The sequence below is a fragment of the Suncus etruscus genome, chromosome 4, assembly GCF_024139225.1.
Source record: "Suncus etruscus isolate mSunEtr1 chromosome 4, mSunEtr1.pri.cur, whole genome shotgun sequence".
Taxonomy (NCBI): Eukaryota; Metazoa; Chordata; class Mammalia; order Eulipotyphla; family Soricidae; genus Suncus; species Suncus etruscus.
In genome coordinates, this window is record NC_064851.1 from 43,817,116 (window position 1) to 43,885,390 (window position 68,275).

At 39.9% G+C, this 68,275-nt stretch overlaps 1 long non-coding RNA gene across 2 annotated transcripts; it reads right to left on the reverse strand.

The window, feature by feature from the left end:
• Positions 1–22,703: 22,703 nt before the first annotated feature.
• Positions 22,704–43,527, reverse strand: LOC126006806 (uncharacterized). Of its 2 annotated transcripts, none has more exons than XR_007494877.1 (3): positions 43,270–43,527; positions 35,788–35,845; positions 22,704–23,179 (listed from the first exon to the last, which is right to left on the reverse strand). It is a non-coding gene; the product is annotated as an uncharacterized LOC126006806 (long non-coding RNA). The 2 variants fall into 2 exon arrangements; XR_007494878.1 differs by lacking the exon at positions 43,270–43,527 and adding an exon at positions 36,816–36,883.
• Positions 43,528–68,275: the final 24,748 nt, after the last annotated feature.

Genomic DNA, 68,275 nt, shown 5'->3' on the forward strand with positions numbered 1-68,275 from the left:
TAACCATTTAAGTACATGCCATTCTTAGCTTGCCCTGTGTCTTAACTTCTTTCTTTGTTTTGTTTTGTTTTGTTTTGGGAGGGGGCCACACCCGGCGGTGCTCAGGGGTTACTCCTGGCTGTCTGCTCAGAAATAGCTCCTGGCAGGCACGGGGGACCATATGGGACACCGGGATTCGAACCAACCACCTTTGGTCTTGGATCGGCTGCTTGCAAGGCAAACACCGCTGTGCTATCTCTTGGGGCCCACATCTTAATTTCTTTCAGCCATCTTTCCTCTGATCTCCAAGCTGGCAAATCCCCTCATCCAGGTAAATGCAAATTCCTCCCTCTGGCCCTGAGGCCACATCTTTATAATCTCCCCAAGATCCCTCCCATTCCTGGGAAGGCCTTGCAGATAATGATACACGTAATATCCGTCCAAGACGCCTCCCAGGAAAGGGCGGGTCTTGCAGGTAGTTACACGTAAATCCAGGGTGGAGTCACAGGGGGCCATACCCAACAGTGCCCACAAGTTACTCCTGGCTCTGAATTCAGGAATTACTCCTGGTGGTGCTCAGGGGATCATATGGGATGCTGGGGATTTAATGTGGTTTGCCTGCATGCCAGGCAAGCACCCCATCTAATGTAATATCTAATGTTATTCCATGGGTTTATATGCTTTCGAAAATCCAGGAGGAATGGTCTATAATCAATAGTAAAAAATGAAGTAGAGAAGACAATTGAGGCTAAGGATGACAAAATCTCCATCTAAATGAAATAATCAAAACACAAAGCCCCAACGGCCAGAGAATGCACATATGTAAAATACGCACAAGCAGATCTCATGTATGGCAGAACACATGACAGAGCTCAGGAAACATCTTTCAAGGGATCTGCCATTGAGGCTCAAAACCCACTTTGACCTCCCTACACAGCTTCTGTTGGAGCATTTCTAGAGTTGGGTGTCTCACTTCTCCTTCAGGAAGCATTGCTTTTCCTGTGGGCATGTCTACTGAAGAAAGATACTGTGTTGAAACAAAATACCAACTCCCTGCAATCACCTTTTTGTTTTGTTTTGTTTTTCGGGCCACACCTGTTTGATGCTCAGGGGTTACTCCTGGCTAAGTGCTCAGAAATTGCCCCTTGCTTGGACCATATGGGATGCCGGGGATCGAACCGCCGTTCTTCCTTGGCTAGCGCTTACCTCTAGCGCCTCCTCGCCGGCCCCTGCAATCACCATGTTAGGTTTTGCTCTTTGAACCTCTATTATAATAAGGTTCTGCATCATACACTTTCAGAGAATTCCCTCTAGTTATTAATAGAGTCACCTAAGTCCTATTTAAGAACCTACTCAAGTCCACTAGTGTCCGAGTCCACGGTGACTAAGTGAGGTTCACACTTGAAGTCCTGTTCAAAGCATGGAAGTTGGAGTTGATGCACAAGGCTTCCCAGGCAGGGGTCTTCAAACTACGGCCCGCGGGCCACATATTGTATTTGTTCCCGTTTTGTTTCTTCACTTCAAAATAAGATATATGCAGTGTGCATAGGAATTTGTTCATAGTTTTTATTTTCATTATAGTCCGGTCCTTCAACGGTCTGAGGGACAGTGAACTGGCTCCCTGTTTAAAAAGTTTGAGGACCAGTTTCATTGGGGGCTCTTTTCTATTTGTAATCTAGCTTTACTTACACATGATCAACTAAGTCATAGAAGCTTCTTTCATACTAATCTCTGTCAGGGTTAAGGAAACCCTGTAGCAAAAATATAGTTCTCTACTTAACTACAAGTGTCTCTGTACTCCCATTTTGGCAGTTTCTTCTGATGCTGTGGAGATTCAAATGACTTTCAATCTAGGCTTTCAGGGTCTAGGGAAAATTTTTTATGCTAATATTTTTGTCAAACTAGTTCTCACACTAGATCTTTGACTTCCACATAAGAGTCTGAAGAAACTACCTTTTATATACTAGAATTATTTTTGTTCATATCCATATTTCCTAGGATAGTTTCTTTAAAGGCACCAGAATATAAAATTGGTATACAGAACTGAGTTTACCACTGTAGAAGGATGAAGTGTTGAGGAGATGGGTGGGGCACACTGAACCAATGATGAAGAGAAGCAGACACTGCTGGAGGATGTGGTATTAGAATGTCACATATACCACCTCACACCCCAGAGATTGGCACACATCACAAAGAATGAGAACAAGCAGTGTTGGTGGGGATGTGGAGAGAAAGGAACTCTTATCCACTGCTGGTGGGAATGCCGTCTAGTTCAACCTTTATGGAAAGCAATATGGAGATTCCTCCAAAAACTGGAAATCGAGCTCCCATACGATCCAGCTATACCACTCCTAGGAATATACCCTACGAACACAAAAATAGAATGCAAAAATCCCTTCCTTACACCTATATTTATTGCAGCACTATTTACCATAGCAAGACTCTGGAAACAGCCAAGATACCCTTCAACAGATGAATGGCTAAAGAAACTGTGGTACATATACACAATGGAATATTATGCAGCTGTCAGGAGAGATGAAGTCATGAAATTTTCCTATACATGGATATACATGGAATCTATTATGCTGAGTGAAATAAGTCAGAGAGAGAGAGAAGGACATAGAATGGTGTCACTCATCTATGGGTTTTAAGAAAAATGAAAGACATTTTTGCAATAATAATTTTCAGGCACAAAAGAGAAAAAAGCTGGAAGTTACAGCTCACCTCATGAAGCTCACCACAAACAGGGATGAGTTTATTTAGAGAAATAACTACGTTTTGGACTATCCTAATAATGAGAATGTATGAGGGAAATAGAAAGCCTGTCTAGAGTACAGGCGGGGGTTAGGTGGGGAGGAGGGAGATTTGGGACATTGGTGATGGGAATGTTGCACTGGTGATGGGTGGTGTTCTTTACATGACTGAAACCCAAATACAATCATGTATGTAATAAAGTTGGTTAAATAAAAAATAAAATAAAATAAAAAAGAATGTCACATATAATAACAATAGTGCTGTAAGTTGAGATGCCTCAAATACTTTTCTTTAAAAGTTCAATATGTGGAATATTCTTTTTATTAATATTAGTAATATTAGTTTTTCATGGATGACTGAAGTTTAATACTTTCTTTTGTCTTCAAAATAATAAAGAGTGAAAGAAATAATATCTCACCCAAAGAAGTCCCACAGGTAAATACTATAAAACTAGTAATAATCACTCCAAAAACAAATAGGTAGTAGAAAATCAATTATGTTGTAATGCTCATAAATATTTTATACTATGTATATCTTATACTTGTAAAAATCCATATACATTTGCTATTTTTTTAAATTTTTAAGAAAGATACTATAGCAGGTAGGGCCCTTGCCCTGCATGAAGCAGACTCAGGTTTAGTTCCTGACACCATACATGGTCTCAAATATAGCAAGGAGTGGTCTCTGAGCATAGAGCACAAAGTAAGACGTAAGCACAGTCAGGTGTACCCCCTACCCATATAAACAAATATATATATGTATATATATACACATACACACACATAGGCATCCTACATTCGTGTCTCCTGATTAACTATGACTTTATGTTGAATTCTGTCCTATATATGTTTTCACATTCCTCTATGACTTTAGATGATTTCTATACTTTATAATTTTAATTTTTATGAATGTGAGAAACTAGACAAAGGATGCTTGCCCTAATGGTTCTCAGTTTGTATACCAATATTCTCATGTAACTTGTTCATTCAGTAAAACAATAAGTATATGGTTTGTCTTGTTTTTGAATTTAGGTTTCAGTAGAATCCTCTCCAAATGTCAGTCTTATGTAGAAAAACATGGAACCTTCTCTTACCACAAATTGTTCCACTCTTAGCTGAGCAGATTCTGGGATGTCAGTCTTGGTCACTCTCTAGGATAAACATGGGGAATGTAGGTTCTCCTTTTGATGAAATGTCATTCCATATACAATTCTGGAGCACAATAGTAGACTTTCTTTGGAATATAGGATATACTGTGTGTCACAATCTTTTTGATTTGTTGTTTGAATGCTATATCTACATAGACGTGTTTTTCATTTTGGTTCCTTAAATCTTGATTTAAATTCTTATCATAAAAATAAATTGCAAGTATTTGAGATAAGTAATTTTTGCATAAAATGATATGAAGTCTTCAATTGTCTTTTTTGTGTGGCAAATGTATGTCTGTGCTTGTATGTCTACATATACAAGCCACTATATATACACGCTTAAAAATATGTTTGAGTGATCCCTGCCACATTTCATCCAAAATCCATGGCTGCCAGTGTTGGAACAACCCTGCCCAGAAGAGCCTGCATAAGTCACGTGACCATCCATAGGTTAGTTAGCCAGGCCCATGAAGAGTGGAGCCTGATACCTGCTGCACAATTCCAATGTGGATGCCTTCCAAAATCCAAAAATGCCAGTGCTGGGACCAATCCCAGCCACAAGAGCCTGTGGAAACCATGTAACCATAGGTGAGCTAGACATACCCACAAAGGGCAGATCCAGAAGAGCTGGGCTGCTTTGCTTTGCTCCACAGCTGCACACATTTCCTAGTCAATGCTCCCCAGAACAACACACAGAAAATATCACACTGCAACTGTGATAATGGGGAAACATAGCAGGTCAACACCATGCATAGAGAATGAAGATGACAGCTCTGATGACCCAAAAACTGTCAACCAATTATTTAGCCTCTCAGATAAGGAGTTTAGAGAAGAAATATGTAGGGTGTTTATATATATAAAGAAAGCATGGATCAAGCTGAACAAATACAAATAAGAAACAAGAGGATATGAAAATAGAAATGAGAAAAATCCAAACTGAAATAACAGAACTGAACACTTAGTAGTCAAAAGAAAAACCTCACTAGAGAGCTTCTCCAACAGAGTAATAGCAGGTGAGGACCAAATCAGTGAGATGGAAGATGAGATGCATAACAACTCCATTCAACAGAAGACAATGAAAAAGAGCCTTGAAAGAAACAATCAGACAATGGAAAATATCATCAAAGAATTTGAACAGAAGAAAATAGAAATCTGTGATAAACACAACAGAAACAAAATAAGAATCATTCGAGTCCTAGAGACACAGGAAGAAAATCCCCAGGAAGAATCAACAGTCAAGGACATCACTGCAGAGAAACTCCCAGAGCTAAATACTGCATGCAACCAAATACTGCATGCCCAAAGAGTACCAGCTAAGAGAGATCCGGAAAAAGCACCCAAGACACATCCTAGTTACAATGACAAATCTCACAGATAGGGAAAGAATATTGAAAGCAACAAGATCAAAAAAGTAATTGCATTCAAGAGAGCATCATTAAGATTTATAGCAGATCTGTTACAGGAAAACCTGAAGGCCCAAAAGCAGTGGTGGAATATAGTGATAAAACGGAATGAAATGAATGCTTTGTCAAGAATATGTTACTCACTTCTAGACTCATATTCAGGTTTGAATGAAGCATACGTAGCTTCATGGATAAACAACAGCTCAGAAACTTTACAGACCCAGGGCCAGAGCAGTGTCACAAGCAGTAAGGTGTCTGGCTTGCCCATGCTAGTCCAGGACAGACTATGGTTCAATCCCCAAGTGTCCCATATAGTCTCCCAATTCCGGAGCAATTTCTGAGTGCACAGTAGCCAGGATTAACCCCTGAGCATCACCAGGTGTGGCTCTCCCCCCCAAAAAAACAAAACAAAACAAAACAAAAACAAACAAAAGAAACTTTACAGATTCAAAACAAGCTAAAAGACAAACTGAAAGGTCTACTTTAAGACAAGACAACACACACACCAAACTCCTACATAAATCTGACACTAATTCCCTTGACAATTATTTCTCTCAACATCAATAGACTAAAAGTACCACTTAAGAAAAACAGAATGTAAAACTGAATCAAAAAGCTGAATCCAACACTCTACTGCCTACAAGAAAGAGATCTGAATAGTCAGAACAAACGTAGACTCAAAAATCAAAAGTTAGAAGACAATGATCCCAGAAAACAACTCCCTTAAAAAAGCTGGAGTGCATGGGTTTTGGCAGACCTCCGTTGTGCCAAAGGCCTTTTTTAACCAGGCCTAGGGTCGGGGTGCGGGACTTGAGTCACCCCAGCACCCCGCTACTCCTCCGGAGCACCAGGGCTTCCCCTGGGCCACATGCCTGGGCAAGCCAGCAAGGTGGGCTCCTTGGAGGAGCTTATGGGGTACCCTAAGCTTTCTCCACTCCCAAACCAGTTCCAGAGTGCAGATTAGGGTGCAGGCTTTGAACTTCCGGCCTTCCGGCTCAGGAAGGATCTCCTTTTTTACACTTGGAGGAGCTTAACTGGGGGTGGCTGATAGTCGCTCGGCTGTACTAAGGCAGTCACTGGTGATTTCATACCAGTCTACATGTTCCAGACCGCACAGGGGTTAGTGCCCCCATGCTCACAATACATATTAATAGTACTCCATATCCTTAAGATATGATTTTATGTATGCAGAATGTCCATTTTATATTCTGCTCTTTATCACACCCCTACAAAACTCATTTTTACTCTTTAACTCTCTCATCCCGAACCATCATTACTCCACATTTACCCTTTTTAACTTCAGTACTACAATATCCAAAATCACAGACCAACATGGTGCACTGGATTTAATACCTACCCAACTATTTCAAAAGTGTTAAACAGAGACAATATGTCCTTTGAATATTTTATATCCATTTTCTTTGACAGCTATATCTCTTACTAAATATTCTCTTATATAGTGATGATTTCCCCACTTTTTATCTTTTCTTCTCTTTGTAAACTGATCAATAAGGAATTTGGTGAAATATTCCCTCAGTTTATTGCTTCTGTATGAACCAAATCACGAGGATTGTTGCACCTGTTCTTGCAGCCCCCAATGTACCAATAAGGCCACGTGGCATTATTCCTTGTTTGCATAAGCACATTAAAATGGTGAAATTCTATACATACAAATAAGTTCTTATCTAATAAAGATGGGAACACAGAAAACTTGTAGTGCAATTGGACCTTACACCCTGAACATTGACATAATGACCTGGTGCAGGCCTCAGAAGAATGGGCATCCTTCGTTCACCCCTGAACTAGGGAAACCACCTACGAATCATCCAACATTGTCTATAATCCTGGAAGCAATCCTCTACCAGGGAAGACCCTACTGCTGCTCTGACATCGACCTACTCAAAAGAGACTTCCCTTAACACTGAAAAGACTTAACAACAATAATGTCCTGCTTACTGGACAGGGCTCTCTGCATTGCCCTTTAATTGTGAGGTGAAACTAGAGGACGCTCGACACCAGCCTGACTTCAATGTAGGATATGCAGATTCCAGGATCTTTTGCCAACAACAGAGACTGTTTGAAAAATAAAACTGTATTGGCACTACAGACAAGGACTTGGATTAGACAAACTATTTTGCTGGAGCCTAGAGCTTGTCTTATGCCAGGAAACTTCAGGAGTAGGGTCTCCTTGTATTTAGGCCAAGGCTTTTCCTTTCCATGTCATCCATATTTTGGTGGGCCTATGCAAACAATAATTGCCACTCTAACACCGTTTTTACTTTGCTCCTTTGACTCTAAACCTTAAATAAAAAAAAACCTACTTAAACTTTTGAGGTTAACATAAACTAATAGGCATATGCATGGAAATGTAAAAAGTACTATGCCTTCAATGTTTAAGGAGTTACACAAATATCATGGCTTTAAATTGCTTTGTGTACTAAGAAATATTATAATGTACATCTGGAGACTTGAGAGACAAAGTAATTGTACATGGGTTCTGTTTTATTCTTAATGTTCCTTGACTGTATGTTCAAAATTAAGGTGTCAGCAATGGGATTTCTTCTGAGAACTCTGTTTATTGGTGATTGTCCTTCCACGGTAACGTTACCTTGTCCTCTTTCTTTACATCATTGTTCTCATAATTAAAAATAGAAAAATAATAAAAAAGCTGGAGTGGTCATATAAAATATCAGATGACACAAACTTTAGACTCAGAAAAGTTATAAAGGACAATAATGGGCATTTAAAATAATTAAGGAATATATATTACAGGAAGAAACCAAGCTCTTAAATATATATGCACCCAATGAGATCAGCAAAATATTTAAAGCAATTGTTGATGACAATTGTTTGGTTGTTGTATTTGTTGCTATGGTGCCTTTTTGTAGTTGTTGGCTTTGGTTTTTTGCTTGATTTTTGTTTCCTTTTTGTTTTGATTTTCGTTGTTGTTTGGTTTTGTTTTTTCGTGTTTTTTTTCCCCTTGTTACGTTTCTCTTTCCCTTTTTTTTAAATTGATATTTATAACCTCTAGATGAACTTCTCCCAGTTTTTTCTTTTTCTTTTTTTTCTTTTCTCTTTTTCAAACAAAACCACATAACTTTAATCATCTTGTTCTGTCACATAAATTGGGGGGGGGGGAGTGGATGGCACCAGGACTAAACAGCTGTGTGGACATTGAATAGAAATAAAAAATGATCAGACTTGAACACCAAACCCAAAGTCAAGACAACAGAATTGATACCCAATCTACAACAATCTATACACAGAGGGGACCAGTTCAAGGGACAAAGAAGGGGGATGCTGGGAACAGGGGTGGAGGAAGTACAATACTAGCTAGTGGTGGGAAGATTCAATGTATCTTAAATATGTGAAAGATTCATAATTCATGTTAGTCACAAAAATTATTAAAAATTGTTGACAAATCTGAAAAAAGACATCAATAGCAAAACTATAATAGTTGGAAATATATATATAGGACTCTCCATTCCAGAAAACTGGATACACATTCTTCTCCAGGGCACATGAGTCATTCTTCAGGACAGACCACATGCTGGCCCATAAAACATACTTCTGTAAAATCAGCTGGATAGAAATTGTACAAACTACCTTCTCAGATCATAATGCATTGAAATTAGAAGTGAACTACAGAGACACAGAGGAGAAACATTAACACATTAAAAAGCTCACAACTGGGGGCTGGTGAGGTGGCACTAGAGGTAAGGTGTCTGCCTTGCCAGCGCTAGCCAAGGAAGGACCACGGTTCGATCCCCTGGCGTCCCATATGGTTACCCCAATCCAGGGGCAATTTCTGAGTGCTTAGCCAGGTAACCCCTGAGCATCAAACAGGTGTGACCCCCCCCCCAAAAAAAGCTCATAACTGAACAACCAGTGGAACAGAGATGAAATCAAAAAGGAAATAAAATGATTCCTGGAAACAAAAGAGAATGAAGACACAAATTATCAGAAATTGTGGAACATGGTAAAAGTGGCACTAAAAGGAAATTTTGTAGCTTTATAAACACACACCAAGAAGAAAGAAGGAGTCTACATAAGTAACTTAATGACACAACTATAAAATTAAAATGTGATCAACAAAATGAACCAAAAATAGATAGGAAGAAGGAAATAACAATGCTAAGAGCAGAAATCAATAGAGTGGAAATTCAAAGAACAATTCAAAAGATCAATGAAAGCAAAAGTTAGCTCTGTGAAAAATAAACATGATCAATAAACCACTAGCAAAACTCACAAAGAAAGGTAGAAAGAAACTTAATAAACCAAATTAGAAATAAAGAGGGGGAAGGCCAGCATGAGAGTACAGAGGTAGGATTTTTACCTTGCATGTGGCCAACAAGGGACAGACCCAGTTCAATTCCCAGCCTCCCATATGGTCCCCTGAGTCTGTCAGGAGCGATTTCTGAGTGCAGAGCCAGAAGTAACCCCTTAGTGCCACTAGGTATAGCTCAAAAAATAAAAAAGGTGGAGGAATATCACTACAGATACTAGAGATTCAAAGGGTAATCAGAGACTACTTTAAAAAAGTCTATGCCACAAAACAAGAGAACCTGGAAAAAATGGATACTACATTATTGGACTCATAATCTTCCATGGTTAAACCAGGATGGTCTAGCATATCTAGACAGATCCATTGCTGTTAAATAAATTAAAATTGTAATCAAAAGTCTTCCCAAAAATAAAAGCACAGACTCATATGAATTCTATAAAGAATTCTTTCAAATCTTTCAAGAGGACCTATTACCAATACTCTTCAGGCTCTTCCAGAAAATTGAAGAAACAGAAACACTCCCAAATAGTTTTACGAAGCTACCATCACTCTAATACCAAAAGCAGACAGAGTTGCATAAAAAGAGAAAATTTTATACCAATATCCCTGATGAATATAAATGCAAAGATCCTCAACAAAATTCTGGCAAATAGGATCCAGCGCCTCATCAAGAAGGTCATACATCATGACCAAATAGGTTTCATTCTAAGAATGCAAGAATGGTTTAACATACATAAATCAATCAACATAATGTTAATTAAAAGTCTTCCCAAAAACAAAAGCCCAGGCCAAGACAAATTCATTAAAGAATTCTTTCAAACCTTTCAAGAGGAACTACTGCCAATATTTTTCGGGCTCTTCCAAGAAATTAAAGAAACAGAAACACTCCCAAATAGTTTTTTGAAGCTAGCATCACCCTGATAACAAAACCAGACAAAGAAGCTGCAAAATAGAAATCTACAGACCAATATCCCTGATGAGCACAGATGCAAAGATCAGCAAAATCCTAGCAAATAGGATCCAGTGCTTCATCAAGTAGCTTTCCATGACCTAAGTAGGTTTCATTCCAGAGATGCAAGGAAGATTTAACATACTCAAATCAATCAACATAATCTATCATATCAACAAAAGAAAAATAAAAACCATATGATCATATAATAGATGCAGAAAAAGTATTTAATAATGTCCAACACCCTTTTATGATAAAAACTATCAATAAGATGGGAATGGAAAAAATTTTACTGAATATAGTCAAAGCCATTTACCACAAATCAGTTTACCACAAACCAATGGGAAATATTATACTCAATGGAGATAAACTAAAAGCCTTTTCTCTAAAATCTGATACAAGATAAGACTGCTCCCACTCATCACTCCTATTTAACATAGTACTGAAAGTACTTGCCATAGAAATTAGGCAAGAAAAAAATATCAAGGGCATTCACATAGGAAAGGAAAAAGTCAAACTCTCACTGTTTACAGATGACGTGCTACTATACTTAGAAAACCCGAAGGACTCTACAAAAAAGCTTCAAGAAACAGATTCATATAGCAAAGCGTCAGGCTTCAAAATTAACTTGCAAAAATGAATGGCTTTCTTAACATAAATAATGATAGAGAAGAAATGGGCATTAAAAATCAATCTCATTCAAAATAGTGCCACAGAAACTCAGAAATCACAGGAATTGTGCTACAGAAACCTTGGAATCAACTTAACTAAAGAGGTGAAGAATGTATACAAGGAGAACTACAAAACACTGCTTCAATAAATAAATGAGGACATTAGGAAATGGAGACACATACCCTTTTCATAGATTGGGAGGATTAACATCATTAAAATGGCAATACCCCCCCCCCCCAAAAGCATTGTGCAGATTTAATGCAACTCTAATGATACCCAGGACATTCTTCAAAGAACTGGGTCAAACACTTCTGAAATTTATTTAGAATAATAAACACCCATGAATAGCTAAAGCAGCCCTTAGGAAAAAGGAGATGAAAGGTATCACTTTCCCTAACTGTAAATTTTATTACACTCTATCACCATATGGAAACAGCACAGTTGTCTACACCAGCACCAGGAATCGGACTTCTACCAGGGAAGGCCCTACTGCTGCCCTGGCATCAACTTACTTCAGAGTGGGTTAATATGACATCCTGACAATTTGGTAACAACAACAACAACATGCTTTCAGGGCAGGGATATCTGCATTGCCATCTAATGGTGAGATGAAACCAGCAGACACTCCACATCACTCTGATTTCAACTTAGGATCTGTACAGAAACCAGGATCTCTCACTACAGAAACCTGAGAGCAACAACTGTGGTTGTGCAGAGCTTCTACTGGGATCACAGAGAAAGACTTTGGGGTTAGACAATTTAGTATGCCTGGAAACTGGAGTTGGTTTTACATCAGGATACTTCATGAGTAAGGTCTCTCTGTTTTTAGGCCAACATTTTTTCCCCTATTTTCCCCATATTTGGCTGTTTCTATGCAAACAACAACAACAACACACACACACACACACACACACACACCATTTTTATTGTATTTATTTCTTATCTTTTTTTTAAAAAAAAGATCTTACTAAACCTTCTGCTATTGTATTTGTAGACTTTATTGGAGATACAATACTTTTCACAAATATACTTGCTACTGAACTTTTTCTTCTTTTTCTTCTCTTCCATTTTGATTTTTAGTTCTTTAGTTTTTATTTATATTTTTTCTATTTTTTTCAATAACTTTGCCTTCCTTTATCTTAAAACAATGTATTGTGATCAGTTATGTCAACTGTGGGATGTATTTTCTTTAAATAGAAAAAAAATTTAAATTGTGTAACAAAGCAATAGTCATTAAAACAGCATGGTATTGGAATAAATATTCCCTAGGCATTCAATCAATTAATCTTTAATAAGAGGCAAGAAACATAAATTGGAGCAAGGAGAGCCTCTTCAACAAATGGTGTTGGGACAACTGGTCAGCCACATGTGAAAAAGCAAACTCAGACCTCCATCTTACACCCAAGCACAGGCAGGAGTGACTCCTGAGTGCTGAGCCAGGTGTAAGCTCTGAGCACCACTGGGTGTGTGCCTACCTTCCTGAAAAAAAAAAGTTTCCCCTATCAGATGGCTCCTTAGTATAAGCCCCTAAGAATAAGCAGCTGAAGCACAGTGGTAGGGCATTTGCCTTGCACATGGCAGACCTGGAATAGACCCAACTTCAACCCCTGACATCCCACATGGTCCTTGAGCCTGCCAGAATAACTTCTGAGTGCTGCTGGGTGTGATCCAAAAACCCAAACCTCCCCTCAAAAAAGACTCCCATCAAAACCAGAAAGGATCAGAATTTATACCCTTTAAAATTCTACCTGTGTATTTATATTCATATGAGGGGATTGGGACACACCCAGATGTCATCAAGGCTTCCTCTTGACTCTGTGCTCAATGATCATCCTTGGCAGTGCTCAGGGGACTATATGAGGTCCCAGAAATAAAACTGGGTTTAGCCATGTGCAAAGTAAGAGTCTTGCCTCCATACTATCTCTCCTGCTATATTCATATTTTAATGCATCTTAATTAAAAAAACTTAAATCAACAGACTTTTCCTCAAAAACAGCTGCCAGGGCTGGGGAGTAAGGCTCAGTGACAAAGACATGCCTTTGAGCGTGTCTGAGACCTGGGTTCAATCCCTGACACTATCACCACCATAGTCAACAAAAAAAAAAAACCCAAAACAAAGTCACCTATGCTTATTTTAGTGATTCTAATACTTATGAAGTTATCTCTCAAATTTTAGTTCCAGTATTTAAGTGTAAAAGTAATTAGATTTATAGATTAGAAGTTTTATAGATGCATTGTTGATATGCTGATTTATGTATGTAAGACTGTGAGGGTTGTGTTTAGAGTCATTTTCCATCTGAAAATATCATAACTCTTGAATGGTTAATAGTGCACTTTTGTGGGGTTGGGCCACACCCAGAAGTGCTCAATCATTACTTCTGGCTCTACACTCAGGAATCACTCCTGGCAGTAGTCAGGGAACCATATGGGGTGCCAGGGATTGAACCTGGGCTGACCACATGCAAGGCAAGTGCCTTAATTGCTGTACTATTGCTAATCCCCTAGAAGTTCACTTCTCATTGCACCCTGGCTAGTTAATGTGTAAAGTGATTTTTATTCCTTTTCACAAGCAGGCAATGAGCCACTGGGCTTCCTGCCTCTCATGCTTCAATATGGAAAACAGCCTCCTTCCACATGTGTGGGGAAGATGGGATTGAAGTCTTGTTCTTAATTGTTGTTGTCTCCAGCCCAAATGACTTTACCCATTTTTGTCTCCTCATTGGTATAAAATTTTAGTCTTTTTATTTTTGTTTGTTTGGGGGCCACATCCAGGATTGCTCAAGGGTTACTCCTGGCTTTGTGCTCAGAAAACGCTCCTGGCAGTCTCAGGAGATCATATGGGATGCTGGGGATTGAACCTGGGTCAGCTCTGTGCAAGATAAATGCCTTACCCTGTGTGCTATCACTCCAGCCCCCATAATTTTAGTTTTTTTCCTTTTGATTTTTTGGGTCACATCTGGCAGCGCTCAGGGTTTACTCCTGGCTCTATGCTCAGAAAATCGCCCCTGGCAGGCACAGGGGACCATATGGGATGCTGGGATTTGAACCACTGTCCTTCTGCATGAAAGGCAAACGCCTTACCTCCGGCCCTAATTTTAGTTTTTATAGACCACTGAGATTTAGTTTTCATTGGAGGTGGGGTGGAGCCAAAGCCATATTTCTTGGAGCACATCATGGTTCCATGCCTAGGAGTGGCCTCTGGCAGTGCTCAGGGGACTATATGTGGTGCTAAGTATCCTAATCAACAGTGACTAGATTCAAGGCAAGCACCTTAATCCCTATACTATCTCTCTAGCCCTTCCTTTTTCATTATAGTATACAAAGATTTTCTTTTGCTTTTGTTTTAGATCATTGATATATATATATATGTATATATATTTGTGCATTGTCTTTACTATATTACCTAACATTATAATGTGCTTGAAAAATAGTAATGTTTCTGTGTGTGTTTAACTCACTATCTTGACCTAGGCCCATATTTTTATAATGGAGTTTTAGAATGTATTTGCCAAGTTTCAGAAAAACTACATCTTTTTTGATGTACAAAGCAAGCTTGAAATGCAGAGCACCAACTTGGATTTTGTTAAAGATTCTAAATTAGAGCAGACAATACTATGCTTGGATTGGTTCTTGCAAATTAAATAACGATTTCATTCAAGTTTATGGTCATTGTAGGTTAATTAAAAATTTCTCTTTAGAAATACAACCCCTAAGATTCTATGTAATTTAAAGAGTTTCTACATTACACAGAGTGAGAATGACAGTTTCAATATTTAATTCTTCCTTCGTAAACTTTAAAGGCTAAAAGATACCCTCCCCAAGTTGCGAAAACTCTATGTTAGAAGCAACCCACTAAAGGAAACTTGAAGTTGCTAGGTAACTTGGTGCCTGTGGAAAGCTTCTGATAAAATGTATTTAAATCAGATTTACTGCAGCAGATGGGCAGACTGAAGTGGAAAATAAATTCAAATCATCTGATACTGATCAAATTCAAAATAAATTCAAGTCATCTGATACTGGCTTTTCTTGCTAAAACTAAAATCTTGCAATCAAAGTTCACACACATTTTTGCTGAGCAGTTTAGGGTGGTCTTGCTACAGACATTATCTCTCACTTCCCCAGAATTAAATTAGACAAGCTTTATTATCTGAATTTCTTCCCATTAATTGGAGAAGGTTCCCTAAGATTGACCATCACACTAGAGAAGGAAGTATCTTTACATGGGTTAAGCTTTTCTTGTCTTTTCACTGGGTAAATCCATTCCATGAAGAGAAAGGACCTAGTTGGGGTGCACCTTACCTTTGGTTCTGTTAAATGGTTAAAATAGAATCCAACAGTCAAAGTGAGCCTGAACAGAATGGTAGAAAGTCAAGCAAACAAAAATTCTGTAGTCTTCAATGGTTCAAGGTTCGTAGAAAAAATGGTGATTTTTTTACAGAGATATATATAGTAAAGACAGTTATGAGTATTACCAATAACTTAATTGATTACTAGAAGTTTTTGTTGTTTTTGGTCACACCTGGAGGTCCTCGGGGCTTTTACATTTGCTTCATGTTCAGGAGTCACTCCTTACTGCTCAGGGATTATATGCAATGCTGAGAATCGAACTAAGGTCAGTTGCAAGCAAAGCAAAACTCCTTCTCTCTATTTTTGGTTATGGGCCACACCAGGCAGTGCTCAGGGATTAGTCCTGTTCTGCACTCAGGGATAGAGCCTGGGTCAGCCACATGCTGATCCCACCCACTGTGTTGTCACTTTGGCCCAGACTGCCTTAATTTCTATACTATCTCCCTAACCCTAGAATTGCTACTACTTGAAATTACAAAGGATGGGCATAAATATAGGCTGCCAGTTATTTATCAAGATATATTTTTATATAATACCAAGGGTGTTGTAAGCTAGTGGAGGTGGGGTATGCAGAGGGGGACTATATACACAATAATACAAAGGAGTTCTTCAGAAAACTGAAGAAGAAAGTTCACTTACAACCCACTTCACACTTCACACTCAATTTTCTTAAAGTTGATAAATATGCACAAAACTATTCAAAAGCAATCTGGTAGTTAACTTGGCAGTTCTGGAACCAAATAACTAAAGACACTAAAATCCTGGGAGTGACTGCAGCCCCCAAGAAATGTGTGTTGCTTCTTGAATGTCATGCAAGGGAAGTGAAGAAAGGGCAGTGATTCTTCACCTCAGAATTCATGTATTTTGTTTTTGTTCTAGGAGAAATATCTCCATAAGAATCAGAGAAAGCTCCAGGCCCCTGAAAGCATTGCCCTGAAAGGCAGGGACAAGCCATACTTACCTGTTAAGAATCCATAGTATGGAGTTCTCTGAGGGGCCACTACTACCTGTCCAGCAATGTGCTAGGTCCTATGCCCGCCTTATTTTCCTTTATTATTACAGCAAACTTCTATAGAAGACATCACACCTTTTCATTTTATAGGCAATAAAACAGAGTCTCCAGGGTTCTTTGAATGATTGAGTAGCTTCAGCAGCAGGGAAACCCCATTTTTGGCCCTTGTCTGCTTCCTCAGGAGGCCCAGAATCCAGGAGAGTGGGAGAGGAGAGAATAAGCAATCTTTTGGGCTAATGGAAGTGTATTTAGCAAAAAAAAATAAATGAGTAATTAGCAAAACTTTCAACTTTTTGCGAGAAATTTTGCAAGATCCATCAAAATGATAAGTGTCTACACTATCAGGTTGGACAACACCACCTCCTGGGAATTCATCTTGGATTTTCCAAGCACACCGTGATATATGGAGAAGATCTGGTGTGTAATAGAAAGTAGTTGTGACATTCTTATATACCCATTATCCATGAAATGGATATGTGTTGGATAATTTCTGATAAACCACATAGCAGAAAATTCTGCATTTGTTAAACAGTAGTAAATCGGGGCTGGAGAGATAGCATGGAGGTAAGGCGTTTGCCTTTCACGCAGAAGGACAGTGGTTCGAATCCTGGCATCCCATATGGTTCCCCATGCCTGCCAGGGGCGATTTCTGAGCATAGAGCCAGGAGTAACCCCTGAGCACTGCTGGGTGTGACCCCAAAACCAAACCAAACCAAAACAAAACAAACAAAAAAAAACAGTAGTAAGTCCTTTGATCCTAGGCACCACACATGGTCTCCTGAGCATAGAGCTAGGAGTAAACCCTGAACACTGCTTAAATAAGCCCTCTCCTAGTAGTAATTCTATATGGACACATGAGAAGATATCCTGATAATCATTCAATAAAATGCATATCATATATAAGCACATAAAAAGGGTAATGTCTAGAAGGATATACAATTGTTCAATGGTGATGTTTTAGGGAATGAGGGTGTTTCTTGGAAAAGTAGGATGGGAAACTTATCTTTCTCTTTGTACCATTCTGATCTTTTTTTTCTAATAAGTAAGGATTGTTTTTATTAAAGAAACTTGAAGAAGTCACTTTGAACTTAGAAAATAATAGGTTTTTATAACACAAAAAATGAAGTGGGTCAGGATCTGGTGAAGAATAAAAGCTCAGCAGATGATGATTAAGGAGCTAATAATTGCCAAAGGTCATTTATGTCTTTATGCTAATTGCCAAGACAGAATTCCTAAGAACTTGAGTATTGGACAGAGTGCACCTTGAAGGCAGAAGACCAAAAAGGAAACTTCATGATATTCTGGATGTCTTGTCAAACCAATCTCTAAATGCTTTGATATTCTTTCAACCCTGTTCAGTGCCTGGAATCTTCAACATAGTAGCTTTTTTCTTATAAAACATGAGTGTTAGAAAGGAAGATTGTAGGCAGATCAGGTAGAAGAACTATCTACTCCTGCCCCCAATATTTTTGGCTGCAGCAAAACATTCTAATCCCAGGATAGACAGGGTTGTCCGTAACAGCTGCAGCCTGGACTGCATGGAAATATTCTCTCTCTGATGTAGAGGCAGATTGCATTTGCCTGGTTAATCCAACCATACACTGGAGAAATGAGAAAAGGCCCAAACTATCCATATGTGCTATAGATTCCAACAGGAGATGAGTGTACCTACGGGGTACTTGTTTTTTGTTTTTTTGCCACTCCTTTTTCTGATAATGTCAACATATTTCTTGTTTGCTTTGAATCTAAAAGAAAGTTTAGATAAGTGATTCTCTGAGAGGCTTCAAATTTTTGCAGAAGACATGCCAGAATATGTTCTTCAAACTTTCATCAGCTCCTTTCCTACATGTCCTGTGAAATTTTGGTTTATGTTTTCTCCTAACTTCCCAAATACTTTGTATTCCTATTATTTTGTACTATTTCTATTTCCTTTGGCTTTGGTTTTTTAATAAAAAAAAACATTGTTTGGACTAAAGAGCTGTTGGGGCATTTGCCTAGCAAGTTGCCGACCCAGGTTTTATCCCTGGCATCCCATGTGGTCCCCCCCCCCCCCGCCCCATGCCTTGCAAAGAGTGATCCCTGAGCACAGTCAGGAATTAGCCCTTAGTTTAGTACTGCTGGATGTAACCCATCCTCAAAACTGTATTTTACCTCATAATAATGATGTTTAAGATTTATGAGAGCTTACTATGAGTCAGGCATTGTTTGAAGTCAATTAATTCAATCTTCATTAGATGAAATAGGTGCCATCATTAGCTTTGTTTGGTGGGCCAATATGATCAAAGTGGTGAAGGAATGTGCAAGCACTGAACTAGGATTCAAAGCATTATCTGTCTCACTCCAAAGTATGTTCATGTGATGAGCTGTTCTGTGTTCCAGTAGATGGAAATTCATCTAGTAGGTGTCAGAAAGACAGAAAATCTAACAAAGCCAAGAGAACCTCTGTGTTCTCAGATATCTGGATACTTCTTCCTGTCTTGGCCATCCCTTCTCTCTTGATCCCCATACCTGCCAGGAGCTATTCCTGAGCAGATAGCCAGGAGTAACCCCTGAGCACCACTGGGTATGGTCCAAAAACCAAAAAAAAAAAAAAAAAAAAAAAAAAGATTAAGGAAGATTTATAATATAACATTTGTGTAGATGCTTATATAAAGGAGCATGAGGGAGGTAGATGGGAAAGAACATAGTCCAGAAAGAAAGCAGCAAGTAAGAAGCAAGGATATTTTTGGTATATTTGAGGAGGCCAGAATGGCTGGAAGGGAGTGGAAGAGAAGAGAAGAGAAGAGAAGAGAAGAGAAGAGAAGAGAAGAGAAGAGAAGAGAAGAGAAGAGAAGAGAAGAGAAGAGAAGAGAAGAGAAGAGAAGAGAAGAGAAGAGAAGAGAAGAGAAGAGAAGAGAAGAGAAGAGAAGAGAAGAGTGGTGTAAGGTGAAATCAGGAAGGCATTTGGAGCCTAATACGGCTTTGGAGAGCACACTAGGTCTCATATGATGCAAGGGGAACTATTACAGATTTTGAGAACACGGCAGAATGTAGTATCTTATATGGCATGGCAAGGGTTCTGATCATTGGTTGTAAAGGATATAGAATGGGCAAAAAGGGGCCAATTAATGGGGCTGGGGGATATCAGAGGATAGTACAACAGGCAGGTTGCTTGCCTTGCATTCAGTTGACTTGGGTTTGATCACCAGCATTCTATATATATATATATATATATATATATATATATATATATATATATATATATATATATATATTCTATATATGTTCCCCTAAGCGCCACTAGAAGTAAGCCCTGAACATTACTAGATGTGATTAAAAATTAAAAAAGGAGGTGAAGAGACTATTTCAAGAGTTTGTATCTCACTGAAGATGAATTTTCTGCAAAAGAGCAAGGGCAGGGTGATATTCTGGGTCTGATTGTAAGAATGATATTAGCAAGTTTAAGAGTTGACTTACATACCTTGGAACAAAACAACAACAAAAACAAAAACAAAAAACTAACTCCTCTTTTTTTTACCTTAGGTTTCCCAAGTGGTGCTTAGGAAGTTCAGGGCTACTTTCAGTGAAACTGTCAGTTAGGCCTGGATTCCATGTAAGGACCTGATGATGTGATGCTACTCTTGCCCTGTGTTTCTGGTGATTGCTGAGACGACTTGGAGTGTGCTTGGGAACTGTACAACCCTAAAGGTACTCAGAGTTCCCAAGGCTAGAGTTGATAGTACTTGAAGGACCATGTGATACAAATATTGAACACAGATCTATCTGGCTTGTGCAATGCATGTGCCCTAAACTATGAATTATCTCCCATTCCCCAAAATCTCTCCAGGTGATGCTAGGAGTTACTCCTGGCTAAGCACTGAGAAATCACTCCTGGCTTGGGGGACCATATGGGATGCGAGGGGATCGAACCATGGTCCATCCTAGGTTAGTGCATACAAGGCAAATGCCCTACCATTTGTGCCACCGCTCCGGCCCCAATGTTTCCATTTTTGTAGATATTTTATAGTGCATAATAAAACCTAGTAGATCTAGTGGTGAATGATAAAAAAAATGTTTCAGTATTCATAAGAATAGGGACCTGAGAGATGACTTAGGGATTTAAAAGGGCCTTTAACTTCAAATCCCATTGGTGCCATATGATCATGACAGTCCCTTTGCTTGTGTTCCCCAGTTAGAAAGAGCCCAGAAGATGGCTCAGTGGTTAAAGAAACATGAGGCAAGTATGAGGTTGAGCACTCATTCCATGGTACCAGACATGTACTGAGGCAATCCAAACAACCTCATAGTTATGGGATCCCTGACAAGGAAATCAATAAGTTAAAAAAAGAAAAAGAATTAGTAGAAATAATGTCTTTCCATTTGAAACCAAAGTCATATGGCTCCCCAAATCAAGCTTATCATTTTAATATGCAGGCCCAAGACAGGCAAGAAAGTGTGTTTCATACTACATGCACATACATCCTGTGTTTTCTCATTTAACTAATAGCACAGAGGCAAAAGCAGCCAGTGATTATTGCTGAGTATGGAGCAGAGCTGAGTATGGAACAGAGCTCAGTATCCAAAGCAAAGGTTAATTCCAGAGCCCACACCCCACAGTAACAGCTCTGAGCTCCTCCACCTCGGGACTCTGTGAATGCCCTCAATATTTGATGGCCTTATTTTCTTTTCTTTAGGTTCTTTCTGATTAAAATGAAAATAGGAGGAGCTGATCATTTAAAGTTTCACTGTCCCAAAAAGGAAATCATATGGGCAGTGATCCCATTTGTTTATAAAGATTCCCCAAAGTTAGGGTGATTTCTCTGCTCCTAGAAAATCATTTAGCGCGATGACAGGCATGGGAAGACATTTCATTCTGAGTTTTCTTTATGATATCTGTTGCAGTGATCCTGCTGGGTCACATTTTTTTTCCCCCAGAAAGCCACAGTACTGCCTTTTTTCTTTAAGAAAAAAAAGGAAAAGAAAAAAAGGGAAAAAACCATTAGTGCAGTTGCATCACCAAAAAAAAAGGGAAAAAAACAGATGTGTGATCTGCCCATGAAATAGAGTAGTTGCCCCATGTGAGTGCAGCCTTTTTTCATGTGCTGGCTGTGAGCCTGTCTGCACACTGGGGTGGAGAAGCTCATTATTGCTCAGAGTAACCAAGAAACAGAGCTGAGCAAAGGGAGGTGGAGAACCAAAGGCCCAGAGCGCTCCCACCAAATTGGATCCTAGAAAGTCTGACACTGGGGCATCTACTAAAGTCTCTCAGCAGCCACTTGCTTTCTACAGTGAAACGGCAGGGATAAAGGGGCCCATTCTGGGAGACAGAAGCACAACCCAGTCTTTGCTCGTGGACAGAGGGGTTATGGGGTCAGTGACCGGGTGGAATAACAGGTGGAAAAGTAGCAGACCCTGGGGGTAGAGATACAAGACATGAGGTATTTATTTTGCAGGCAGTCAACTCCAGTTTGATCTCTGGCCTCCCTATAAGATCCCTGTGTGATCATCTCCAAAGTGATCACTGAGCAAAGAGCAAACAAGTGTGACCACAAAACTCAAGACAGAAAAAAGTATCAGACCTTCATTTGTCCAGTCTCTACATACCCAATGTTGACTTTTTATTGGAGATATAGAGCTCCTGGGAGTATCATGAAGCCTCTACAGCTCAGAAAACTCTCTCATCTTGGACAGTGCAGTTTTTCCACCCCTCCTCTCTGCTTCTGTCTTCTTGGCTGCCTACACTGTTTGCATGATGAACTTCTGCTACTGGAGTCAATGTGCCCTGCCCAAATGACATTTCAGTATGGTTGTCCCGGGTGCCTAGCATCCTTGCCTAGATTAATGTGTCTGTGGCATATGGCGCAAATGGCCTGTTGCTCAGAACCAGTTTAAAATATCTGCCAAGCTGCTGACTTCTTTGGCGTCATGCCTATGGCCCTAGTATTTGAGGAAGGAGGACAATACTATCTGAAAAATTATTTACAGTGAATTTTCTTGTGTAAAACTTAGTATCTGGCTCCCTTCTTCACTTTTTCTCTGGCATGTAAGCTAAGGAAATAAGCATGCATTGGAGATGAAGTGCCAAGGGCAATGGGTAACTTTCAAAAAGGTTTTAATGGCATTGGTTCTTTGTAGGCCCACTATCTTGCTTTTTTATATTAAGAAAAGTGCTCAACTTTGCAAACATCATTGTATTTATTCTTTTCTGTTAGCATGTGTTCTTTTTTTACAGACAAAAAGATGGAGACTGAAAGAGATTTTTAAAGTTTTGCAAGCACAGACCTCAAAGAAGGAACATTATCACTGTTCAACCACGGACCTATCTGATGCCATGATTATTTTCACTCTAAGTTCAAGCACAGAATACCATCTAAATTGATATCACATTTACATCTAAGCAGCTCTGGGACAGGTGGCTGCAGTCAAATAGGCAGACTCAGTGGCTCCATAGGCACCACCAGCAAATGCTTTTGAATTCTTCTACATACTCTTCATCCACTCTTCTCAGTGTGCTTCATGCTCCTCCTTGGCATTCCTGTTTAGTGGCCTGATGGGTTTCTCACTCTGAAATTCAAGAGAAGAAGCAGATCCTGCTGTCCTTGGGATTAGCTCCTCTTGATGAGTGATGACCTCAGGGCTGGAGCTAGCTGACCTGCAGGCAGTGAGAGAGAAAAGTGTCAAAGGTTTTCCCCTGGCTCAATTTGGATTGATGAGCCAGAATAATTCTGGCAGCAGGGCTCAGGAAACTGGTCTCCACCAGCCACCTTTCTCAATTCTGGGGTATAAGGAATGTTTGGGCACCTATACCCTCTCTTTTTTTTTGGGGGGGGGGGCACACCCATTTGATGTTCAGGGTTACTCCTGGCTAAGCACTCAGAAATTGCCTCTGGCTTGGGGGAACCATATGGGACACCAAGGGATCGAACCTTGGTCCTTCCTTGGCTAGCGCATATAAGGCAAACACCTTACCTCTAGCGCCACCTCGCTGGTCCCTCTCTTTTCCATGACAGATATTTGAAAATTACTGACTGTCAACATCATTCAGTGTTGCCACAACACCAGACAATAGTCATTGAACAGACTGCATGTAGTGATTAATCACTCCTGCCTTAAAGCTCTCTCTGCTTTGCAAGAATCTTCCACTTAAAATATTATAAGTCATGTTTCTTATATCAAGACCATGGCGGTTTTTGCTTTTTTTTGTTTTTGTTTTTGTTTTTGTTTTTGTTTTTGTTTTGTGCATGTGTGGTGCTTACCATTATTGTTGGAGTCCTCACTGGATAATGGACACATTTTTTTTTGTACTGATGGAATGTTTCATTTTCTTTTTTCTCCATCGCCCCCCAAATCGATGATGAGAGCCTCTAGAAGGACTCTGCCCACTTTTGGAGTATTAGACTTTTACCCCAGTTTACTACTTTTCTCTTCTTCAGACCAAACCACGCAAACTTAACTAACTAGGCCTACCTCCCAGTTAGAGGGGGAAATTAGGGAGACACCTAGACCAATCAGATGCAAGACTACTATGTGGTAGGATAGGTACATAGGGGACCACATACTCTAGCAGCCCTGGGGGTGAGGGAAGTGGATATGGGAGATAGGACAAAAACGGAGGTGAAGGGAAGACAGTTTGATGACGGTAATCCCCCCCTAATGTTATGTAAATATTTAACTAAAATATTATTGTCATCATGTAAACCACTATGATCAAAATAAAAATTATAAAAAAAATACAAAACATAGAAGAAAATAGAGGAAAGAAAGAAGCAAAGTAGCAAAAAAAATATTATAAGTACTTTATACTGCTATAAAAATTCTAGACTTGCTGCAAGGCCTAATTGAACTCATCTTCTCCAAGAAGTCTCCAAATCTACTTCTTTATTCTAACACCTTACGATGATAATAATGACATAATTTCCTATGTGGGTGCTCAAGAGTGGGGTGGGGACACCCGGTGATATTTAGAATCAAGCCAGACCATTCAATGCTAGGATAGAGCAGGGCAACTGTTTGAGGGCCACCATGGTCACCCTGGCAGTGCTCAGGGGCTCCTAGAGCTATACCAGGGGATGCTCAGGGACCATGTATGGATAAGATAGAGCTTACATCCTTGTACATGCACAGTCTATGCCCCTGACCCCTGAACTAACTTCCAATACTCAAACAGCATTTATTTTAAAATATATTAATACAAGAGCAGTGATGGTGGGTCTCTGTGTTGGTTCATGGTTCCCAGGTTCTTCAGTATTTTCGAGAGTAAAAATATAGAATGATAAAAATGCTCAGACTAAGAATTGAAAATAGAAAGGAAAGTATAAAGGGAAGAGAAAATCTTTAGGTAGATGGGAAGAAAATTAGTATAGAACTAAGTTAAATATGACCTTTCTGGGGGTGGTTTTTTATTTACATTACTTAAAAAGGGACTAGAATGTTTACAGAAAATGCAAGAATTATACTGGTGGTCTGAATAGTTCCTTTTGGGTTATCTATTAGGCCATGTGCTTTTTGGGTTACCTAATATCCACTGTTTTAGTCTCCTTGGGCAGAGACTAAGAACAAAGATTTAAATCAGTGGCAAAATCCATGATTTGGGGGAACCGTTAACTTCCATTTATCAAAGCACAGGAATTCGTAAGAGTGTTAATATGTGGGATGAGGCAGGCAGAAGTAGAACAAGGGGAAACTGGGACTTCATCTTTAATACCGAAGGTTTGGAGCCATAGTTTAAAAAAATAATATATATATGTGTGTGTGTGTGTGTGTGTGTGTGTGTGTGTGTGTGTGTGTGTGTGTGTGTGTGTATCATAGTTTACTTGAATAAAACTATCACACTTTTCACAAAGTTTCTGCCCCTCCCATACCCCAGAGCATAAACAAAAGAATTGAAAGCCAAGAGAGAATGCTAAAAGATATCCACAACAACAAAATAAAATTGCTGCACATCACCTCCTTTTGACAGTCCAAGAATGGCACAATAACTCTGAGATCAGCTAAAAAAGCCTCAGAATATGTACCCACAGGAGACAGGAGCTTGACCACTCTGCCCTGAACATACATGGAGTCATTTGTGAATAAGCTAAAGATCTACACACTTGTTCTTTGAAGATGTCAAGGGCAGTAAGTGCTGAAGCAAGTAGGTTGGGAAGAAGCTCTGGGATACTGAAATGACTGCAATCAGTCTTAAGATCAATCCTGATAGAGAGTAAGTGGATTCGAACTGGCTCTGCTTAGGATGCTGCCAACAAAAATATCTAACTCATCCACTGAATTAGTTCTATGTGTATATGTGTTCACCATTAAAGGAAACAGAACATTCCAGGATCCACTGTGTTTTTTTGTCTGTTTGTTTTGGTTTGGTTTTGGTTTTTGGGCCACACCCGGCGGTGCTCAGGGGTTACTCCTGGCTGTCTGCTCAGAAATAGCTCCTGGCAGGCACGGGGGACCATATGGGACACTGGGATTCAAACCAACCACCTTTGGTCCTGGATTGGCTGCTTGCAAGGCAAAAGCTGCTGTGCTATCTCTCTGGGCCCAGGATCCACTGTTTAAACATACACAGAACACTCAAAGTGCAACATAATCTCGTGGCATCTCTCCAGCCCCTGAGGCATTCAGTGACTCATCTCCTGAGCACATGCTTTCAAAACTCATCAATACTAAGAAATTTGTTAATATAAATTAGTAATTGTGTAAGAGATTCTAACTCAAGTATTTTATAGGAATAATTTCACTGAATCTTCCCAACAACTTTATGTGATGGGACTCATATTTTATATGTACACATACATACTTAGCAAATGACATTAGAGAAAGTTAACTTGCTCAGAAAAGTAATTTGCCTGTAATCCCACAGGTATGATGTGGGTTGGAATTTGACCTCAAGCTATCTTACTTACTGAGACCAAATGTATTATTTGTTAGTCACCATGCTATAAGCTTTTGGATGACATCTCAGTTCACCTATAAAAAATATATGTTAAATACAATATTATATCTGGTCTTCCAAGTAGGTTAACAGGCATTAGGAATTTAAAAAATGGCATTAAATAGTTGTAAAAAAAATGGGTATTTTGGGAATCAAATTCTTTTTGTGTGTGTTTTTTTTTTTTTGGCACCACACCCAGTAATGCTCAGGGATTACTCCTGACTATGCACTCAGAAATGACTCCTGGCTCAGGGGACCATGTGGGATACCAAGGATCGAACCCAGGTCTGTCCTGAATCAGCCATGTGCAAGGCAAATGCCCCACCACTGTGCTATCACTCCAGCCCATGGGAATCAAATTCTGTCTGAAGTTTACAAGTTATGTGACCACAGGCAAGTTTCCTAAAACACACAATAACACCATTATCATTTAGGTATTTTTCCTGACTTGAAACCTCCTCCCCCAACACTATTTTATTTTGGGGGGAAGCACACCAGTGATATTCAGGATGTACTTCTGTCTTTACATTCAGGAATTATTCCTGGCTGTGCTTAAGGGATCATATAAGATGCCAGAGATTGAACCTGGGTCAGCTGCACATGAGGCAAACATCATACCCACTTTACTATTACTCTGACCTCCCATTTTTACTTCATAACATTTTACACCTATTTATAGTATTCATATGTATTATGTTTATATTATTTATATCTACTTATAATAGAATATCCTATTGATTGCATTTTCTTCATTAGCTGATTCCTTTGAAATGTAAAGGCCCTGAGAGCAGATTTATGTTTTGTTTTGTTTTTCTTTTGTTTTGTTTTCTGCCACACTCATTAACAGTCAGAAGCTACTCCTGGCTTTGCGCTCATAAATCACTCCTTGCTTGGGGGACACTGGGGATCAAACTGAGGTCTGTCCTAGGTCGCCATGTGCAAGGCAAATGCCCTACCACTGCGCTATCACTCTGACCCTTGTTTTGTTTATCTATTGAAGTATCTTAAAGAGTTTGGTTCTCTTATAGTACACAATAGGTATTCCTTAAAGAAAGTCCTTTTTCTGTTTAGTGAGTTAGATTACATAAACTTTATAGTCAAAGACTGCAGAATCCTGAACCAGGGAGATGCCATAGTTTTCTATTTTCTTCTCCCATGTCCTCTCTGTTGCAGAGCACTATTATCTCAAAGTAGATCTACTTCTATTTCCCGAGATACAGCATGCTCTTTTTTTTTTTTTTATAAACTTCCTAATTTTGGCAATATTATTTGCTTCCTCAAACTTCAAAGTTTCTTTAATCTTTAAAAGCTAGTTTAAGGGCCCGAAGAGATAACACAGCAGCATTTGCCTTGCAAGCAACCGATCCAGGACCAAAGGTGGTTGGTTCGAATCCCGGTGTCCCATATGGTCCCTCGTGCCTGCCAGGAGCTATTTCTGAGCAGACAGCCAGGAGTAACCCCTGAGCACCGCCAGGTGTGGCCCAAAAACCAAAAAAAAAAAAAAAAAAAAAAAAAAAGCTAGTTTAAGTGTCACTTTTCCTCTGATGCCCACCCTTTCTAGAGGAGAATTCTTTTTTCACCTTTCCAGTTTTCAGCATGCTTTGGCTACTGACCTCAAAGGTAGAAGTGGCTGGCAAGTTTTTCTCATCATATCTGCTGTCTGAGTTTCTGATTCAGTGGTTCTTTTTAGTTTAGTTTTGTTTGGGGGCCACATCTGATAGTGTTTGTTCCTTCTTCTCTTCTCTGGGAATGTTTAGCATTTCGTGTGAGAATGTTCCACACCAAATTGAAACTGTTTGTCCTTTTGATATCTTAAGGTTTGGGGCAGAGGTGGTGTCAGGCACTGCTGCCAGTATCTGAAATAAGTTGGGATCTCAAACATTGTTGAAGGGTTGAAGATGAGCAAGATCAGCATCTCTGAAACCACTGTTCACAAAACACTCTCTGGAATCATTAGTTTCAGCAGTTTCTGAGAACTTGTTAAAAAAGCACAATCTCTCTGGATTGGAGATTATAGGAAGTCAAGGCACTTTCTGGAGTAGCCCAATTTGATCTCAAACACCATTAGGAGTGAACCTTTGAGCACAGAGTCATTGGTAAGTCCTAAGCACTATTAGATGTGGCCCCCAAACAAAACTAAACTAAAAAGAACCACTGAATCAGAAACTCAGACAGCAGATATGATGAGAAAAACTTGCTAGCCACTTCTACCTTTGAGGTCAGTAGCCAAAGCATGCTGAAAACTGAAAAGGTGAAAAAAGAATTCTCCTCTAGAAAGCCCAAAGAGAAATGATATTCTGTTAACACCTCCAGTTTTATCCAGTCATACTTATTTTAGATTTCTTTTCTTTTCTTTTGGTTTTTGGGCCACACCTGATGATGCTCAGGGATTACTCCTGGCTATGCACTCAGAAATTGCTCCTGGCTCAAGGGACCGTGTGGGATGCCGGGGACCAAACCCAGGTCTGTCCTGGGTCAGCTGTATGCAATGCAAATGCCCTACCACTGTGCTATCGCTCCGGCCCCCTATTTTGAATTTCTGGTTTTCACAACCATGAGAAATGTAGTTGACATGTTCAAACTGTGCCTTCTTCCAAGAAGCCTGGCAGCTGAGTATATGCCCCTAAAATTGATTGTATTGTAGCTCTAAATTATTGGACAACTTGATGTTTGATGCTGTCATCTCTAAAGGAACACCCTATTTTAATAGAATGGACATACAACAACGAGAGCTTCTGCCATTGTATAAATAACTTCATTGGTGATACAATAATTGTCACAAATGAGCTTGCTACAGTACTTTTTCTTCTTTCTTTATTTTTCTCTTCTCTTCCATTTTATTTTTTCTTTCAATTTATTTTCAATAACTTTGCTTTTACTTATCTGGAAACAAATGTATTATGATTAATTATGTCAATTATGTAATGCATTTTCTTTAAATAAAAAAAGAGCCTTACAGACCAAAGAAGTAGTACAGGGATTAAAACTCTTGCCTTATAAATGTCAGAGCTCCTATCACAATAATATAATTTGAGTCATTTCACTATTTCTATAAACATTCCTGGTGCATTATCCAAACTTCAACCCACTCACAAGTGTTGAATGAGTTCCAAGACTTTTCTTGGAACTAAGAAAAACATGCTTAGCCTATTCTACTTCCTCTTAGCCATCTGCCTCTAATGTGATACTCTTTACTAGTAGCTTCCTGGAAGGCAAAGACTCTCTGGAAGTATTCTTTGCATTCAGAAAAAAAAAATGTGCATTATCAGTGAGTATCAGTTATAATGAGGCATTTTTAGTGGAACTTGATAGTCTTGGAACCAGGGAATGGTGGCACCTGAGTTGATAAAATCCTGGCAGCTGCATTTTATTAACCTAAGTCAGGGTGCTAAGCTGATTTTCAGACTTGATTGACAGAACCCTTTCAGCATAAACTACAGAAAAGTATTAGGAGGAAAGAATCCCATTGAGACATTCTGCTGTAATAGTTTTAATGCAAAAATGCATTTGATCAGGCAGCGTGCTGAGCTCATATCATTTCCAGGGTGAGAAGCAATGTGGTTCCAGTGTCATTTACCACAACCAATTATGGAACACCTTGACAACATTTAAAATAGAATTGGATTTAAAAAAATGCACTCCAAAGATTGTGATCTGAGAGGCAAAATACCAGAATTTTCAGTGGATCTCACTTTCCTTCTTTTTCATTACAAGAATAAACTGATGGAAAAAAAGGGAGGAAGAGGGGACATTTTTTGAGGCAAGGGGTTGAAGAAAGTATGAAAAAGTAGATAGAGGCAATCTGGTCACCCATCCACTTCTTTGATATTTTTCCATTGGGGAAAATATCATATAAACAAGCTATATACAAGAGTTTTGTTATAGATTGAATGCAGTTCTTTTAAGGATACCCATGACATTTTTCAAAACAAGTGGGTTAAAGCTTACTTCCCAGTGACAGTGTCAATGACAGCAGCCATTGCATTGGTGCCCAGAGGACATGTCAAAACTACAAGGTGAGTGGAACCAGTCCAAGGGAAAAAGTCAGAGGGACACAGCCTACTTCCCAGTTACAGCTGTAGTGACAGAGGCTATGGCATTTAAGCCTAAAAGATACAATGGCTCCTTCAGGGTGAGTGGAGCAACAACAACAAAAGTGGGTTAAATACTCCTGAAATTCATTTGAAACAATAAATGCCCACAAATAACTAAAGCAATCTTTAAAGAAGAGAAGATGGGAGGCATCACTTTCCCCAACTTTTAATTGTACTATAAAACAATAGTCATTAAAACAGCATGGTATTGGAACAAAGACAGACCCTCAGATCAATAGAATAGACTAGAGTATTCTGAGACTGATACCCAAGTATACAACCAATTAATCTTTGATACAAGGGCAAGAAATACAAAGTGGAGCAAGGAAAGCCTCTTTAACAAGTTGGAAAAGCTGGCCAATTACATTCAAAAAACTGAACTCAAAATGGATTAAATATATTGATATCAGACCTAAAAACCATAAGGTACATAAGAAAAGCACTCCAAGACATAGAAACTAAAGGCGTCTTCAAGGAGGAATACTACTGTCTAAGAAAGTGGAAGCAGGGGGCCGGGCGGTGGCGCTAAAGGTAAGGTGCCTGCCTTGCCTGCGCTAGCCTTGGACAGACCGCGCTTCGATCCCCCGGTGTCCCATATGGTCCCCCAAGCCAGGAGCAACTTCTGAGCACATAGCCAGGAGTAACCCCTGAGCACTGCCGGGTGTGGCCCAAAAACCAAAAAAAGAAAAAAAAGAAAAAAAAGAAAGTGGAAGCAGGGATAAACAAATGGAACTACATTAAACTGAGGAGCTTCTGTACTTCAAAGGAAATAATGACTAGGATACAAAGGCCACCCACAGAATGCGAGAAACTATTCATCCAAAACCCATCAGATAAGGGGCTGATATTTAAATATACAAGGTACTGACAGAACTTAACAAGAAAAAAAATCTAACCCCACCAAAAATTGGGAGAAGAAATGAACAGAAATTTCCTCAAAGAAGAAATGCAGATTACAAAAAAAAAATATGGGGGGGGGGGGAGCAATAGCACAGCAGTAGTGCATTTGCCTTGCACTCAACTGATCTAGAACGAACCTTGGTTCGACCCACCGGTGTCCCCTATGGTCCCTGAGACAGAAGCAATTTCTGAGTGCAAAGCCAGGAGTAGCCCCTGAGTGTCACAGGGTATGACCAAAAAAAGAAAGAAGAAAGAAAGGAAAGAAAGAAAGAAGAAAGAAAGAAAGAAAGAAAGAAAGAAAGAAAGAAAGAAAGAAAGAAAGAAAGAAAGAAAGAAAGAAAGAAAGAAAGAAAGAAAGAAAGAAAGAAAGAAAGAAAGAAAGAAAGAAAGAAAGAAAGAAAGAAAGAAAGAAAGGAAAGGAAGGAAGGAAGGAAGGAAGGAAGGAAGGAAGGAAGGAAGGAAGGAAGGAAGGAAGGAAGGAAGGAAGGAAGGAAGGAAGGAAGGAAGGAAGGAAGGAAGGAAGGAAGGAAGGAAGGAAGGAAGGAAGAAGAAGAAGAAGAAGAGAAAGAAAGAAAGAAAGAAAGAAAGAAAGAAAGAAAGAAAGAAAGAAAGAAAGAAAGAAAGAAAGAAAGAAAGAAAGAAAGAAAGAAAGAAAGAAAGAAAGAAAGAAAGAAAGAAAGAGAAAAAGAAAGACATTGCAGATGGCCAAAAAGCACATGAAAATAATGCTCTACATCACTAATCATCAGGGAGATGCAAATCAAAATAACAATAAGGTATCATCTCAAACCACAGAATGGCACACATCACAAAGAACAAGAACAATCAGTGCTGGCATGAATGTGGGGAGAAAAAAAACTCTCATTCCCTGCTATTGGGAATGCAATCTAGTCTAGCCTTTCTGGAGAACAATATGGATATTTCTTAGAAACAAAAACAAACAAAAAAAAAACCTCGAGCTTCCTTATGATCCAGCAATACAACTCCTAGGAATATACCCTAGGGACACAAAAACACAATATAAAAATGTTCTCTGTACTCCTATGTTCATCACAGCACTGTTTACAATAGCCAAAATCTGGAAGCAGCCCAGGTGCCTGATGACAGATTAGTAGCTAAAGAAACTGTGGTACACCTATACAATGGAATACTACATAGCCATTAGGAAAAATTAAGTTATGAAATTTTCTTTACATGGGTAGATATGGAATGATTATGCTGAGTGAAATTGAGTCAGAAGGAGAGGGAAAAAACATAGAATAATATCACTCATCTGTGGGATATAAACAAAATAAAATACAATGTGGAGATGATATACAGAGATAATAGAGATGAGGATTAGGAGGACCAGTTCATGGTAGGAAGCTTGCCACAAAGAGCAGAGTGCAGTTAGAGTAGAGAAGGGTCTACTATGAAAGGGGCATGCATGACATCCCTTCATTAACAGTAGTGCAAACCACAGTCTCAAAAAAGAAAAGAGAAAGAGAGAAAGAGAAAGAGAGAAGTAAAATGCCTATACAGAGACAGGTGGGAGAGGCTGGGTGAGGAGGGAAGAGGGCAATAGGAAGGGCGAGAGGGAGACTGTTGGCACTGATGGCAGAAAATGTGTACTGGTGAAGGTTATTTTGCACTATATGACTATAACTCAATCATGAACAACTCTATCTTTGAAAAAACTAGTATGAACAATCTTGTAACCATGGTGTTTAAATAAATATATAAATATAACTTTTTAAAAAAGAGTTGGACACCCATTTTTTTAAACACCAGATTCACTTACCCCAGTGAATTCATCAACTCTTTTCACCATTATCCTCTGCATGAGGTACCATATCTAATGGACTAAATAACAACAATAAAACCCTGTATCCTAAAATATCAAACATAGAACCACATTGAGTTCAGAAGCTGATCTTGGCTGATTGATAAACCAACAAAGGTCTGTGAGATAATTTTCATCCTCCCAAATCAGGCAATAGAGCTTACTAAAGCCATTCTAATAAGAGAGTGCTTCTAACAAAGATTCACCAAACAAGATGACTCCATGCACAAAAACCACTTGTATAAAAATGATAGTTCACCTCCATTTTATCTCCAGGCTTTCAGGCTGGAGCAGAGAAAAAGAATCCAGCTATTCCTTCCTTGCTTCCTTCCTTCCTTCCTTGCTTCCTTCATTGCTTCCTTCCTTCCTCCTTCCTTCCTTCCTTTCTTCCTCCTTCTTCCCTCCCTCCTTCTTTGCTTTTCTTTCTTCTTTCTTTGCTTTTCTTTCTTTCTTTGCTTTTCTTTCTTTCTTTGCTTTTCTTTCTTTCTTTGCTTTTCTTTCTTTCTTTCTTTCTTCTTTCTTTCTTTCTTTCTTTCTTTCTTTCTTTTTTTGTTAAATAAAAACAATTTTCTCTGAAGGCACAGGAAAAAAGGAAAGAAAGGATAAAAAAGAGAGGAGAGGAGCCAGCGAGGTGGCACTAGAGGTAAGGTGTCTGCCTTGCGAACGCTAGCCAAGGAAGAACCGAGGTTCGATCCCCCGGCGTCCCATATGGTCCCCCCAAGCCAAGGGCAATTTCTGAGCACTTAGCCAGGAGTAACCCCTGAGCATCAAATGGGTGTGGGAGTGAGGCTTCTACAAAGGTGGAGAGAGTCTTGGTACACAACACAACATGAAAGTAAACATCTATCTCATGTACTCAGGAAACATGTGCAGCTATTTTTCCAGTTCTTAATATGAGTGTGTTTGAGTAAGTCTATATACCCACTCACAGGGAAATAAAGGGGCCAAATATCCCCTGTTTACACCCTCCAAATCCCAGAGGCAGTTTCATATAGAAGCTTACCTTAAGTAACTGTCTTTCCATGTGACAAAATATGGAGATTGATTAGAATCAGATAAATGAAAAAAATCTTCCATTGGCTGGGATGGGGAAGGATAAAGAAAGTTGAAATCAGATTTTCATGGAGGAAAGAGTCCCCCAAGTTTACAGTGCACATGTCAGGCAAGTGAACAGTTTAATATAACCAACTAATAGACAACATGAAAAGAAAAAAGCAAATACCTCTGCTGCCCACTTACAGCGACTATTTTTCCCCAAGGGAAGCCAAAATCCTGGCATCTAATAATTTTTATTGGTTTGACTTCTTTTTGAGTTTTATCTAAACAAAATGATGTGTGACTAGATGGTATAAATCATTAGTTTAATTCATACACATACTAGTTCTGATATTGAAACAGCAATACCTTCACCAAGGTAATTTTTTATTTCTTTATGGGTCATACCTGGTCATGCTCAGGGGTTACTCCTGGCTCTGTAGAATGAAATGTTGAGGACTGAGCCCAGGTTGGTCATGTGCAAGGCAAACACACTACCTGCTGTACAATTACTCTAGCCCCTCCCCAAGGAAATTTCTTTAAAAGGTATCCTGAGGTCAAAGAATAGTCAAAGTGGTAGGATACATGCTTACTATGTGCAAGGTCCTGAGTTTGAACCTGAACACTACAGGCACCCTCCACACATAGGAAATGTCTAGATAACCCCTGATAAGCCATATTTTTCCTGATAGGGGAAGACCCCTATAAAAATTATTTATATAGAAGTATATTTTATAAGTATATATGTTTGGTTTGATTGGGTTTTTTTGGGGGGCCCACACCCAGTGGTGATCAGGGGTTACTCCTGGCTCTGCACTCAGAAATCACTCCTGGTGGTGCTCAGGGGACCATATGTAATGCCCAGGTCAGCAGCATGCAAGGAAATTCTTTACTCACTGTACTAGCTCTCTGGACACATTAAGTAAATATCTTAAATAAATCCTTGTATTTTTAAAACATTAGAATTGGATGGCTTTGGGTCTAGGAGATAGTGCAGTGATTAGGGTGCCTGCCAGAATGTGTCTGACCCAGGCTTGATAATGGGTACCAAACAGTTCTCCTGAGAGTGTTATAACGTGTGGCCCTGGAAGCTCCACACACCATCAGGGTGACCCAGGAGATACTAGAAAACACAGGGCCTGAGCAGCACTCCATCCTCAGACCCTCACTTTGAATCACCAGTCAGGTGGTCTGAGAATCATTATTGGGGCTCCTGAGCTTACTGCACACTGTTTGAGTTAGGCAGCCATCATCCCCAACAAGAACAAAAAGCTAAGTTAAAACTAGATGTTTTGATCTAAGTTCAATAGAGCTAAATCTCAGCAGCTTCTGATGACTGTTCAGAATTCAATGATAAGGAATCTAAAAGAATACTTCCCAGTGTGTATGACAGACAACTAGAGAGACAGTACAAGGCAGTCGAAAAGAGAGTAGTTTGGGAATCATAGAGACAAAGAAAATCAGAGAGAATCACCTCCACATACCAGCCATCCTGTCTTTATAAAGTTCTGTCATCTTTTAGGGACTCTTTTATTTCTGCACCTGTGAAGAAGGGGACATAGTTCACTGCACTGTGAAAAATTAAATAAGATCACCAATAAAAAGAATTTGGCAAATGAGCTATACTTTATAGCGGTTACCCCCTTCTCTTCAAAGACCAAGCTCTGACTCGCTGACATCTTCCTCCTGTTTTGTATATAGAATCTAAAAACAGTTCTTCCAGTGGCTGTTATTTGAACCACTTCTGCAAGTTACAATAATTTTGAACCATGTTTGTGGTCCATAGGTTTTTGAAGTTGACAATCTCCTTCAGGACTGAACTTGTCACTGTTCTTTCTTTGGAAACCTATCTGCTTCCTTCCTGTCTCTCATACTTCCTAGCAAACTGGTCTTGCTATTTACTTATGAGTGATTTCTGACATGAAACAATTGTTATCTCAGCACCTGTGATGGCCAAGTGCTCATAAAGGCATCCTTTTCCAACCAGGGCAGGGAGTATTAAAATGCCTGTACGTCCTGTGATATTATCGTTTTATTAACAGCCCATAATGTCAACCCGCCAATAATGGCCTTTTCAGTCAGACACGTGCACGTTTGTGTAATAATTGGGTGGTTTCTGCATTTTCACTAGTATTCATATGAAAATCTCTGGCAGATTGCTAATGAGCTGATGTTGGAATTACAGAGGAGTCTGTTATCATTTGTCCATTCACAGTTTCCTCACCAGCCCATCTGTGCTCGGAACAGAGCCACCACGAAGCATGCAGGCTGGGACACTTTCTCCATTTACACCTTTTGCCTTCAGAGGCCTCTGGGAAAGCCCGTTCCTAATTAAAGATTTTAACAAACATATTGCCAGCTTTCTAACACTGTTATTAAACTGCTCTCTTTTGTTAGAAAAGGTGCTGTTTGTCAGCAGTGTGTGGATTTAGATATTTAGTATGTGTTTCTGTAGCCCTGCAAAATATTTGTTTTTAAAATAATTCAATTAGTATGTGATGCATGGATATACCTGCATGCGCAGTCAATGCACACAGAACACAGGCTCTGAAAATCCTGGGTAATTATTCAGACTTGCAAGGACAAAGAGACATGATGTATCTTCTGGGCACACAGATTTCTCCATAGAACAAGAAGGACTCAAATAGTCAAAGGCTGAAACTACTAAACAAGAAATCAGGTAGAGACCATGGCTCATATCTTTTGGGGTCAGATCAAAGTACCATTGTCCTGACATAATGGTCTAAGCAGGTTCATAGGAAAACAATATGATTTCCCTGATAAAATAAATAGACCTAATGGAAAGAAAAGATGTGTTCTTGCACTAAAGATTTAATGATGAGAGCCATGGCTTTCATTCGGCTTGGGAGGAACTGAGTAGAAAAGGGTGCATGGAGTCCATGGGAAGTTTTGAATTTTTTCCAGAGGAATTATGCTCAGGACATACCTAGAAGTTTGGTATGTTCCTCATTCTGTACTCAAGGAATCATGTGATACTAAGGAGAGTACCCAAACATTCAACCTGCAAGGCATGTACTCCATCCAAATGAGTTCTCTCTCTGGCCATGCAGCTGGGAAATTTTTTTTTTTTGTGGTTTTTGGGTCACACCCGGCAGTGCTCAGGGGCCACTCCTGGCTCCATGCTCAGAAATTGCTCCCGGCAGGCACGGGGGACCATATGGGACGCCGGGATTCGAACCGATGACCTTCTGCATGAAAGGCAAACGCCTTACCTCCATGCTATCTCTCTGGCCCCCAGCTGGGAAATTTTACAACATGTCTCCTATCAAGTTTGAACATCCTCCATTATGCTTAGTTGCAATTCATTTCACTATAGTTCTGAGGGAACAAGAGAAATAACGTTAATTCATTATACATGATGAATGTTTCCTCTGATCTTAGAAATGGACTCCTTTTCACTCCTCTAACTATTCAATGTAAGAGCTCAAGGATACAATGCTGGTCTGGCCCTGCAGTACTGGGGATACTCAAGCTACCAAGGCAGAGCTTGCTTGGTATGCAGCCAACTCAAGTTCAATCCCTTGCATATCATATGACCTCTCAAATCTCACCAGGTGTGATTACTAAGTACAGAGCCAAGAGTAACCCTTGAGCATGCCAGATGCAGCCCCTCCCAAAAAAACAAATATAATTTGTTATATCTTTATTTAAACACCTTGATTACAAATATGATTGTAGTTGGGTTTCAGTCATGCAAAGAACACCCCCCTTCACCAGTGCCAAATATAATTTTTAATGAAAACATTTTAAAGAACAAACTGTCTTCCAACTATACATTTTGCAGTCCATAGAAGTGAAGAGTTCCTGTCCCCCACCTTCTAAATTGCATTGGATACTACCAGCATTCAATATTCTGACCATCACAACAGGTATGTAATGGTATCATGTACTTGTTTAAATTTGTATTATCATCAAAACACATGCTGTGTAGCATCTCTTTATAGATTTTGCATTTGTGTGTATTCTTTGGTGAGACAGAGGTCATAGAGATGTACAGCAGGTAGGGCATTTGCCTTAAACACAACTGACCTGGGTTCAATTCCTGCTTTCCATGTATACTCTGCGTACTGCCAGGAGTAGTTCCTGAGTGCAGAGCTAGGAATAAACCTGGGCACCTCTAGGTGTGGCCCAAAAACAAACATAAAAAGATCATTGGTGCAATGTCTGTTAAGAACATTTTCATTATGGGTTTCTGTTTCCTAACTGTTAGGTTTCCTGATTGTTATTTATAATTTTTTATTTTGTTTGCTTGCTTTGGATCCACACCTGGCAGTGCTTAGAGAAAGCTCCTGAAAAAAGAAGAAGAAGAAGAAGAAGAAGAAGAAGAAGAAGAAGAAGAAGAAGAAGAAGAAGAAGAAGAAGAAGAAGAAGAAGAAGAAGAAGAAGAAAAGAAGAAGAAGAAGAAGAAGAAGAAGAAGAAGAAAAGAAGAAGAAGAAGAAGAAGAAGAAGAAGAAGAAGAAGAAGAAGAAGAAGAAGAAGAAGAAGAAGAAAAGGAAGAAGGAGGAAGGAGGAGGAAGGAGGAAGTAGGAAGGAAGAAGAAGAAGAAGAAGGAAGAAGAAGAAGAAGAAAGAAGAAGGAAGGAAGAAGAAGGAGGAAGAAGGAGGAAGAAGGAGGAAGAAGGAGGAAGAAGGAGGAAGAAGGAGGAAGAAGGAGGAAGAAGGAGGAAGAAAGAAGAAAGAAGAAGAAAGAAGGAGGAAGAAAGAAGAAAGAAGAAGAAAGAAGAAGAAGAAGAAGAAGAAGAAGAAGAAGAAGAAGAAGAAGAAGAAGAAGAAGAAGGAAGAAGAAGAAGAAGGAGAGAGGGCCAGAGAGATAGCATAGCGGCGTTTGCCTTGCAAGCAGCTGACCCAGGACCTAAGGTGGTTGGTTCGAATTCCGGCGTCCCATATGGTCCCCCATGCCCGCCATAAGCTATTTCTGAGCAGACAGCCAGGAGTAACTCCTGAGCACCACCGGGTGTGGCCCAAAAGACAAAAAAAAAAAAAAAAAAAAAAGAAAGAAAGAAAAGAAAAGAAAAGAAAAGAAAAAAGAAAGAAAGCTCCTGAATCTGTTCTCAGGAATCACTCCTGGCAATTCACTTTGGGGAATCATATGTGGTACTAGAGATCAAACTAGAATCAGTGCATACAAGGTAAGTACAGTAATCCTAGTCCTATCTGTGTTTATAATTTTGGATGACATTCTTTATAATATATGCTTATTGCTAATATTTTGCCAATGTGACTTGTCACTTCATTCTCCCATTATTGTCTTGAATAGAACAAAATTTTAACTTCTTTTTAAATTGTATGGTTTTTTTTTTGTTGTTGTTGTTGTTTTTTTTTTTTTTTTTTTTTTTGGTGGTGCTGGGAATTGAACCCAGAGTCTCATACATACAAGGCAAGTATTCTAGCATGAAGTCACATCCTTCACTAAAGTTTTAATTTTTAACTGGTGTGTCCATTTTATTAATTACTTCTCTCACAGGCCATGCTTGATATATATCTAAGAGATGTTGCCAAATTCAAGGTCATCAATTTTCTTCTATCTTCTAGGAGTTTAATAATTTTTCTTTAGGCCTATAATTTGTAGCTATATCTATGATTCATTTTGAGTTGATTTCTGAGAGGATGATAAGGTCTAAGTGTGGATCCATTTTGTACATGAATGTTCAGCTATTTCAGCACCTCTATTGAAAGACAACCTTCTCGGGGCTGGAGAGATAGCATGGAGGTAAGGCATTTGCCTTGCATGCAGAAAGACAGTGGTTCAAATCCTGGCATCCCATATGGTCCCCCGAGCCTTCCAGGAGCGATTTCTAAGCATAGAGCCAGGAGTAACCCCTGAGTGCTGCCGGGTGTGACCCAAACCTCCCCCCCCCCCGCAAAAAAAAAAAGAAAGAAAGACAACCTCCATTTATTTTTTGTGAGGAGAGATGAGAAGAAAATTTCCCAAGCAATGCTCAGAAGACCAGAAGGTCATCCCATGTTCCAAATGAGGGTCTGAGGATGTGGTGCTGGTTGGGTTCTGTCAGACCAATCACCCCAGTAAAGCTCAGGGACTCCCCAAGACACACATGGCTTGGGAACCATGTGATGTCAATGATCAAACTGGGGCTAACTGCATATAAGACATGTGCTTTAACCCTTCTACTATCTGCCCAATACTTCTATCATCTGTCAGGAAAAGATTTTGGTCATAACCTGCAGCACTCAGGTGTTACTTCTGGCTCTGAGCTCAGAAATCACTCCTAGTGATTTCTAAGACTAGTTATGTGCATCTATATCTGTGATGACTATTAGGATCCATTGTTTTTCTACTCTTTTGCCATCTTACCTTTTTTTGTTTGTTTGTTTTTGGTTTTTGAACCACACCTGGTGCTGCTCAGAGATTACTTCTGGCTCTGTGCTCAGAAATTGCTCCTGGTTGGGGCCGGAGAGATGGCATGGAGGAAAGGCGTTTGCCTTTCATGCAGAAGAATGGTGGTTGGAATCCGGGCATCCCATATGGAATCGTGGCCATTCCCAAGTGGACTATATGTGATGTCAATGACTGAACCCAGGTCAGACCTATGCAAGGCAAGCACTCTTTCTATTGTACCATCTCTCCAGCACCTATTATTCTTATTCTGAGGCTTGCTCTAATACTTCGGGGGGGGGGGGGAAATCACTGTTTACAGACTTAAACTGTAATTTTGTTTTTGTTTTCTTCCTTTGAGTATGCCTTGTAATTGGTTGTTGAATCTAAATATGATATACTGGATGACAGGAACTGCAATAAATAAATAGACCTTAGAGACATTGTGGTAAGGCATGTAGGGGGTATATTATATATTACTGTGATCAAAACACAGCCTTTTAGTTATCCTGGAGTCCTAGGTTAGTCTATAACATAAAGACTTCTCTTTATGATAGTAGCCTCTATTGGAAGTATGGTAGAATGGCTAAAGAATAAAAGTTGGATATTTCCTTCCCTCGAGCTTATTTGGTTCCATCAAAACCTCAGTAGGTTAGACTCGGGTAAATATTTCCTTTGGGGACTACATTAAATTAAGAAGCTTCTGTACCTCAAAGGAAAAGGTGACATAAAGATGCCCAAGGAATGGGAGAAACTATTCACCCAATATCCATCTGATAAGGAGTTAATATCTAAGATATATAAGGCACTGGTAGAGCTTAACAAGAAAAAAAAATGGGAAGAGGGGGCTGGACCAAAAGCATAGTCTGTAGGGCATTTGCCTTGCACATGGCTGACCCAGGTTTGATCCCTTGACTCTCATATAGTCCCTCAAGCCTGCCAGATGTAATTTCTGGTCACAGAGCCAGGAGTAACCCCTCAGTGCTGCCGGGTGGGTCCCCCCTCAAAATGGGAAGAGATGAACAGAAACTTTCCCAAAGGAGAAATACAGGTGGCCAAAAGGCACATGAAAAATATCTCTACATCATTAATTATAAAGAGATGTAAATCAAAACAATGAGATAACATCTCACACCACAGAGACTGGCACACACCCAAAAGAACTAGAACAACCAGTGCTAGAATGGATATCAGGAAAAAGAGACTCTCATTCTTTGCTGGTGGAAATGTAGACTGGTCTAGCCCTTTTGGAAAACAATATGGGCATTCCTCAGAAAAAGAGAAACTGAACTTCCATTTGACCCAGCAATATCACTACTAGGAATATACCTTTGGACTAAAAAATACAATGCAGAAAAGCATCTCATTCCTATGTTCATTGCAGTCCTACTCACAATAGCTGAATCTAGAAACAACACAAGTGCCTAAGAACAGATGAGTGGATAAAGAAATAGTGGTATATCTATACAATGGAATACTATGCAGCTGTAGGGAAAAAATGAAGTCATGAAATTTACTTATACATGGATGAATATGGAGAGTATTATGCTAAGCAAATTGAGTCAGAGGAAGGATAGACAGAATGATCACACATTTGTAGGGCATAAAAAATGATAGTATGGTAATAATACTCAAAGACAATAGATGAAAGCCAAGAGAACCAGTACATGGTAGGAAGCTTGCCACAAAGAGTCAGGGAGTACAGTTAGGGCAGAGAAGGAACCATTCTGACAATGATAATTGGAAATGATCACTTCACAAGAACTGGGTGTTGAAAGAAGATAAAGTGATCTGCATGATACCCATTAGTAACAATATAGCAAACCACAGTGTCTAAAAGGGAAAAAAGAGAGAGAGAAAAGGTCTTCCTCAGAGAGAAGAAAATGCCTGCCCCAGAGGCAGGCAGAGACGAGGGCAGGGAAAGGACTGAAAGGAAACCGGGTCATTTCTGGTGGGGAATGTGCACTGGTGAAGACTGTATATAAATGAAACTTAATCATGACTTTGTGCATCTCATGGTGATTCAACTAAAGAATTTATTTTAAAAAAATAAAATAAAATTGGTTATAACGCTTAAGGACAGTCTTCCCATTCTAGAGAAGATGTTTAATAAATCATCTGTGATTGGTATGCTCTGGCTTATTCCCAAATAACTACTTTTCCCCTCTCCTGCCAGAGCACAGAGGATTTTTAGAGGGGATGAGGGAGATGAAGTCCACAACCAACTCTCATGAGTTACTCTGGCTCTATGCACAGAGGCTCCTCCATATGCTGGTGGTGAGATCATGTATGGTTATATGTATCAAATTAGGGACAGAAGCATGAAAGGTAATCACTTTAGCCCCTGTTCTATCATTCCAGCCTCAGCACAAAAGCTTTTTAATTTTTATCCAGTGTCCTCTATAACTTGCTTGGGTTCTAGGAAATAAAAATGTTTTTCACAAAAGTAATGGGTTGGGGGTGGGAGGATAGGTTTGGAGGTACGGGGGAACTTTCTTACTTATTTCTTCAATACTGGGAATCAGATTGAACCCTGGGCTTTATGCATACAAGGCAAATGTTATTCTACTAAGGTACATCTCTGCCCTTCCCTCTGGAATTTTTTACTCACTGATTTGTCCACATAGTCTTTCAGCAATTTGCCAATTATACTTCAAAATTCATTCCTAGGGCATTGCTTTCTGCTTAGGTAAGTTGTATTATCTATCTTTGCTTTCTCTTGCTCCATTTCAGAGGCAGTGATTTGCTCTATGACATCACTTCTCTGCTAGACCTAAGAAGAATTAATGTTGTGTTAGTTTGCTTAGTTTTTTGTTATATGAACAAAGTGGGGACTTCAAATTCCTTACACACTTGCAAAGTTGGGAATCTCAAAGTCTACCTTTTAGGAAAAGTGTCCTTTATCTTTTAGGATATCAAAGACAAATGAGTAGATGGATTAACTGATTTGTAGATTAACTTAACTAAAATATAACTTGATCATAAGTTACCTGTTAATAAGTTAATAAGGGTTAGGAATATGATTCAGTAATAAAGTACATACCTTATCTGTTTGGTCTTAGTTTGGTCCCCAGAATCACTTGGCCCCCTGACCACCACCTGGTGTATCCCTCACAATAATAAATAGCATCCAAACCAAAACCAGGTGAGGGATTTTGAAGTGTTGGCAGCTTGGAAGTTGGTGATAACCAAGGCCAGGATAACTATGTTGACCTGTATATGATCAGTTATGTTGCATATGTTTGTACATGTGTGTATAAATTGCCAGGGATCAAACCTATGAGTTCACATATGTGAAATATGTAATCTGTCTGAAACTTCCCCTGACCTAATCAACTTATCTTTTACCATTCAACAGGCTAACCTGGATATATTTCCTGCATGGCTGTGGCAGAGCATGAGGGTACACATGCAAACATTTCTTCAAATGGTCAGAGAAAATTCCAAAGCTGAACTCATATTCATATGGTAGAGAAATGAATTCACTGCCTAGAAGAGGGACCTGAAAAATCACATGGAAAACAACAAGGTTGTAGAAAGGGGTAATGGATTTAGACTTGAACACACACTTGCATTGTGATCACTGTTCCTCTTTCTATGCCACCATGAGCAAAGCACCTGAAAGTTAACATGTAAGTATACTTGTTTCTTAGCATAAATTTGTATTTAATAAAACCAGCCATATAAACACTTTGAATAGAGTCTATCCTACATAAGAAAATGAATCAGGGGGCCGGGCAGTGGCGCTAGAGGTAAGGTGCCTGCCTTGTCTGCGCTAGCCTTGGATGGACTGCGGTTCGATCCCCCGGTATCCCATATGGTCCCCCAAGCCAGGAGCAACTTATGAGCACATAGCCAAGAGTAACCCCTGAGCATTACCGGGTGTGGCCAAACCCCCCCCCAAAAAAGAAAATGAATCAGATAGCACTTGTTGTCGTCACTGTAATGGCAGAAAGAGAAGTGATGCAGATGCCATCACCCTATAGCAAGGTGATGTTCAAGTACATAAAAAAGTTCAGCCATATTTGGAAGAAACAATAAAGGATAAATTCTCAAGAATAGTTGTCCATAGACCTAAATAATTTAGATAGAGGTAATATGATTGATAGAAACATGAGAACTAGGGAGATTGCTGACTTGGGGACAGATAGCTAGATGCCTACTGTACTACCTGGATCTTTAACTCTCTAGGAGTTTCTGAAGAAGGCTGTGCAGACAGTGTTCAATGTCTACTCAGCTTGGCACAAGGCACTTTCCATAACTGTCCATCTACCATAAGTATTCATTAGGGAAACCTTCAGTTGCTTACCATTTCTTTAATGCTAAGGATGATCACTCTGAAGAAAAATGGCATTGATGGGGCTGGAGGGATAGCAAGGTGGTAGAGCAAAGTGGGTCACACACAGCTGACCCAAGACCTGGGTTTGATCCCTGGCATCCCATATAGTCCCCCAAGCCTGCCAAGAGTGATTTCTGAGCACAGAGAGCCAGGAGTAACCCCTGAGGGATGCTGGGTGTGGCAGGAAGGAAGGAAGGAAGGAAGGAAGGAAGGAAGGAAGGAAGGAAGGAAGGAAGGAAGGAAGGAAGGAAGGAAGGAAGGAAGGTAGGAAGGAAGGAAGGAAGGAAGGAAGGAAGGAAGGAAGGAAGGAAGGAAGGAAGGAAGGAAGGAAGGAAGGAAGGAAGGAAGGAAGGAAGGAAGGAAGGAGGGAGGGAAGAAGGAAGGAGGGAAGGAGGGAGGGAGGAGGGAAGGAGGGAGGGAGGAAGGAAGGAGGGAGGGAGGAAGGAAGGAGGGAGGGAGGAAGGAAGGAGGGAGGGAGGAAGGAAGGAAGGAAGGAGGGAGGGAAGGAGATGGCACTGAGATCATCCCTGCACCCATGAATAAGAGTTCCACTGATATGCACTCTGGTACACTGGACTGTGGCTACTTTGGAGATTTATCTATCCTTATAGTCACAAAAGAAATTGGGCTCTAAGGTACCAGAGGTCAATGAAGACTTGGGGCTTTTACTCAGCCCTGTGATTTTTAGTTCCTGTAGCAACTTTCATTCTAATGAGCAAGCACTCATTTGTGCTAGAATAAGTCCAAGAGTTAACCCTAAGGAAGAGAGGCATAGTCCACTTGCTTGAACAATTGCCAGCCAGACAAAACAGCAACTTCCCTGTATGGAATGATTTAGTGCAGCATGACCAGGATAAATAATGAAGGCATTTGTTTATGCCTACTTACAACATCCCTCGTAGGCAAAAAGGGAAGGAAACATCATTCTAAGCCTGAAAAGGCAGCCGGTGCAGGCTCATCAAAAATATACATTTTCTTTTGTAGTCAAAGAGTGTGAGTCTGCTCTGCTTCACCTTCTGCCCTAAGCTCTTCTGATCTTCATGTCATTTAAATGAGAAAATCATTCTAGGGAGGCATCACATTTCAAAGACATGACCCTTAGGAGTATGTTGAAAGGATCCCCAGTGTTTGGGTTCACTCCCAGGTGAGGTGGTGTCATAGAGTTCCTAGAATGTCATCCAAAGACACAGATTTAGGAAAGTCTAAATAGAGTTGTTTGTCTTGTTTCTTTGCTTGTTGTGCAAATGGGCCTCAGCTATGGTGAGGAAACATCAGTACTTCAAGCTCCATCAAAGTCAAAATTCACTGATGCCCTCAGTAAAACCTGATAAAAACAGGAGCTTTTGTAGCCTGACCTCCACTATGAATTGTCTAGCTAAGACCCCCATAACATCTTCAAAATGGACCCCCAATTCAGTGGGTCTGCTTCAAGAAATAGCCAGGTTAAGTCACTTTTACTCCCTTTTCTTTCTGCTGAAGGACCTTTGAGTTGACCCATTATCAATCTTCCTACTCTTCACAGGCTTCCTCTACCCCCTAAGGAACCCCTGATTCATCTGGGATTCAGACAGTCAAGCAGTCTTAAGGATCACAGCACCACACATGCATTTCCAGCATTCAAGCATACTTCAGGGTTCAAGCATATATGCATTTCCAGTTCCTCCTGAACCCCAGATATTTTTAGGTCACACCCGGCAGCCCTCAGGGGTTACTCCTGGCTTTTACACTCAGAAATAGCTCTGGCAGGCTCTGGGGACCATATGGGATGCCAGGATTTGAACCACTGTCCTTCTGCATGAAAGGCAAATGCCTTTCATCCATGCTATCTCTCCAGCCCCAACGCCAGACATTTTTACTCCCAAGAAGCCACTTTCCCAATACTCCAACCCACTCATCTTGAGTAGAGTCTATTGGGAAAAGCCCACCAGAGTCACCACCCAACAAAACTGGGTTCTGTCTTTGTTTTTTTTTTTTTTTTTTGGTTTTTGGGCCACACCCGGTGACGCTCAGGGGTTACTCCTGGCTATGCGCTCAGAAGTCGCTCCTGGCTTGGGGGACCATATGGGACGCCGGGGGATCGAACCGCGGTCCGTCTCCTAGGCTAGCGCAGGTAAGGCAGGCACCTTACCTCGAGCGCCACCGCCCGGCCCAAGGGTTCTGTCTTTGTAACAGAGGATTCTATGCTCCTTCAACCGTTCAACTGCCAGTGCTCTCTCTCCCTTTTACCTGCCAAATTAGGTTTAAAGAGGAGATGCCTGGTTCCTGTATCCTAGGAAGGTGTTAAATATTTCTGCTGCTAGGAATCCAGCTAGAGACATTAACACCTACCTCCTGGCTCAAGAGTGGGTGTTAATATTCTCTTTCATCCAAGGCCTTTCCTCTAAAGGGGCTGCTCCACCAGTGCCAGGGTGAGGAAAGCCCGTCAAATTGCACCAGCCCCCTGACAGGTAGTGGGCACTAAACTAACAATCCCATTGTTTTCATCCTTTTTTTTTTTTTTAATCATGTCTAAAGTATTTAGTAGAGAAAGACTATTCCAAAGCCTGAGACAGGGAAATGTTACCTTAAATAGTCATAGGTTTGCACAACCTATCATAAAATTTGCATTATGTAAAAAAACAAATTATCAAAGCAATTTTATTTAAAAATAAAACCAGACCTTCCCTGAGGATTTTCTTGGCATTCCTTCCTTCTTACCACAGCTCCAAGAAGCAAAATTCATTATTGTCATCGTACAGATGACTGCACAGGCTCAAAGACATAGATGAAGAGTGCTTACCACTCTGATTTTTTGTTTGGCTGTGAAGTCCTTGCCCTCACTCACAGGTCCTTACTGGATTGCTAATTGTGGCATCTTGGGAAAGTTCAAAAAGGCCACAAACGGAGGTGTTCTGACCAAAGACAAAAGAGGAAGACTTCTGATCTGAGCCCAAGGTCAAATGAGTTCCAGGCTAATATATCTCCTACCAGACCACACAGGACCATCACATAGCAGCACAGCACCAACAGCATTTCCCTGGCCTCACTTGTCCTTCAATCATCTTTTCTCATGATACGCATTTACTGAAATCTCTCTCTCTCTCTCTCTCTCTCTCTCTCTCTCTCTCTCTCTCTCTCTCTCTCTCTCTCTCTCTCTCTCTCTCTCTCTCTCTCTCTTTCCCACCCCCCTGTCTTTCTCTCTTTACTGGGTATGGACAATTAGAAAAATAAAGAATCAAACAAATACCTAGTCTATCAGTTGGCTACATTCTATAGAAAGCCCAGGAAGATATAGAGGCAACTTCAGTATAGATCAGAGAAGTCATCATTGCCATTACAAAGGAGGAAATGAGACTCATCTATGAGAGTCATAGAAGAAAAACGCATCAAAAAGAACTCTTCACTAAGTTGAAATCTAATGAATAGTTCATTAAAAACCCATTAAGAGAGAGCTACACTATCCAAAAATACAATATGTGAAGGGCTGAGAGAGAATGCAGTGGGCAGGGAACTTGCCTTACATGCACCCAATTCAGGTTTGATCCTCTGCACAACATATGCTCCTTGAGCACTTCTAGGAGAGATCCTTGACTGCAAAACCAGGAGTAAACCCCAACTAGGCACTAAGTCACTAGGTATGACTCAAAAACTAAAAGCAAAAACAACAAAAACAAACAAACAAACAAACAAAAAACCTAAAAGCAAACACAAAATCCAGTATTTTTTTATTTCCACAATAGAAATTAAGCCCACAAAGGGATATTTTTGGCAAACCCATCTAAACTTAAGGTCACCAAATAGCTTATGAAAGAAAATAATTTACTGTAGAAGCAGACTAGCTTGCCACAAAGAGGTGGGGAGAGTCAGTGAGGACAGAGAAGGACCATTATTATAGCAATGAAAGTTGGACATGACCACTCTGAACAAGAACTGGATATTGAAAGGAGGTAAAGTAATATGTATGATACCCTTTCATAACAGTATTGCAAACCACAGTGCCTAAAAGAAAAAAATGGAGGGAGGGAGGGAGGGAGAGGGAGAGAGAGAGAGAGAGAGAGAGAGAGAGAGAGAGAGAGAGAGAGAGAAAGAGAGAGAAGAAAAGTATCTGACATAGAGGCATGTTGGATGGGGTATTGGGAGTGAAACTAGAGACATTAGAGACCAGAAGTGTACAGTGGTTAAGGTATGGATGTTGGAACATTGTATGACTGAAACTCAATCACCAATAACTTTGTAATTGTGTATCTCATAGTTTGAAAAAAAAATTCTGTCATCTCCTGATCATGCAGAATTACCTATTAGGAGTCATTCAAACCCCTAACAAATCAATTAGCTACAAACATTTAGCTTACTTTTCTGCCATGTCTTCAATTTTAAAATCTGAGCTAGAAAAAGATTGGGGTAAAGCTGTATCTTTTAAAAACTATTTTTAAAGTTGTATGCAACCTTTTGAACTGTAATTGCATACATGTCTACGTTCCAGTGAGCTAATCAGTCAGAATCATTTTCTAAGAAGCAAATAAAACAAAGATAATTACACATGTTCCACTTGCTTCTTTGGGGGTGATGTTACTTTTCATTATTTCAATAGTGAGAAGCTCCCAGTCAACATGGAGAGTTGAGTTTGCCTAGAATTTCAGTGTAGAATCTTAGTACTGATTTTACATCAAGTGAAACTCACTTATCCCCAGGGACCAAAGGCCAAGCACGCACTTCCTAACAGCTCTCCCATAAGAGGAGATCTCAAGGACCCAGCAGAACTCTCAATTCTTACAGCCAGATTCCTAGAGAGTTAGAATTGAACAATCTCTCCATTTCTTTCATTTGCCCTGAGGCTATGACATAAAGGTCCTGACCAGGCTGAGTCCTTTGGAGAGGTCACTTAATTTGGAATGAACACCCCCACCCCTGAACCAACATCAGGTGCTCACAGGACAATAGAGCTACCATGCTTCACTGCAATGCACTTTGCATCCTTGAGCACTCAAGGGGGTAACCTTAATGAGCACAAAATATTCATCTCTAATAAGAACATGCTGTCATAATCACCCTCCATGTGATAAATATCCTAGAGGTTTTCTCTTTGTTAGGTTAATGCTTTTCCACAAGATAATTTAACCAATTCTCTAAAAAATAATCACACGTTATCAGGACCCAATATAGTAATATGGTGGGCTGTGTGTGTTTTTTTTTTTAAATGTTTTGAGTCTTGCCTTAAACAAATCCCATCCAAATAAATGTTCCCTTTTTGAGCTGGCACCAAAGCCTCTGTTGTTCGTTGTAATCAAGCCCCCAGTTGGCTCACTTCTCATCTAACAGTATGTCTTCTGATTTCATTTGAGCAAAATTTATCATCCACAAGCAAAGGCAGAAAATGTGTGAATGTCTAAAGCTTATGTAAATTAAGAGGCCATGCACACTGGTCCTAAAAATAGTAGATAATTATAGGCATTTCTTTCCCATACAATAATTATAGGCCTCCTGTCATCTTTTCTATTCTGTATAAGGTCACAGTAGTATTATACAAAATTTACAGGATATTACAAGTTAAAAACACAATAATTAGCAACTGTGCATCTTCGGCACCAGTGATGAATGTTCACAGTAAAAGTTAAAGAAAAAAAAAAAGAAAAAGAGCATTATTTGTTTTATGTGGACAGTACACACTTAAATTTAATCATCAACTCCTGCTACCCAATAGGCAATATTCTCTCACTATTATAATGCTATTTGCCAAGTTCATACGACACCCTTGGGCTAAATTCATCCTTAACGAAGAGACAGGAAGCCAAATCTCTCACCGTCATCTCAACCAGGTGCACCATATTATTTTAAATTTAATAATTCTGTTGAACAGATTGAATGATAATGAGCCAGCTTAGAGAAAGTGCCAAGGATTATTTTGACCATTATGATAAATATCTGATTTGGGGGTAAAAAAAAAAAAAAGATTCTCTCACTAAATAACATGAACATTTCAAAGGGTTGCTTATTTCATATAATGCATGGGGTATTTTCACTAGACTTGTTTATATCATTCATGAAGGAGAAAAAAGGAGATGATATTATGCTTCCATAGAAAAATATTTTTCTAAGTTTATACTTAGCTCTTACTTACCTATGCTAATAGGAACAAAGAAGCACAGAAAATAGAAAATGACCATTGTAAAACTATCAGAAAAGAATATATCCTGATTCAGCCTTTCCTGGCTCTCTCATGATTTCAACATTATCTTAAGAAAAACAAGTACATTTTAAGAAGAACAAGAATGGTGTAAGAGAAGGTTCTGGAGATCCAGAATCCTTTATCACAAAACTCACATATGTCCTTTGGTTAGCTCAGCTGTTCCCTATCTCTGACTAGCAATGATCTACTCTCCACTTGCCATGCTGAGGACCAATCTGATCGAATAAACAAAAAAGCTCCAGTCTATAGCTATGCCAGCTCAGAAGCAATTTAGAGCCAAAGATCAGTATCCCTGGGAGAAGTGAGACTCATCAGAGCAACCAGACATTCTGCAAGAAATGAGAGACTAATAGCCATGCCCCTACTATTCCCAACACTGAGAGCAGAATAGAGTAGCAAGAGATTAAGACTGGTCCATAGAGTTGGAGAAATAGGACAGCAGATATAGAATTGCCCTTGAATGTAGCTGATATGAGTTTGATCAAGTGTAACCTAGCACCCTACCAACATCACAAAAGAAAAATAAAAAGGAAGAAAGAGAAGAATAGTTTGGAGTCAGAGCCAGAGAGACAGTACAAGAGTTAAGGTGCTTGCCATATATGCAGCCAACCAGCCAATCCTGGTTTGATCTCTGGCATTATGATGTCCCTGAGCATAGCTGAAAACAACCCCCAAGAGTAGCCCTTGACCATTTGACACCTGGTCCCCTAAGCATAGTCAGGAGTGATTCCAAACAAAAAATTGAAGTAGTGTCCAGGCACTGCCAGGTGTAGCCCTAACGCCTCCCACCAAAAAGGAGGGCCAGGAGATAGCTCAAAGAGCTGACATCAGCTTCACAAGCCTGGATTTCAACCCTGGCACTGCAACAACCGCAGAATAAAAAGGGGAAAGATGCCCTGAGCACCTCTTTGACTTATTTTGCTAAACCTTGACACATAGTCTTTGAGGAGAGCAGTCCTTCACTGGTTCCTAGCCTCAGATCTCTCTTCTGCTTTTCTGGCTATCTCCCACCCACCACCCCTGCTGCAAGTGGAGAACCTGTGGTTTTAAGAATGCTAACCCCACAGCTCTAGGATCATTCCCCTCTCCCATTACTGTTTCAGGAAGGAGCCCAAGACTTGCGCTTGTCCAAGCAGAGTGAGACTGGGTCAGCACAAAATGCAGCGACAGAGACTCACTGGATATTTGTCCCTGAGGCTGCTGAACTCACCTTGGATTGTCCCCGTCCACTAACACCAACAAGGTAGAAGGTAGAACAGTCACACACAGCAGTTCCATAGGGACCTCACGAGTTCTGTCTAAACCTGGCCTTCCTCCCATATATTGCAGTGACATCGCCAATAATTACCTCCACGTTTTAAGTCCTGTTCTATAGCCTGTAATCGAAAGCATTCTGAGGGGAAACTTCCCCAATGTCTCTAGAACCTTCATTTCTCTCTATTTCTTCCTACAACCCTGCTCTAAATAACTTGCATTTCCTCTCAGGACCATTGCAACAGCCTTCCAATTAGGCTTCCTGAGCTGTCTCCTCACTTCATTTGCCACAGATTCTCCACAGGTAGTCAACGTGATCCTAAAAAATAAATAAATAAAATGTGATTAAATCACTTCCCAGCTGTGAGTCCTTTAATGATGCATTACAGAGATTAGGATAAATTCCATGTCCCTAGCAAAGCTTCCTAGGTCCTCTCTGAATTGGTCCCTAACCATCTTCAACACCCTCATCTTAGCTCAATCCCCCTTGGTTTTTAAAATCCAGACATAAAGGGGCTCGAGTGACAGCTCAGTTAGTTGTGTGCAGGTAATGCAAGTGGATGATGCCACATGATACCCTGAACACTGCCAGAACACTGAACACTATTCAGGATACCTGAATACTGCCAGGAGTGAACCGTGACCACAACTGAATACAAACCAAAATCCAAAAAAAAAGAAATTTTTGGGTGGGTTGGGTCACACTAAGGGGTTATTCCTGGCTCTAAGCTTAGAAATCACTCCTGGCAGGCTCAGGGGATCATATGGGATGTCTGGATTCAAACCACCGTTCTTCTGCATGCAAGGCAAATATTCTACCTCCATGCTACCTCTCTGGCCCCAAAAGAATTATTTTTTAATAAATAAAGCCCAGGTACAAAGACCTTCTCATACTTCCTTGAAGCCACCCACAATCTTTTTTGTGTTACATCTTTTGTACAAGTTGTTCCATCTTCCAGTCAATGACCAAGGGTCCCCCACTTCCATACCATTGGTCCTCAATGGTTTACCTCACATAATCCCTTGACTATTGGTCCTCCAGTTCCAAATCTCCACTCTTCTCTGTCTACCTTTGTAACAAATGCCCTCACACTTGCAATCACTTATTCATCTGACTGCTTTCTGCCACATCTCCCCTCACTGGTTTGTAATTATCACCCACCAACCACAGCCTGGAACATAGCAGGCCCTCAGTAAGTATCGGATAAAATAACCAAGATGAGTATAAATTCTACTATGTTACCACTTAGCTATACAATCCTGATCAAAGTACTTAAGCTCCATTTCATCTTAAAAGAAAAGTAAATAGATGATAAAATATAGTGTACAGGACAGTTTAATGATAACATTTAATTATGGGGTGAGGAGGTAGCCTAGGAGTCAGGATTCAAATCCCAGGACCATGTGACCACTGAGCACTCTTAAAGTGTCCCTAGAGGCCTTTGAATAACACCCAAGTGACTCCAGTTATACTTGGTAGTTCAGGCATGAACCACAGGGTTCAGTCTCTCTCTGAGCTGTGTCCAAGTACTACAGAGAGTGAGTCCTTGGCCCCCTGAGAACTGGTTGGGGAAAACTGCCCAAAATTTAATTTTGAACACATAGTAAGTGGTGTTAAATCTCTGGATGACAGGATACTCCAAGTCAAGGATCTCTCTAGGTCTCAGCAGAGCCTTCGGAACAAGTAGTCATGAGAGATTTTGAACTCCCAATGACATGAGATGAGAGAGTGAGCCTCAGGCATCAGAGGATCCTTGAAGAGATAGCCAGGATAACCTTGCCATTCCAACAAGCAGGAAAAATGTCTGAGCAGAACAGTAGATGAGGGGCCAGAAATAGAACAGCAGGTAGAATGTTTGCACTATATGCAGTCAACCTAGCTTTGATCTCCAGCACCCCATATGAGCCTGCCAGGAATGATCCCTGAGCACAGAGTCTACAGTAATCTTTGAACACTGCCAGGTATGTCCCTCCCCTCTCCAAATAAATAAATAAATAAATAAATAGATAAATAAATAAGTAAATTAAAAAACAAGCAAGTAAGACTCTGGATACCCTGGACACTGCCAGGAGTGAAGCGTGATCACAACTGAGTACAAACCAAATCCAAAAAAAAAAATTTTTTTTTTTTTTTTTTTGGTTTTTGGGTCATACCCGGCAGCGCTCAGGTGTTACTCCTGGGTCTATGCTCAGAAATTGCTCCTGGCAGGCTCAGGGGACCATATGGGATGCCAGGATTTGAACCACCGTCCTTCTGCATGCAAGGCAAACGCCCTACCTCCATGCTATCTCTCCGGTGGAGAGATACTTGCTTACACTATGGCAAGAATGAAAAGGCCCTGTTTTCTCTCATTGCAACTTAAACTCCAAAGACTAGGAGATACACAAACAGCTCCTGCTTTTTCATTCCCTTGCTGTTATGGCTGCTGCCCTAACTGTGGGTGTACATTAGGTCGAAGTGTTCACATACTCAGCAGTTTGACATCACCCACATGGTCTCTTACTAGTCCGTGAAGCTAACCCATGTGCTTGCTGAAGGCTACATACCTGGCTAAAGTAATTATACATTTCATTCTGGTTGTGGTGCACACTGTAAGACAGGTGTCTTACACTTCAATAGCAGTGCTTAAACACACTATGATGGCTCCACTGGTCCCAAAAACAGAACTGTGAGGACTGTGATAGGACCATGTGGATGATATCAGGGTTTGAATCCTTACCTGCATTTACATAGCAGGCCTCAATCACCTCTGGGCCTCACACACGATTTTATTTTTCCACTCACAATTTTTTATTTTGTTTTTGAGCCATACCCAGTGACACTCAGGGCTTACTCCTGGCTCTGCACTCAGAAATTACTCCAGCAGCACTTGGAGGAAAACATGGGGTGTCAGAGATAGAACTTAAGTTGGCCACATGCCAGACCAGAGCCTTACATGCTATACTATCTCTCTGACTTTCCATTCTCAATTTTGCATTTATTTTACTTATTTATTTTGGGGATCCCCTCAATAATCTTGACCAATAGGACAGTTGCTCAATGGGAGGATCCAAAGATGTGGCACTGCTAGATCCTGTGGTATTAATTAGGCTCAGGGGCCTCTAGGGCCACATAAAACAATATTAGGGAGCCATATGGTACCAGAAGTCGAACCAGGGATGGCTACATCTAGGCATGATCCTTACAACCTATATTTTTCTTTCACAACTGGCCCCATGCCCAATGTTAAAGTCTCTCTCTCTCTCTGTCTCTCTCTGTCTCTCTTCTCTCTCTCTCATACACACACACACACACACACACACACACACACACACACACACACACACACTGACTCTGCCCTACATATTCAAATACATGCTTTATCTCTCCTCTCACCCAAAGCACTAAATAAAGAAACATCTATACTGTCATTTCAGTAAATCCCCAAATTCTACAAAGAAGATCTCATTATTTACATTTTATATATGAGAAAATAAGGTGTTGGTTTTTCCCTGCTCACTCTGTTATGTTGCTGTTGTAGTTGTGTTCGCAATGTCATGGACCAAATTCAGATTGTCGCCCAAAGAAGATTTGTGCTCTACTACAGAGCTCCGCCACTAGCATGCCTCATTTCTCTCCAACATCAACACAGAATATATTTCTTCATAGAATTCCTGAGTTGGGGCTCAGTTTTCTATTTTCTCATTTGTTTATTATCTCCACAAGACTATAAGTTCCCAGAAGGAAGAGATCACAGAGTGACTGTTCAGTGGGTAAAGGCCTGCTTTCTGAGAAGTCCTAAACTGTTGTTTGGTTTCTGCAGCGCCCACTGTGTGAGACCTCATTTGTAATAGAAGTAAGAGGAGCACTAAGCTCAACTTGGATGAGACAAATGCATTCCTTTGACTTAATGATATAACATTTTATCAGCCACATAAAAAGTGAAATATATGTGTTCATTTGCTATCTGAGGAGCTTTTTCAACATGAATACAGGAGCTCTGTCAGCTGCTAACTGGTGATCCTTTCTTGACACCCTTTCCCAAGAGTATTGCATAGATAAACACACTCTATTTGAACAAGACCAATGACAGCAAAATTGCTTGCTTGTCTCTAAAAAGACTCTAATAATGTGCACCAAGGGAGAGGCCCATGGTCTGACAGAAATTTTTTTCCCCAATGTAAACCATAAAATCCACTGCGGTAGCCAGAATAAAGCAGTTTAAAGTGCATCCCTAGTTAATTATATCCAAAGAGTAATAATAAAATCAACTATTAAATTTTAAAACTTCCTCTTTAAAGTATTAAATATGTGCAATGCAGTTAAATTTCTCACAGCAATGCTTTCTCTGGCTCTGCAGGCTTATAAGGAGAACACTTACACAAACTCTTTCAGTGTACTAGGAAAAGGATGTATTTTTCCTTTTGATTTGAAAATATCAAATCAACCCTTTGTGTCTGCTTGTTAAATAACCAATAGTTCAATAGGAATATTCTTTAATAAAGAAGTATAACTTAATCATAAATACTTTATAATAACTGACAGGATGTGACCCTGAAAATTGAAAAATTGAAATCAGAAGGCTGTGTGAGCCCTCATCCAGTGTTTGGACTTCAGTAGCTTCATCAGGTTTCAAAATTCAGGCATTTTCTGGCCTTTAAAATGTGGCCCTTTGAGAATGTCAATCCACCTTAGGGAAAAGGGTCCTTTCTTTACACTCTCCTTACACAGACTCCTTACTCCTTACACACACACACACACACACACACACACACACACACACACACACACACACGAACAGACTCAACAACCTGGGTTTCTTAGAACTTATCCAAGAAGGGGCTGGAGTGATAGCACAGTGGTATGGCATTTGGGCATTTGCCTTGCACTTGTCCTAGACCTAGGACAGACCACGGTTCCATTCCCGGCATCCCATATGATCGATCCCCAAGCCAGGAGCAATTTCTGAGTGCATAGCCCAGAGTAACCTGAGTGTCACCAGGTGTGGCTCAAAAACCAAAAAAAAAAAAAAAAGAAAAGAAAAAGAAATTATCCAAGAAGCAGAACTTGGGCTCTTCACATGAGAGTTTGATGGGATAGCTTTGGTTGATTCAGTATCAGAGGAAAGTAGGATCAACCTGCTTAATGGAAAAGAATTCAGAATGAGATATCCCAGGTTTCAAGGAAGTGGCTACTGACTTGTCCCTACCTCAGTGTTCTTTTCCTCTGTTTCCTATTTGAAAAGATGACTCCAACTCTAGAAATAATGAGAATAGTAGCCTGCTGACTTCCCAGGATAACCATATGAAAACGGAACACTTCTGACTTGAGGAAGAGAGGTTTTATTCTGAGAATAACAGGTTAGTAAGCTTAAGAGAAAGAACTGTGTCAGTAAACTCACCAAATTTCTGGCCAGCTAACAGGATGACTTATAGCACAAGGAAGCCTATCTGGGGCTGCAGGCATACGAAAAAGTGTTCTTTGTCACTGGCTATCGGGGAAATGCAAATCAAAAATAGAATGATTTATCATTTCATGCCAGTGCAAATGGATGGCATATATCAAGAAGACCAGAAACAACCAATGCTCGTGCTTCTACTGTTGGTAGAACTATGTCTTGTTCAACCTTTATGGAAAGAAATTTAGATTTCTCATTAAAGAAAAGAACTTCCATCTGACCCAGAATTCTCCATCTTGGTATCTACCTCCCAAACACAAAAACATTAATTCAATAAGATGTACACGTATCTATGTTCATCGCAGCACTTAGGATTTGGAAGCAACCTAAATGCCCAACAACAAATGAGTAGATAAAGAAATTGGAAAAGGGGCCAGAGTGATAGTGCAGTGGTAGGGCATTTGCTGATACATGGCTGATCCAGGACAGACCTTGGTTAGATCCCTGATGTCCCATATGGTCCCCCAAGCCAGGAGTAATTTCTGAGCACATAGCCAGGAGTAACCCTGAGCATCACTGGAAGTGGTCCAAAATAAAACCAAAAACCTGAAACAAAAAAAAAAATTGGAGAGAGGCAGAAAGATAGTACAGTGAGCAAGGCACACTTGCACACAGCCAACTTAGGTTTGATCTACCTCATCCCACATGGTCCCATAAGTTTTTCCAAGTGTGATCCCTGAGTACAAAGCCAAGTGCAAAGAGCAACTTCTGAGCATCGCCAAGTAGGGTCCAAAAAACAAAACAAAAACAAAAAACAAAAAGAAATTGTGGAATATACAATGGGATACTTGCATCTCTAAGAAAAGATGAAATACTGCAATTCTCAGCAGCATGAATGGAACTGGAGGATATCATGTTAAATGAAGTCAGTCAGAGGGAAAAGGATAAGTACTAGATGTTTTAACTCATCTGTGGATTAGTGTTACACTAAAGGAAAAAGACATATAAAAACCCTTAAAACCCTTGACCTTGGATTATATTACTGATGACCAACACTGGAGACAAGTAGAGAGGGAGAGAGGGAGAAAGAGCAATAATTGAAATTAGAGGTGACACAGGCATGGTGGAGGGGGGGATCTTGAGCACTTTGGCAGTGGTGGTAGGATGCAGTAACTTTTGGATCAACCTCCTATATTTTGGCTCTAATGCAACCATCCAACCTAAACCACAATATAATTTTTAAAATAAATAATTGAATAACAAAAAAAATGATGTTCATCTGGAAATACCTCAGTGAAGAGCAAATCAGAGACACAAGACAAGGGGAAGCAGTAATGAAGCAATGAAGCCTGACAGCCACAGTTTATCTTTCTTTGTGTATCCCTTGCTGCCACCCCAAAGGCAGAGGTAGATGGAAGTAAAATGGCCTCCAGGCTAGCAGTGCTGCATCGAGGTACAAGGCACATGAAGTTAGAGGTAGTTTCTAGAGGAGCCAGTGGACCTAGATAGTCTTTTGTGTACATGTGTGAGGAGAGGGATCATATTCTGAGGCCAGATGTTCTTCTAGGTAACCGCAAAAGATTCACTTTTAATGATATTCCTACTTTAAAAAGAAAATAACTGAGATTAGGTCATATCCAGAACATCTCTCAGGGAAAAAGAAAAGGAAGAAATTTTGGTCTCAAGTAGTCAGGGTCTAAATTCTCAAAGAAGTATTAAGAGATGGTAGGTACGAAGCTATAACTTGGGTAAGAGATGGTGGGCTAATTTGGCTTTACCAAGAGGCTATTCCAGGTTCCATGCTCAGGAGTGACCTATGGTCAAGTAAAATCGAAGCCTCATATCCCAATCCTAGGGAATTGGGGAAGTGTAAGTCTGGAAACAAACACCAACATGAGAAATAATCCATACCAATTGAAGGGAATGAAACAGGTTCAGGAAAATTCCACCATAAGCCTTCCACTCACTAGAAAGAGATCCCAGTGGGCAGATTGAAGAGCTGTGGAAAAAAAGCCAAAAGCAGTAATCCCTGAGACCCGATGTCAAGGTCTTTATTGGGAAGAGAAAGACCACCCTCTAGGGAGAACAGGAACCAATCCAGAGGTACTTCTGGTCCCTGAGTGATAAGTACCAGCAAAGAAGAATTATCCTGAATAGAATGAAAACCTGTTGCTCCACAGTCATGCTCTGTGGAGCATATGTGTTGTCAGGGATGAATACCATGTCAATAGGCTGCAAGGCAAGCATTGTAACTCCTGGACTATCTCTCCAGACCATGGATTTAATTTATTTGTATTTTTCTCATACAAAATGGCTGCTATTTGTAACTTACATAATCTATATTAATCTACATAAAATATAGTATTTGTAACATAATCTACAAAATGAACATCCTAAGGGTCAGAACAATAGTACAGTGAGTAGGGCATTTTCTTTGCATATAGCCAACCTAGATTCGATTCCAGGCATCCCATGTGACCCCCCCCCCCCCCCAGGGCCACCAGGAGTAATTTCTGAGTGCAGAGGTCCAAGTAACTCCTGGGTATAGTCGGGTATGGCAACTCCGAAAATTTGTCATCATAATTTTTTTTTTTTTGGTTTTTGGGTCACACTCAGAGGTGCTCAGAGGTTGCTCCTGGCTATCTGTTCAGAGCTCCCGGCAGGCATGGGGGACCATATGGGATGCCAGGATTCGAACCAACCACCTTAGGTCCTGGATCTGCTGCTTGCAAGGCAAACACCTCTGTGCTATCTCTCCGGCCCCTTGTCATCATAATTTTGACTCAATGCTACTATATATATATATATATATATATATATATAGTACTATATATATATAGTCACACCTGGCAGTGCTCAGAGGTTATTCCTGGCTCTACACTCAGAAATCACTCCAGGCAGGCTCAGGGGACCTTGCCTTGGGGGATGTCGGGATTTGAACCATCGTCCTTCTGCATGTAAGGCAAATGCCCTACCTCCATGCTATCTCTCCTACTATATTTTTGTTGTTGTTGTTGTTGTTGTTGTTAGTTTCTAGGTCATATCTGGCAGCACTCGGTTATTCCTGACTCTGTATTCAGATATTACCCCTGGAAGGCTTTAGTGACCACATGTATTGCTGGGAATTGAACTGGAGTCTGTCCTGTGTTGGCAAAGTTCAAGGCAAATGCCCTACTGCTGTGCTATAGCTCCATCTCAATGCTACTATATTGAAATAAGTGCTATAAATGGGCTCTGTAAACTCTAAACTCCCCCTAACCCAGTACTCATTATTATTGCCATCTTTGCCCTTTCCAGCAACTGGGTCTGCTGACCAAACCTCCCTGGGTTTCTGATCTCACAGCCCATGATCCTCTGCTTTTGTGTCCCCTGGCTCCTCTCTCTAACAGCCACTACAAGGAGGGATCCCTTTGGGTCTTATACTTCATTTGCATTCCTTTCTCTGTTTCAGTTGCCCCTTATATTCAGATCTTCAACTCCAGGCTAACAACTGTAGGAATCCTGGCTTGAACTTTGACTTGTAGCAACCTAAAATTATGGAAACTCTTTGTCTTATTTTTTAAGACTGAGAAGCTTCTTTCCTCCTTTTATTTTATTTATTTATTTTTTGAGAGGGGTTGGTTTTGAGCCACCTCTGATGGTACTCAGAGGTTATTCCTGGCTCTGTGATCAGGAATTACTCCTGGTTGTGTTCAGGGGACCATATAGGATGCCTGAGATTGAGCTCGAATAGACTATATGTATGACCCACTGTACTATCTCTCTGGCCGCACCTTCCATATTTCTTTTGAAAATACCACTTCCACAACTGCTTAAATAAATTACCTTTTAAGGTCAGAAACCAAGAAATTTTCTTTTGCATTTCTTTTACATTTAAACAATGAAATAGATTGCTTAGTTCTGCTGTATCCATTTTCTCTGGCTTAAATTTCCACACTTTACAGCTTCAGCAGTCGCTGTTCAGTTCAGTCTGAGTGGCAGTTACTGGCTGGTCTCATCCAGATTAGCTGTTGTCAGGTAGGTGGCTACAATTCTGGGCTGACTCTTAGCTCATAGACTAGCCTGGTCTCAGTCACAGAATGAACTGGGATCCCAGTAGCAGTAAGGGAACAAGCTGTGACACTTCAGTGTTTAAATCTGCAACACACTTGTTGCTTCTAGCCAAAGTAAACCTCCTATACTCACCCTGAGTCAGGAGACATGCAAAAGGCATAAAGTCATAAAGAAACTGTGGACATTTCTCTAACAATTTCCATCATTCCACTTGAACATCTAAGGCATGTGCATTTCAATTTTTCTGACATAGACTTTCCAGGAATACTGTTTATTGCTGTTAATGCTGTTTATTGCCAAAGTTTTCCAGGAAGAAAGACTAAATCAACACAGTCTTGTTCAGTCTTTTCTGAATTGTCATCTGGAGCTAGTGGCCTCATTGCTCTCTAGATGTTCTAGTTTTTGTCTGTTCCATCAGTGTGGGTTGTAAAATCCCAATATTACATAGATACAAAGACTTAGGGGCATACAGAGGATCTTTCCACAGGGCCTCTTGTCTGTCCTGGGTGCAACACAGCTCAAGAAGTGTGTAGAATACCAGCACTCTCACAGAAACTTGACATGCCCAGAATAGAACTTACTTGGCATTCTACCCCTCATCCACTTTAGGAAACTAAGTCAAGTCACAGCTCAGGAATAAGTCATACACATGTTGTTTTGCCTTCCATCCCCTGAAAAGTGAAGGCTGGGGTCAGGGGAAAAAGATGGAAAACAATATTGCCTTGTACAGGAACACTTACTTCCTGACTATGCATGTTTCATCCTGCCCCCAAGAACTGCAGGGAGCCTTCTAACCAAATGCTCTTCATAGGCCAGAGTTCTCCAGGATGGATTGGGGAAGCAAAGGGGGAAAAAAGAAGGGTTTTTGTTTGTTTGTTTGCTTGTTTGTGGGCCACACCTGGAAATGCTCAGGGGTTACTCCTGGGTCTGTACTCTGAAATTACTCCTGATGGTTTTGGGGGAACCATATGGGATGCTGGGGATCAAACCAGGTCATCCCTGTGCAAGGCAAGCACCCTACCTACTAGCACTCCAACCCCAGGATTTGAAATAACTCTTGAAAGAATACAGAGAAAGAGACAAGAATTAGACAAGAGTGGAAATGGGTATAAGCTTGCTTGCAAGGATCCACAGATGATGAGGGCAGGAGATAAAACTGGATAAACCATATGGCTCAGACAAAGCCACTTGAACTGCCCATGTGAAATTTTAATAGTATTTAAAATTTATTTATTTATTTGGGGGAGGCCACACCTAGCAGTGTTTAGGGTATAGTCTCCTGGCTCTATGCTCAGGTATAATTCCTGATGGAACTAGTGGGGGCCAGGGAAATGGGACCCTATGAGATGCCATGGGATCAAACTAAGGGCAGCTGGATAAGAAGCAAGAGTCTTAACCCAGGTCCCCAGAGATCTTAGTTTAGTGATAAATCTTATGATTTTTATGAGAGAGGATAAGAAACTATTACATGAGGAAATTTTGGTGATAATGAATTACAGGACATTAAACTACAGGAAATAGAAATGAAAACAAGGGTAAACCATTAGAGTAAATAGTTCAGATTTGTTACAATAGAGGCCACAAAAAGAAATGGGTATGACTCAGAGATATAAAAGATTCAGATGTCTACTTCATATTAAACTATAATACCCCTACACCACCACACACACATACACCAGAAATCAGTTCTGCTACAAATTCCCTATTCTTTGTGGACTTCTGGATAATTTTTGCTAGGGTAATTTATTATATCAGTATAGGAAATCAGGAAACATAAGCTCATACTCTCAAAGAAAAGAATGTTAGGATCCTTTTCTTATTTTTTGATTTAAGAAAAATTGGGGTGGATGAAGCATGCCACAGTGGTGCTCAGGATATACTCCTAATTCTGCACTCAGAAAACGCGTCCTGTCAGAGCTCTGGGACCCTGTGAGGTATAGAGATTGAACCAGGGTTGGCTGCTCGAAGGGCAAGTGCCTTAACCTCTGTACTATCTCTCCAGACCCTGGGGAAAAAAATTCTTTTTTTGTTTGTTTGTTTTTGTTTTTCAGGCCACACCCGTTTGATGCTCAGGGGTTACTCCTGGCTAAGCGCTCAGAAATCGCCCCTGGCTTGTGGGGCGGTCCTTCCTTGGCTAGTGCTTGCAAGGCAGACACCTTACCTCTAGCGCCACCTCGCCGGCCCTGGGAAAAAATTCTTAACATCTCTCTTGCTACATGTTTAAATGTAGCTCAGTGATGATCATGGAGCCGATATAAAACAATCACATCTTTGATATTAAATCTTTTTTTTTCAATAGCCAGGTGTATTTAGGGCTTACTCCTGGCTCTGTGTTCCAGGGTCACTTGTGATAGGCTTCAGTATGCAGTGGCAGAGATCGAACCTGGGTTGGCTGCATGCAAGGCAAGCACCCTATCTATTGTACTATCGCTCTGGTCCTGATATTCAGTCTTATAGTCAGCCAAATATGGTGGTGGATTATGCTTCAATGCCAGCCAAAGAGGCAATAACCAACTCTTACACAGTTACCACACTCAGTGTTCATTTCTGTAAAGTAAGCATCAGTATTATTTCTGTTTCACAAAGCAACTCAGAGAGAGGTTAAGCTAGTTCCTAAGATCGCTCATTAGTAAGAGGGAGAGCAGAAATTTGAATTCGGGTCTTTTGACTTCAAAGCCCCTTCGTGCTATTTCCCACATCACTGAAATTTTGGTCCAACACAGCAAAGCAGAGGTTTGTTCTCTTTAAAGAATCAGAATTAAAGGATCAGAATTTTAGGTGTTTGTTCTCTTTAAAGGATCAAAATTTTAGGGTATAGGCTGATGAGTCTTGACATTTCCTTAATGTAACAAGTTAAGTCTTTATTTAAGAGAGAACAACTTGTGATTTTCTTCCACGGATGGGTTAGAATGGATAATAAAAATGATAGCAAAGGTTATTAAAATTTATACAGAGACTAGTGCAGATTGGTGTAACTACAAAGTGAATTCTTTAAGCTGCAACAATTTACATGTGGTGAAACAGCACAATATAAAAGAAAACTCTCCTTTAGCTTCAGATGCCTAAATATGCCATCAAAAGACTGCTCAATTATCAGATGACAGTATTTTCTTACTCTTCTAGAACCTATTTTTAATGCAAAATATCAAAGTCAGCGGGATAGTAGGTGTCCCAAAATGTCTTAATTCAGAGAATTAGTGTTAACTGAGCCTGATTAGCTCCATTTATCTCTAATTAATTACCTTTATCTAATTAGACACTCTGTTTCCAGTACACATGAAGTCAAGTAGACTAGATTATTAGTGCAGTCACTGTGCCTTTACAAAATCCTGAAATTAATGAAACGTGCAAAAGAATCTGCGGTTCTAATTGCACAGGTGTTGCCTTATGGCAAAGCTTTATCATCTGATTACACCAAGGGGTTATTAGTGACTTTTTATATAGAGGATGAGCCTATGAAATGTACCTTAGCAACAGCTCATTAGTTTAAGGTTGTTACTGTATTATTTATTACATTCAGTCTTCCCCATTATCTAGATTGATTCATGAACCTATATATTTTCCTCTCTTCTGTGTAGAAAAAAAATAAAATAAACCATCATTATAAAAAGTCCAGAAGCAATGTAAAAAATATAAAATGTGTCATAAGTTACAATTTGATTCCTTAAAGGAGAAGCTAATTTAATTAGATGAAATATATATATATATATATATATATATATATATATGAGATTTTTCCTATGGAAAAAGAACCAGTTTAAATTACTGAGCAGTATAGAATGATTTATATATACATAACAAAATTTTTTAAAATGTGGTTGCTCTAATATCGTCACATAATGAAATTTCACACCAAGGTATGTGAAAGAAAAAAAGCAAAATGCCTTTCTACAGAAACATTAATTTGTATTTATTTATTTTCATTTCACATTTTTCAAAACTGTGTTGAGGAAATATTTCTATATATTTATCAAAACACATATAAAAATCCATCTCTTCTTACTTGATACTTTTTCTTCTTAAGGATAGATTTGTTAGCAGATGGGGAAAACTAAAAATTGTAATATAGAGTGGCTGAAGCAACCAAAATTCAAATACTTACTTATAAAAATTAAAAAAAGAAACCTTTTTATGGCAAAGTTAGGTGTCTGCAAAAGACTAAAACATCCCAACCCTTATATTTTCAATTGCTTCCCTCATAATCATTTAAAGAATCACTGTTTTTCACAATCATGGAGTAATTAAACAGCTAGGTATAAATCTAGTCACAATTCTGTTCCAACATGCAATCATGTTTATCACCAAGCAGTCATTCCTATAAATAATTTGTCAACATAAATATGTCAAATAGGTTTTAAATAATTTCTCTCTATTCTCCAAAAAAAATTTCTCTACTGATATAAGCTAAATATTGCTGTTCACTTACTACTAGCTCTAAACTAGTGAAATGATAATGGGTAACTGTTATATAGAGCATGACAACTAATTTGAGTGGTAATAATGAATATTTAATGATCCTCTTCTCAGGCATGAACCTATAACTTTTCACGTATGCCTTACCAAAATTATAACCATTAATCTAAAAAGTATAGTTGCTACTGAAATAGCAGAAATCATTATAGCCAAAACAGAATATTGCATAAATATTCTGTACAAGCACAAACACAGGGGCATGCAAAAAGCTCAAGCTTTTTTTGTTTTCATTCAGTTCAAATCTTCTCTTGAAATTATATGGAATGATTAGCAGGGAAGATATCTGCATCCAAACATAACATGGCTATTATTTCTTGCAATAACTAACTAAAGTTAAGCAAAGATCCGCTTTACTCTTTACTAACTCATAATTTTTCGACAAAAATTACATAGATGTGTGTGGGTATATAGGCACATACACATATTCACACATGTGGCCCTTAAGAGGGGAAACTGCTTTGTAATGCTCTATTTAAATCAAAGAAAGAATGAATATAAAATTATCCAAAATGCAAATTTCTAACTCAAATTTCATTTTTTTAATGGCTAATTCTAACAACTGTGTCCTTCTACTAGAAATGTGACTTCAGAAAATAAAGGAAATCTTTAAAAATGCACACAGTACATTTGAAAAATATGGATGTTATTGATCACTGATGGAAAATAATTCTGGTTAATTTTCTGAGTAGTATCATTCTTGTTATTCAAGAAAGACCTACATAATTTTCATAAACATCTGTATAACATTCTAGTGCCTGTAAAAAGGCAGAGAAAACATGGTTTCCTTTCCTTGTTGGGTCTACTTTCCTTTTAACATGGACCCTGAAAATCAGTGTCTAATATCACTGATCACAAATACATCTAATCCCGGAATTCACATTATTGCAAATAGCATCAACTGGCACTATGTGCTAATACAATTCATGGAAGCAAAAACTAGTGTAATGTGGAGAACAGCCAGTGAAGCCTGCTTTTTTCCCAACTGCAACTCTTTTTATCATAAATGAAGTGTCCCATTGAATGGTGTATCCCACCAGTACCCAGTTATCAAGACAGTGCTACCTCTTAGGTCTCACCAGCTTACTAGGCAAGGTGATACATGGGGGGACACGTATGTGTGCACTCGTAGAACACAGGTTTGTTGTTTTTTATTTTTATTTGATTTTATATTATTTTATTTTTGGTTTTCGGGTCACATCCAGCAGTGCTCAGGGGTTACTCCTGGCTCTATGCTCAGAAATCACTCCTGGCAGGGTCCAGGGACCATATGGGATGCCGGGGTTCGAATCACCATCCTTCTGCATGCAGGGCAAATGCCCTACCTCCATGCTATCTCTCCAGCCCCAGAACAGTTTTAACTGAGCAAGTCTTTTAACCAAGGACATCAAGTAAGAGAAGGAAAGCCCGATTGCTTTTGTACACTGGAAACACCTTCAGAAATGTAAGCTGGCAGTACTCTTAGATAACACTTCATTAGGATCCTCAACTTCTTTTTTTTTTTTTTTTTTTTTTTCTTTTTTTTTTTGTTTTTGTTTTTGGGCCACACCCAGTAACGCTCAGGGGTTACTCCTGGCTATGTGCTCAGAAGTTGCTCCTGGCTTGGGGGACCATATGGGACACCGGGGGATCGAACCGCGGTCCGTCCAAGGCTAGCGCAGGCAAGGCAGGCACCTTACCTTTAGCGCCACCGCCCGGCCCCCAGGATCCTCAACTTCTAATGAAGTTTCACCTCAGTTGCCCTGCTACTGAACTGACACAGAATTGATGACTTGTTTTTAAATAAAGTCTTTGTTCTGGGCTTTTTTTTTTCCTCTTTTTTCTGATGGATCTTTCTGATGGAGAATTACTATTCAGGAATGTATACCAACTCATGATGCCTTTGCAGATTTATTTTTGCAGGTTACATAAACATAGAAACTACAGATGGCATCCTAAAGGACAGGTTAGTGATTCT